This window comes from Mustela putorius, unplaced genomic scaffold (genome assembly GCF_011764305.1).
Source record: "Mustela putorius furo isolate JIRA1106 unplaced genomic scaffold, ASM1176430v1.1 tig00003871_pilon_pilon_pilon, whole genome shotgun sequence".
In the NCBI taxonomy this organism is placed as follows: domain Eukaryota; kingdom Metazoa; phylum Chordata; class Mammalia; order Carnivora; family Mustelidae; genus Mustela; species Mustela putorius.
The window spans coordinates 7,057,326-7,129,414 of NW_025422023.1; the positions used below are offsets into that span (position 1 = coordinate 7,057,326).

Sequence of the window (72,089 nt, forward strand, 5' to 3'; positions counted from 1 at the left end):
TCTACAAATAGACCTGTGTGAATATAATGAATGATCTTTGACAATAGCAAAGAAAAATATGCAATATACAATACAGGAAATACAATATTTTATTTTTTTAAAGATAGAGAGGGAGAGTGCACACAAGCGGGGGAGTGGCAGGCAGAGAGAGAGGCAGGCTCCCCGCTGAGCAGGGAGCCTGATGTGGGACTCCATCCCAGGACCCTGGGATCATGACCTGAGCCAAAGGCAGGTGCCTAACCTGCTGAACCATTCAGGTGTCCCTAATACAGTCTTTCAAAAAATGGTGCAGAACAACTAGATATACACTGCAAAAAAAAGAATCTAGACACAGACCTTCATCCCTCATAGAAATGAGCCCCAAATAGATCATAGACCTGAAAGTAAATGTAAAACTGTAAAACTTCTAGAAGATAGCATAGGAGAAAATCTAGATCACCTTAGGTATAGCAATGGTTTTTAAATATAATACCAAAGGTATGATCTATAAAAGGAATAATTGATAAGTTGGACTTCACTGAAATAAACCTATGCTCTGAAAGACAGTGTCAAGGGAATGGGACAAGCCGCAGACTAGGAGAAAACATTTACAAGGTTGTTTGATAAAGGATGGTCTTCCAAAATATACAAAGAACTCTTAAAACTCAACAATAAGAAAACTAATAATCCAACTTAAAAATGGGCCTCCTCATCAAAGAGGCCGTATGTATGGCAGGCAACTATGAAAAGGTATTTGACATTACATGTCATTAGGGAATTGCAAATTAAGACAATAATGTGCACTACTACACAACTGTTTGGCCAAAATCCAAAACAGAACACCAAATGTGACAGGAACTCTCATTCGTTATTGGTGGGGATGGAAAATGGTATGGCCACTTTGGAAGACATTTTGACAGTTTCTTATAAAACAACATATTCTTACCATACTATCCAACAGTCATATTCCTTGATATTTACCCAAATGATTTTGTTCATAATTTCCAAAACTGGTATATGAATATTTACAGCAGCTTTATTCATAATTGCCAAAACCTAGAAGCAACTGAATATCCTTTAGTAGGTGAATGGATAAATAAACTGCGGTTCATCTAGATAGTGTAATATTGTCAAATGCTGAAAAAGAATGAGCTATGAAGCTCTGAAAAGACTTGGAGGAATCTTCAGTGCATATTACTGAAAGAAAGAAGCCAGTCTGAAAAGTCTACATACTATATAATTCCAGCAATACAACTTTCTGAAACAGACAAAGCTATGGAGACAGTAATGGAGACAGTATGGGGTTGGGGGGAGGGAGGGATGAATAGGTGGAATAGAGAAGATTTTAAGGCATTGAAATTATTCTGTATGATGATACTGTAATGGCGGATACATCATTACACATTTATCAAAACCCATGGAATGTACAACACCAAAAGTGAACTGTAACCTAGAGTCTGGACTTTGGGTGATAATGATGTGTCAGTGTTCATCAGTTGTAGCAAATGCACTAGTATTGTGGGACATGCCGATAGAGGGGCAGGTTGTGTCTGTGTGTGGAGGCGGCAGGTACATGGGCACTCTTCAGTTTTGCTGTGAATCCTAAAATTTCTAGAAATAAAGTATATTAAAAAATAGACAGGATTTACAAGTAAATGTGGAAGTCACATCTACTATGAGAAGGAAAAATTGATTCAAAGTGAAATCAGAGGCCCTCAGTTTCATTAAGGAATTTGCTAGTGTGGACTAGATGAAAAATAACCTGACCAGGTAGGAGATACAGGTGATGTTTTCCAAATACAAATCACAAAACAGGCATAGCAGCAAAAGATAGAAGTAATGGGGAACATCAACCTCCAGGCATCATTTAGTTAAATTCTTTTTTTTTTTTTTTAAAGATTTTATTTATTTATTTGACAGAGAGAAATCACAAGTAGACGGAGAGGCAGGCAGAGAGGGAGAGAGAGAGAGGGAAGCAGGCTCCCCTCTGAGCAGAGAGCCCGATGTGGGACTCGATCCTAGGACCCTGAGATCATGACCTGAGCCGAAGGCAGCGGCTTAACCCACTGAGCCACCCAGGCGCCCCGTTAAATTCTTGATCTATGTATCTTGCCTTCTGTTTCGTCTAGTAGAAGAGAGTAAACAATGATTTACACTGCTAACGTGTACTTAATTCTGACTCTCAATGGCATCTGGGTGGCTCAGTGCGTTAAGCCTCTGCCTTCGGCTCAGGTCATGATCTCAGGGTCCTGGGATCGAGTCCTGCATTGGGCTCTCTACTTGGCAGGGAGCCTGCTTCCTCCTCTCTCTCTGCCTGCCTCTCTGCCTACTTGTTACCTCTCTCTGTCAAATAAATAAATAAATTCTTTAAAAAAAAGTTCAGTTTATTTTGAACTGAAGGACTTGTTAGGTGATGATGACCCATCATTTTTGACTTTATACTAGCAAATAAGTGTACATAATCAAACATTTCAAAAAGTGGAAGTATATGTCATAGAGCTCGCAAGAAAGATAAATACTGAACAAATTGACAGAAGAGTTCACAAAGCCATAACTATCTTCTTCATTTTCAGGGGAACTATTCCCCCCTTTTGCCCCTCTGCCTCCCATTCTAGTTGACATTGCTTGTGTACGTGCTCCATCTGAGAGGCAGAGATAGCCAGTGCTATAGACCCCATGAATCAGAACAGAAAACTGAGTTGAAGGAAGCCTCAGTTGGGTTTACATGAGAGAACCAGAAGTGGCTGGTACTGATTCTGATAAATTGAAGGTTCCAGAGTTACCTAACACATAGACATGTAGCATACAGGGAAGATGGATATTTAGTTTGCAGCTACAGATCTAAATTATGTTGTGCAATTTTTCCTGTTACTTTTCAAGACCAACATATATCATAGAATCAGGAGGTCAGAGAGTTCTCAGGGGGCTCTGTGATCCCACATAAGTAAACTTTCTTTGTATTTTTTTTTTTAGGTAATAATATATTAGAAGTTATTCTTTATGGTAAATAACCTGAGCTTATCTTTTCTGGACAGGAACTTTGGAGACTCTGGAAAACCTGACAGGCTGGAGAAGTATAAGCTATAATTTCATATTGTCTCAGTTTTGGCTAAGAACTTGAAGGCTGAATATAGGTGACAAAATTACCCTCACATTCTAAGGCAAGGTACTAACCTACCTTATGTAGGACATACTAAGACACAGGCAATTTCTTCTGCCAGCATTAGCTCATCTCTTGTTTCTGAGCTCTGTAAGGGATGGCAAAGGCTTCCTGAAGAAGGGAAGAGATAATTAGGAGGGAGGATGTCTTTGGAAAGAGTTGTCAGTGTGCTGTATATGCCCTTCCCACCTTCTGGTGACGGTGATGGAAGCACTTCTCATCTGAAGCCAAGAGAAGAAAGCCACTCAAGAAGCTTGAAATATATTCTCTGGAACTTGAATAACTAAAGGTCAGATATCTGAAATAATAATAATAAAAAAATGTCAGGCTAGAGGCTGGCTAGAGCAGTCTGGTGGCAGAATGAAGTAGAGGAGAATTTAGTGGAGTCAGACACAGAGGTGTGTTTTCCCATGGACCAAATGTGGAGCCTGCAAATGGATACACTTGTAGATAATCTTAAAAGAAACTTCACCAAAGAAATCCACCTGGAGAGGGTAGGTGACCCTGATGCAAGTCAGGGGCTGAAGGCAAAGTCTTAGTTGGCTGGTTATGTGAAGAAACCAACCTGTAAAGTAATTGTAGGTAGGAGGTCCCTAGTGGGGTAGAGGGTTCTTTGTGAAAACCACAGAAATTCCCCACTCAAGAAGAAATCCAGTATCTCTCGGAAAGGTGCCACACCTAGAAAGTACCAATAACAGATTGCAACAGTAGTTACTGTTACAACAGTAACAACAGTAGTTACTGAATACAGTCTTTTCCTCCAAATTTCCCCTCCCTTGGAATCTGAACAATGGAGGAGTTTGAGCAGTAGCTAGCAAGTGGTGGGAGCGATGGAGCTTGAACAGAAGAACAAAACCCCTTGTTCCTTCGCTACTGCAGATTTCATTTCCTGGGGTAGTTATGGCAGCCAAGCCCGTGGTGGTGGTCCTGTGCCCAGGGATGGTATTGTGGTTCAGTCTGTAGCATCTGGAGCCTGATCAGATCAGTTCTGCATAGGGTTGGACATAAATTTCAAGCTGTATGTCTCTGAAAGTGTTTTCTAGTCCTCTTAATAGTGCTGTGGCTTATCCAATATCTTTTTTTTTTTTTTTTAAGATTTTTATTTATTTGACAGAGAGAGGGAGACAGCAAGAGAGGGAATGGGGGAGTGGGCGAGGGAGAAGCAGGCTTTCTGCTGAGCAGGGAGCCTGATGCAGGGCTTGATTGCAGGACCCTGGGATCATGACCTGAGCCGAAGGCAGATGCTTAATGACTGAGCCACCCAGGCACCCTACTACCCAATATCTTTAAAACAAGTTCCTTATCATTTTAAATTAGCCAGAATTGATTTCTGTGACTTGCAAGGAAATCAGTCAAAAACAGTGCTAGGAATTTTGCAAGAAAACACACCATCAGTGGGTTAATCTGGGATTAATTATCTGACCTGGTTGAGGCTGAAAGCAGTGAAAATTCAGTTGATTCTAAAGGAGTAGAGCGTCTCTAGGTATGCAGGGATGAATGAAACAGTTAATTAAAAAATCAACTCTGATTTTCTGGAATGAGTAAGTATTGGAGACAATGCCTTGGGGACTACTCAGTTTTTGCTGTAGAAGAGTATTAAAGTGTGTGAGTCATTCAGAGCTAGAGCTGGTAGATGGTTGCTTCTAAAAGTGCTGGACAGTTTTTAGAATAAGATCCCTTACTTCTTTGGTTAGGTTTATTCCTAGGTATTTTGTAGGTTTTGGTGCAATTGTAAATGGGATCAATTCTTTAATTTCTCTTTCTTCTTTCTCATCATTAGGTATAGAAATGCACCCGATTTCTGTGCATTGATTTTATATCCTGCCACTTTGCTGAATTCCTGAATGAGTTCTAGCAATTTTGGGGTAGTCTTCTGGGTTTTCCGTGTAAAGAATCATGTCATCTGCAAAGAGAGAGAGTTTGACTTCTTCTTTGTCCATTTGAATGTCTTTTGTTTCTATTTGTTGTCTGATTGCTGAAGCTACGACTTCTAGTACTATCATATGGTTTCATTCATATTTGGAATATAAGAAACAGCACAGAGAATCAATCATAGGGGCAGGGAGGGGAAACTGAATGGGAAGAAATCAGAGAGGGAGAAAGACCACGAGAGACTTTTTTTTTTTTTTTTAAAGATTTTATTTATTTATTTGTAAGAGAGAGAGGAGCGAGAGTGAGCACAAGCAGACAGAGTGACAGGCAGAGGCAGAGGGAGAAGCAGGCTCCCTGCCAAACAAGGAGCCCAATGTGGGACTCGATCCCAGGACGCTGGGATCATGACCTGAGCCGGAGGCAGCTGCTCAACCAACTGAGCCACCCAGGTGTCCCGAGAGACTCTTAACTATAGGAACCAAACTGAAGGTTATTGGATGGGAGGAAGGTGAGGGGATGGGGTAATTGGGTGATGGGCATTAAGGAGGGCGTGTGCTGGGTGTTATATGCAACTGATGAATTACTCAATTCTACCTCTGAAACTAATGATGTATTGTATGTCGGCTAATTGCATTCAAATAAAAAAAAAAAAAACAGAAAAAAGTGCTGGACAGTTAATGAAAGAGAATGGTAAATTCTGGTTGCTCTGTGATGTCAGGGCTCTTGTTTATCTGCTCTGCTCTTCTCTTGTTTTTCCTACCATGATTGTAAGATGGCTGCTACAGTTCCAGCCTCTCATGTCCTTACATGGCAGCATCCAAGGGTAGGAAGGAAAAGATTTTCTTTTTCCCCTTCCTTTTTCTAAAATCAGGGGAGAGGGGCGCCTGGGTGGCTCAGTGGGTTAAGCCTCTGCCTTCGGCTCAGGTCATGATCTCAGGATCCTGGGATCAAGCCCTGCATCAGACTCTCTGCTCAGCAGGGAATCGGCTTCCCCTCTCTCTCTGCCTCTCTGCCTACTTGTGGTCTCTGTCTGTCAAATAAATAAATAAAATCTTTTAATAAAAAATAAAAATAAAAAAATCTGGGGAGAAATCACTCCCGAAAGCCCTCTAACAGACTTTCCCTTGTGTCTTAACAGAATAGAGTCATGTGTCTATCCCACATCAGTCACTAGCAAAGGAGAATAGGATTAGACCATTCATAGTTTAACTCTTGGGGCTGAGGGAAACACATACTTTCCCTGAGTTCATTATTGCCTGTTTCCGGAATGAAATTGGGGTTCTTTTCCTAAGGGAGAAGTGAGGAATGGCTAATGAGCCGGCAACCAATATGGGCAACACCATCTTTGGGCAGCTCTTACCTATTTATAGTGTGACCTAAAATCTGCCAGCTTTGGTGGAACGTAGAGCGAGAGAAGTCCAGCTGGTCTAGACTGCTGGGAGAACAACCTTGATGCTTTCCTTTTATAGACTTAATGTTTTTTTTAGTGTCTGTGTTTTTGTATGGAGCCTATACAAACTCCAGTAGTAGATCTATGGTGGAAAACCTCAAGTTTTAGAGCAAAATCATGCTCTCTTCAGTCCTGCTTACGATTGAAAATGTCTGACTACGACATACTAGGTAATCATGCTTTCTGAATTTCTTACCATGAGCTGGGTATTATTGAATTAACAGAATTATAAGCCTGGACCTGCCCCAGGAGGATAGCATTATCAAGTGGAATTGTGTGTACAGGGCTGAATCCAAGCAGATCCTGAAGGCCCAGTAAATTGCTGAGCAATTGATTCACACTCCTACTGCACTTCTACTTCCATAAGATCAGTTGTAGAGGAGGAAGAGAATTTCAGCTTTGCTTACAGTGCTCTGCACAATATTCTGGCAGTTGGTAGGGGTAGATTTGGAAAATCTTACAGGAATACAGAACTTCAAGAATTACGTATATCTCTTTGTTTTAAAAAATTTTTTAAAAAAAGGATTTTATTTATTTGAGAGAGAGAAAACACAAGAGAGCATGAGCAGAGGGAAGGGCAAAGGGGGATGGAGGGCAGCCACCCCACTGAACAGGGGACCCACGTGAGGGACTCTATCCCAGGACCCTGGGATCATGACCTGAGCCAAAGGCAGATGCTTAACTGACTGAGCCCACAGGTACCCTGTGTATATCTCTTTGAGTCTTCTTTGATAGTAGTGAAATGGCCTGAGGTATGGATCTACATTGATTAATAGGCAGTAATTAGTGATTTGGTCAGATGGTCAGGGACTTTGAAGGAATGAGGTTATAAGATTGGTAATAAGGAAATCTGGAGAAGAGATATGTGATTGGAACTTTTGTACTGAGCACGTATGTGAGAAAATTTATGTTCCATGTGAATCTCACCTAAAGTTCTGGTTTTGAAAGAGATTGTCAGGTGAACTAGGTGAGCCAGCCTGGGGATATTGTTCAGGTCCCCCAAGTGCTTGCTTTGTGGTCTGATACATGTGGTGCCCGTAGTCGTGAGCATGGGCTCAACAGCGTGTTCTGGCTCTGCCAGAACTGCCACTGCTGAGTGTTCAGACTCATAGTGGTGTCCAACAATGCTGGATCCCTGATATGGTACAAAACCTAAGGGGGACTAGGCAGCCATTCTGTGACATATTGGTTACATTGGATTCCTTCCACTGTGCAGGGGGCAGGCATTTGTTCTCACTGGGATCAACCCTTATTCCAAATCTAGAATTTTCCCCCTATCTATTATTTTTCTATTGTATCATCATTCATGGATTTATTAATATAAATGAAACATAGATTCAGACTCCCAGATTAAAAAAAAGTAAATATAGCAAAGGCATATGCTTTTAGTTACTCCCATCATTTTGGAATAATTAATAATTCCACATTGTGCATGCAGAAGAAAAGGAAAGTGCTAAGGATTCTCTTTTAATTTGGAAGAAAAATTGGAAGACTGCTTAGAAATATAGAGATATTAATTACATTATTATTGCCAGGTTAAAATCTTGGCTATAAGATGAGCAGAATTGCAGATTCCTCTGGGAGGTTATTTTTACAGGACAAGGCAACACTTTCTAAAGTCTTTGTAGTCATGAGACATTTTGGTTCAAATAACATTAAATTAACTGAGAATCTATTTCTTTTTAACAAAGAGCAGGAGACATTCTAGTAACAGTTGTGGATAGTCACACATCTCCATATTATTGAGGACAACCAGTGGATATATTTGGAAACCTTTTAATTGTTTTTTTTTTTTTAGAGAAAATAGAGCTTAAGAAAGTTTTATTTTTAGTATAGTTAACATAGAGGGTTATATTCATTTCAAGTGTACAACATAGTGATTCAGCAACTGCATTTATTACTCATTTCTCATCAAGGTAAGTGTACTCTTAATTCCCTTCACTTATTTCACCATCCCCCTCCCCCCACCAATCTTCCCTCTGGTTGGTTTCCTATCTGTTTGTTCTCTATAGTTAAGAGTTGGTTTTTTGGTTTGTCTCTTTTGGAAACTTTTTTTTTTTTTAGATTTTTATTTATTTATTTGACAGAGAGAGAGAGAGATCACATGTAGGCAGAGAGTCAGGCAGAGAGAAAAGGGGAAGTGGGCTTCCTCCTGAGCAGAGAGCCCAAGGTAGGGCTCGATCCCAGGACCCTGAGATCAGGACCTGAGCCGAAGGCAGAGGCTTAGCCTACTGAGCCACCCAGGCACCCTTGGAAACCTTTTTACTTTAATACTTTATCAAACCAGGTTTTTAGAAGTAGTTTATGATGTAGAATTTTGTTTTATTTTTTACATAATCTGCAAGAAGGGGAAACTCTTTCTCAAACTCCTTTGATTAATTATAAACATTTTTATTTTTTAGGTCAGGTTCTGAAATTTTATTAGTTACATTGTAAGTAGGCCTACAAAACAAATTTATTGGCAGAAAGGATAAAGAATTTTTTTTTTTTTAACATATAATGTATATATTATCCCCAGGGGTACAGGTCTGTGAATCTCCAGGTTTACACTTCACAGCACTCACCAAAGCACATACCCTCCCCAATGTCCATAACCCAACCACTCTCTCCCTATCTCCCTTCCTCCGGCAACCCTCAGTTTGTTTTATGAGATTAAGAGTCTCGTATGGTTTGTCTCCCTCCCGATCCCATCTTGTTTCATTTAAAGAATGTTATTTGATAGTAATAAAATAAAGAGAATATAATTTTTCTATATTAGTAAATGTCTAATTACTCATAATTTCTTTCTAAAAGGATCTTGAAACTTTGGAGAAGACAAATGGTCTATCTTTGGGTTAAAGTGATAGAATAAGAACATTCTGGTTAGTAGCATTCCAGAGAGGAAATATTGTACCTCAATATTTGTCAGTGATGGAGCTGGCAGACTAAAGAATATATAAACACAGCTTGCATTTGCTGGTCTGTTATTCACACTGCATGTGGAATGTTGACTCTAAGTATACTTGGAGATATTTAATTAGGAATAGAGAGGACATGGTGGTATGGGAGACGGGATTATTCCAGCTGTCTTCAACTATCAGAGGGACTAAACTTTCTACTGCTCCAGAGAGCAGAACTAGGGAGGCAGACCTTAGTTTTAACTATAAGGAAAAAATTGTCCTGGAAGGATGCTTCATCTAGGGCTGACTGACTGCCTGTCAGGCATATTTTAAAATGTGACTTATTTATTTAATGTGGAATTGGGAAATATCGTCTTTCTTGACCCAACTTTTTATTTTGAAAAGTTTTACAATTTCAGAATTTGAAAAACAGGACAATGGATACCTCTATGCTTTTCACCTAGATGTACCAATTAATATTTTTTGGTCACATTTACTTTCTCTCTCTCTCTCTCTCTCTCTCTCTCTCACACACACACACACACACACTTTTTGATGAGCAATTTGAAAGGAAGTTGCAAATCTCATGAAATTTACCCCTAAATTCTTTAGCAGTTATCTCCTAATAGGGACATTCTCCTACATGTTACCATCCATTCTTAAGATCATGTTCAGCTTGAAGTTTCTGTGACCCTTCAAGATTTTTCCCACTTGCTTATGAGAGTCTTCATAAGCAAGTGAGAAAAATAGTGTCTCTTTTCCCTGTAACACAGGCTTTATTTGATGAAGTTAATAAATTAATAAATACCTCACAGAGCACATTGCTGGAGGGCCTGCTATTGGCAAGGCATTCAAAGAATATGAAAAATGGCCTTACCCTCAAGAATTTATGGTCTAGGGGGTGCCTGGGTGGCTCAGTCAGTTGAGCGTCTGCCTTCAACTCCAGTCATAGTTCCAGAAGCCTGCTTCTCCCTCTCCTCCCCACTTATGTTTTCTCTCTATCTCTCTCTTTCAAATAAATCAATAAATAAAATCTTAAAAAAAAGAATTTATTGTTCAGTCAGAATTCTGGAGAATCATATGGAATAATGCACATGAAAGTACTTTTTAAAATGTTAACTGTGATATAAATGAAACTTGTTATTCTCTCCCTGAATCCTTTTTCTTCAAGAAAATAGAATCTGGTAGATGGGAAAAAGTGTTTGTTTTTTTTTTTTTAATTTATTTTCGGCATAGCAGTATTCATTATTTTTTCACCACACCCAGTGTTCCATGCAATCCATGCCCTCTATAATACCCACCACCTGGTACCCCTCCCACCCACCCGTCAATTCAAACCCCTCAGATTGTTTTTCAGAGTCCATAGTCTCTCATGGTTCACCTCCCCCTCCAACTTCCCCCAACTCCCTTCTCCTTTCTAACTCCCCATGTCCTCCATGATATTTGTTATACTCCACAAGTAAGTGAAACCATATGATAATTGGCTCTCTCTGCTTGACTTATTTCACTCAGCATAATCTCTTCCAGTCCCGTCCATGTTGCTACAAAAGTTGGGGATTCGTCCTTTCTGATGGAGGTATAATACTCCATAGTGTATATGGACCACATCTTCCTTATCCATTCATCCGTTGAAGGGCATCTTGGTTCTTCCCACAGTTTGGCGACCGTGGCCATTGCTGCTATAAACATTGGGGTGCAGATGGCCCTTCTTTTCACGACATCTGTATCTTTGGGGTAAATACCCAGGAGTGCAATGGCAGGGTCATAGGGAAGCTCTATTTTTAATTTCTTGAGGAATCTCCACACTGTTCTCCAAAGAGGCTGCACCAACTTGCATTCCCACCAACAGTGTAAGAGGGTTCCATTTTCTCCACATACCCTCCAACACATGTTGTTTCCTGTCTTGTTAATTTTGGCCATTCTAACTGGTGTAAGGTGATATCTCAGTGTGGTTTTAATTTGAATCTCCCTGAGGGCTAGTGATGATGAACATTTTTTCATGTATCTGATTGCCATTTGTATGTCTTGATTGGAGAAGTCTCTGTTCACATCTTCTGCCCATTTTTTGATATGCTTGTCTGTTTTGTGTGTGTTGAGTTTGAGGAGTTCATTATAGATCCTGGATATCAACCTTTTGTCTGTACTGTCATTTGCAAATATCTTCTCCCATTCCGTGGGTTGCCTCTTTGTTTTCTTGACTGTTTCCTTTGCTGTGCAGAAGCTTTTGATTTTGATGAAGTCCCAAAAGTTTATTTTCGCTTTTGTTCCTTTGCCTTTGGAGACATATCTTGAAAGAAGTTGCTGTGGCTGATATTGAAGCCCAGATATGGACCCTCAACTCTATGGGCAAATAATATTCGACAAAGCAGGAAAAAATATACAGTGGAAAAAGGACAGTCCCTTCAATAAATGGTGCTGGGAAAACTGGGCAGTTATATGTAGAAGAATGAAACTCGACCATTTTCTTACACCATACACAAAGATAAACTCAAAATGGATAAAAGACGTCAACGTGAGACAGGAATCCATCAGAATCCTAGAGGAGAACATAGGCAGTAATCTCTTCGGGAAAAAGTGTTTTAATGAACACCAGAGGGTGCTATAGTAGCATTTAGAAAAACAATTATTGGCTAAGATGTTTGAAGAGACTGGGACTGTATCTTAAAACCGCATTTTTTTTTTCCTGTCGGAAGAGTATACCATGATTGTATTGCCCTTTATTTTTTTAAAAGATTATCTATTTATTTATTTGACAGATCAGAAGTAGGCAGAGAGGCAGGCGGAGAGAGAGTGGGGGAAGCAAGCTCCCTTCTGAGCAGAGAGCCCAATGTGGGGCTTGATCCCAAGACCCTGGAATCATGACCTGAGCCAAAGGCAGAGGCTTTAACCCACTGAGCCACCCAGGTGCCCCTTGTGATGCCTTTTAAATTCAAGTATTGCTCACCCTGTTAACTGACATTCTTAAAGTTTTGTAATAATTTCAGGCCAAAAAAGCACACACACACAAAAATAGGCTTGAATATCTATGTTAGAGAATCGAAAACTTTAAAATAATTTTCTTTTTCCCTTTGGAGGGATCAAGTCCCATCCAGTTTTGTTTGTAACTTGATACCCTAGAAATACTGTGATTTGTGTGTTGCCCTTAGTATTTTAAAAAGTGACATTTAAAATTGAAGAGAGAATGTGAGAGCCCTTAGGAGAAACGGATAATTGTCAGTAGCTTGCAATTTATTTTTATGTCTTTAAAGTGCAGTTTTTAGGGGTTCAGTTAAGCGTCTTGATTTAGGGGCTCTTGATTTCAGCTCAGGGCATGATCCTAAGGGTCCTGGTATAGAGCCCACATCAGTCTCCCCCCTCAGTGAGGCATCTGCTTGTCTTCCTCTCCCTCTGCCCCCTTCCTGCCCTCAGTCTCTCTTTGTCTCTGTCTGTCAAACAAATAAATAAGTCTTTTAAAAAAATGAAGTGCAATTTTTAAATGGAACTTTTCTGCACATTGCCAAATGTGTTACTGGTGTGTGATTTTGGTTTCTGGAGTATCATACAGATTTGGCATTCATTTCTCATTTAAGAAGAGATGTCTGGGGGACTTAGGCATTAGGTCCCCCAATTATATTGTCGATTTCTTATCTACAGGAAACTATATTGTGGAATTATATTGTACTGTAGAATTATATTGTAATTTCATACACTAGGAGTTTCAGCTGGGTGCATGGATGAGAAAAAAGGTCTCTGCTGCCAAAGGAATGAGCAAAGTTCAGCTTTAAACCTCATACACATCACTCTGGGTTTTCACTGATTATGTAAGTAATATTTTAACAGACTAGTGAAGAATAATGAAGTTGTTTTGTTTGTTTTTTTTTTCCAAGTCACAGAACCAAAATTGGGAAATTAGAAGTTGGATAGAGTCAGGGGCCACTGACTGCAGGAGTGATTGCAGAGATAGAGGGAGAGAAGGGAGAGGGAGAGGAAAACAACGTGGCATAAAAATTCTCATAGTGACCATTCTGAGTTATTAGGATGGGGTTTGTGAACCTCTGTTTAGTAAAAAAAGCAGCAGGTAGAAAATGTTTTGGAAAAATATCACTTAGAAGAAATATCATTCTAACATAAACCAGATACTTGTGAGGATAAACTTTGTCAAGCACCATGTGTTTATTGAGTGCGTCTAACAGAGGCACGTATTCAAAGACTGTCCTGCCTTGAAGAAGTTTACGAACATGCACTTGAAAGGGCCTGTATTAGGATTTGGATAAAGACATTAAGAACCTAAGGAGGTCAGGGAAGGAAAACATCTCTGTGGCTGCCAAAAGCTTGAAAAGCTGGTAGGCCTCAAGGGAGGCTGGAGAAGGCTTGAGGAGAGGAGGTGAGGGGCTGAGGGGACAGACATACCTGACACAGGGAATAGCCTGGGAAAGGACAGCCAGCCTCCTGTTGGGCACATCCTGCTCCCCAGGATGCCAACAAAGCAAGCATTTACACACAGATGAACTGGCTTCCATTTCTAAGGAAAGAGACTCTGCAGTAAGCAGGAGTACTAGTTTCTGCTTTGAGATATTATCACCCTCCTCTGCCAGAGCTTCTGAGAAGTTTATTTTCCCTCAGAATTCAACATGTAGTAAACATTTAAAAATAAAACTAGTTGGTTTCAGGACTTATTCAAAGCTGATAGCTAGTGTTTGTTACTGTGATCCAAATATCATGATATTATTATCTCTTATCCTTAAACTGTCCATTGTAGCGTCTATGAGGATTGTTTAAAAATACTCATTTTAGGGCACCTGGGTGGCTCACTGGGTTAAAGCCTCTGCCTTTGGCTCAGGTCATGATCCCAGGGTCCTGGGATCAAGCCCCGCATCGGGCTCTCTGCTCAGCAGGGAGCCTGCTTTCTTCTCTCTCTCTCTGCCTGCCTCTCTGCCTACTTAGGATCTCTCTCTGTCAAATAAATAAATAAAATCTTAAAAAAAATACTCATTTTACTTTTCATATAAATCTTTTTTATTTTTAATTTTTCCCCTCCTTTCCCACTAAAGCCTATATGAATCTTATTGTCTGTTATATCTTGTAACTTTTTACTTACTGTTATATCTTGTAACTTTTTACTTACTGTGTTACTTTATTATAGGTACTTTTCTCTTTGTTACTTTTAATTGGCTGGAAAAATACTTAATGCAAATTACAGATTGTTAAACTCCAAAGTTCTAAACATTATATGTTGTCATGATTATCAAAGGTGAAAGGGGCAATTAATAAAGATAGAAATTAGAGAGTATAGATGTGTTTTTTCTTTTCAAAAATCTTCATTTTTTATACACCTATACTCATTTATATACCTTCTGATATCCCACTACTTGTAATTATAGTTCATAGCAGTAAAGTAGGGCTGAGAGAATAGAAAATACCAGATGTTAAAAAGGAAATTACTTAACAACTTATTAAAGATGAGCTTGCAGTTTATTGAAACCCAGAAATTATGTAATAGCATTTTATATACATGACATATTTTAAGATATATGTATCTTATGTACACATCTATAATAGTAATTTTTTCTAGTAAGAATTATTTTATTATGGAAAATTTTAACATAAACAAAGTAGAGAGAACAGTGTAAGGAAACCCCATATATTTATCACCCATCCTAAAAAATTATAAACATATAGCCAATCTAGCTTTAGTTATCACTCTTCATTCTTCACTCCCACCTCTGCAGAACTAGTTTTATTTATTTATTTTTTAAAGACTTTATTTATTTATTTGACAGAGAGAGACACAGCAAGAGAGGGAGCACAAGTAGCGGGAGAAACAGGCTTCCCGCCAAGCAGGAAACTGAATGTGGGGCTCAGTCCCAGAACCCCGGGATCATGACCTGAGCCGAAGGCAGACTCTTAATGACTGAGCCACCCAGGCGCCCCTGCAGAACTAGTTTTAAACAATTCTCATAATTCTGTTCATAAGCACAACAGTTATCATACTTACTAAATAGGAAATATTAACATGCTTTATGGATACAGATACTATGATGTTTATAACTATTTGATGTTAAATAGTTATATAGCTACAAATAGTTGTTTAGATTCGTGGCAATCTTTGTTTCCTTATTATAGGCTACAAATCAACTGGAGCCATTCAGAATCAGTCAGGTAGATTTCCAGATTGTTCCTGCGCATCTTCAGAAGGTCAGGACTATTCGAATGCTGTGAAAAATAAGACAATTGTTGGCATAATTTTTTATGGTAAATTTAACCAAAACCCACAAATAATTTTTGTATTTTTAAAGAGATTTTATTTATTTGACAGAGATTTAGAGAGAGAGCACAAGCAAGGAGAATGACAGGCAGAGGGAGAGGGAAAAACAGGGAGCCCGATGCAGCCTTGATCCTAGGACCCTGGGATCATGACCTGAGCAGAAGGTAGCTGCCCAACTGACTGAGCCACCCAAGTGCCCCAATTTTTGTATTTTTCTTTCAACATTTGGTTCAGTCTTTCTTTATAGACAATCTATAAAGAAAAGAAATTAATACATTATCTCTAATTTCTTTTATCTTGCCATTCATGGAATTAATAATACTTTGTACATGGTGCTATTAAGCTGGGAAAAGTTGGAGACCCTCACGTGACCCTGGGTGAGGTCTGTGCTGCCCATTGTTGCTACAGAGTAGAACATGCTCTGGTTGTACTGGGGTTTTCATCTTGGAACAGTCACTGCTTGGTGTGCTGGGATGATGCTTTCTGAGAATCTAAATATTCTTACTCCTGGATAATTCCTTCAACAAGAAGCAAAAGAAGGGGATAAAGCCTCAAGGACAGAGACTTCGTTATGTTCCACCTTACTGCTGGAGCTGTCAAATCCCTGGCTTTAGCAGGTTGCCATGCATGATGTTTTCTTCACCCAGAGACTGGAACTACATCTGTCTACCTGTGGAGGGAGAACCCCTGTATCCTTGTCTCACCATGAGTCAGGGTCACTGCACCTTAAAAGACCAGCTGGGTGTTGCATTCCCTCTACTTCCTTGCTTCTGTACCCATATGCTAACTTCTATCCTCTGCCTTCTCCACTGTCACTTTTCTTTCAGTGTGGGCAGTAATGTGGTCTTCCCAGTGAACCAGAGGGGAAGTAGGAGGCCTCATTCAGGTATCTAGCCCTCAGCCTAGCATTCTTCCACCGATTATCAGGCCTGCTTTAAGAGTATGGGAGACTTTCCCAGCTATTAATAAAGTAATTCACCATTTTCCATTTGGCTCCCACTCAGCATTCCTTGTGTGTTATATTCCGTAACATAACTCTAGGGGGAAAAGGGATGGTGGTGGAGGAGATGAGAGTTTTATAGTCTGAGGCCCCAAACTCCACCCTAACTCCCAACATAAGGGCTGTTCCTTATGGGGTTATTGAGAATGTGCGAGATATTGCAGGATTTATACACTAAGTTATCTTATATAGCTTAAACAATGGTTCTTTTTTCTTTATTTTATTGAACTTTTTAAAATAAAGATTTTACTCATTCGAGAGAGAAAGAGCATAGAGGGAGAGTGAGGGGGAAGAGCACATTCCCCGCTGAGCAGGGAACCCAATGTGGGACTTGATCCCAGGACTCTGGGACCATGACCTAAGCCAAAGGCAGGGTCTCAGCTGTCTGAGGCAACCTGGTGCCCCTATTGAGCTTCTATTGGATATGTTGTAGGTAATGTTTGCAAATTAGATAATTCATGTCAGTAGAAATAGTTTCTCAGGTTTCTTTCCCAGGAAAGAAACTGGATCCTCATGTCATGGACCTATTTTCTACTTTTGCAACATTTATTTTCTGCTTCACACTCATGTCATTTAACTTTAGGTTCCCCTGACTCCCATTTTGTGATATCTTCTTTTTTCGTTGCTTTTTTGGTCCTGCATCTCCTCTGTGAAACTGTTCCTGGTGTTTCCCCCTTTGTTTCTAGTTACCAAACTGTGCTTGATCATTTTAACCAAAATTAATCATCCTAAGATCTCCTGCTCCCCAGTTGCTACAAGTCCCCCAGTTGGGACATTTCTATAAATCAGTTCTTAGGGTCTGTGCCAGAGGAGCACAATATAGCTAAAACTGTGGATCAGAATGTATCTTATAGGAGACCAGGGACAAAGCAAGAGGGAGTAGAGTTGGGGCACCCTTTAAGTTTCTTTAAATGAGCCACCCACTGCTCACATGTCCATGGTTTTTACCTGGTTCTGATTATGAAGGGCCTGGAGTGGGCATTTTTAAATTGCAGAACATAATTAGGCGAAACCCAGGGCAATATTGTACCAGAGTAACCTGACCTTATACTGTGAAAACCTTTCTTTCTAGAGAGCAGCCCCAACTGAGTTAATAGTTGTTTGTGAGAAGGAAAATATGTATCAGTTTATATCACCATTCTATGTTGGAATAGTGTATGACAGTGTATATTATGGAAATAGAGTAGGAAGCTTATCTTTTTTCCAGAGGCCACTATTTAATCTTTTAAGCACATCTAGTATGTGTGATGATGTGGAAGATGTCAGAAAAGACAAACTGGTTAGTTCTTAACATAAAATAGTCATTGTAAAGTTTTTTCAAACCACTTATTCCTCTGTTTGTTAATTTACCTTTTGCCTTGGTTCATTAGTTCAAATGCCTCATTGATTTTGTCAAAAGGCAGGGTGTGAGTCACCAATATATCCAGATCAATTTTCTTCTTCTTGTAGTCAGTAACCAGCTTTGGGATAGAATCAATGCTTTTCCAACCTGTAATTTGGCCAAAATGCCAGTTAAAGACATGGTATTTGACAGGAGTTAGTTTAATCAGTTTGTTGAATGAATGAAATTACTAGGTTGCTTCTTTAATTTTCTACACTTGTATTTTTTTTAAAGTTTTTCTTAATAAGAAATGTTAAAATTAGTTCCTATTTCTAGATAAGGAATTTTCTCAGTTTTTCCTCTGTGTTGGTTCACTTTAATGCAAATTGAATTTCAGTCTGCAAATTGTAGTTATCCATATATACAAAATATTTGCTTTCAAATAATTCCTAGAATAACTTTTATGCAGTCTCTAGATTTATTATTAGGCATTCAGTATTTAAACAATTTTCCTTTCCATTCAATAATCTTCATTATAAGAATTTGCGTACCGCTATGGAGAAAATTAAGAGAGGAAAGAAACTGACCACCAAAGCATGTTCCATTTACGGTACGGCCCATTATTAGCTCCACTGGAGATATCATCAGTCCTCTCATTTCAGAGTCTACTCCAATGAAAGTACATGACCCCCAACCTGCTGTTGTACTGTCCAGGGCTGCTCTCTGGAAGTTAAACAAAAAGGATTAGCTGAGTAAGTAGAAAAAAATAGAACACAAACTCTAGAGTAGGTATGTACAATACTTGAGGGAAAATTTATACAACTCTGCATATAAGACAAGATTATTCAAGCTAAGGAGGTTACGGTATTGTTGATTGATACCTGAAGCTGCACTGTTCAGTTTCAGATAGAACATTCATTAAAAATTTGAACTTCATCAAAAAAGATATTAAAAAGAAACAGAGCTTAATAATTTCTTCTATTTAATACCATAGTTGGGCTGAACCTGGACTGTAGATCATTGCATATCAAGAAAAAAACATATGTGAAGTTAAGAAAGAACTCTAGAAGATGTATATTATAAATTCTAATCAAGTTTTCTGCGATCTGCTGTGGGTACGTACTAAAACGTGCAATTTCAGAGACATAAAAACACAATCCTTGCAGTCCTGAGGAGAGGATGAATAAGTATTTACTAGAACCTAGGAAGTGAGGTACACACTGTAAACTTAGTATATCTCAATAGAATAGATTAAAAAAAATGCTATTTAAAGCAGAGAGCAAAACAGTTAAACAGAATCTGACATTGGCTGCTGCTCATAAAACATTTCATCTGCTTCCCTACATTTTTTAACTCTCATAGTTCGGTGGAGTTATATCACTAACTCTGGGCCATGGGCTGTGAGCAGAAGTGATGTGTTACCCCATAGACAAAACAGGAAAGCTGGTGTGCGACCTGCCAGCTGTCCATTCTCCTGCTGTAACAACCAAGATGACCTCAGGTTGAGACTGTGAAGGCGAAAATGTGAACTTGATTAAGCCTTCATTGCTGAGTCACTGCAAGGAAGGCAGTGGTCCAGGGGAGTGGCACTGATCTTCCCATGACAGAGAAAACCATATTATGGTAACTTATTGGAAGGTTGGGGTTAATATAAAAATGCCAAGGATTGAAAATATAAAGAAATTTAAGAAATATATAAACTTGTTGATGGCCATTCCACAAGAAGCTATATGGTAAATAGATGAACATTTAAATCTTTTGAGACTAATCTTAAAGAGGAAAAGTGTGAACTTTGTTTTATGTCCTTTGCCATACTCCGTGCTCAACTTAATTCTGACTTGTTGGGGCAATTTTTACTTTTACAAAAGTCTCAATAGGAAGTATAGCTTTTTCCATCACCGATCACTGTATAAAAGAAGCAATTAAAAAAAAGATTTTAGGGGCGCCTGGGTGGCTCAGTGGGTTAAGCCGCTGCCTTCAGCTCAGGTCATGATCTCAGGGTCCTGGGATCGAGCCCCACATCGGGCTCTCTGCTCAGCAGGGAGCCTGCTTCCCTTCCTCTCTCTCTGCCTGCCTCTCTGCCTACTTGTGATCTCTCGCTGTCAAATAAATATATAAAATCTTTTTTTTTAAAAGATTTTATTTATTTATTTGAGTGAGAGTGAGAGAGCACAAGTGGGGGAAGTGGCAGAGGAGAGGGAGATGCAGACTCCCCGCTGAGCAGGGAGCCCAATGGGGGCCTTGATGGGGGGCTCAGTCCTAGGAGCCTCGGATCATGACTGGAGCCAAAACAGATGCTTAATTGACTGAGCCACCCAGGTACCCCTAAAAGAAGCAATTTGAAGTACAGTAAATTCTCCCCCATTTCTTTGTCTGTCTGTGTTACTAGCAATGATAGATGCAGTGACCTAGAACTTTTAGAATGTGTTTTGAAATTTTTATTTGAGTAAATGTTTATTGTTTTGAGAATTCATGACATTTCTAAATAGCAGCTCTTCTACATGTGCACTTTTTATATGGCAGAAGTATTTTTCTTTATGCTGTATAGAGAGATCCGTGGAGAGGGGAAAATTCATAGACTTGTTACCTGAACCTAGCTATTTACATTGGCTCCTATTTTCTGTTTTAGTTTTAAAGTGTTTTTCCTGTTTGCCTTTTTTTTTTTTAAAGATTTATCCATGTGAGCGAGAGAGCATGCAGGGGAGAGGGTCAGAGGGAGAGAGAATCCTGAGTGGACTGCTTGCTGAGTACAGAGCTCAATGTGGGCTCAATCTCATGACCTCAAGATCATGACCCAAGCTCAAATGAAGAGTCTGATGCCTAACTAACGAAGCCACTCAGGTGCTCCCCCCGCTTGCCTTTTCTACATTCTGGAGCTTTGCTCAAGTGAGGAATTCATCTCCTTAATGATAACTTAGTTAAAAATGGATATTATATGCAAGTACAAGGTTTTATTTTGAAGCTTCTGATAACTTTTGATGAGAATTACTTTTACTTCTCAAAACTATAACATTGTTAGTTATTGTAACTTTCTGATTGTTCTGTTGGATTCTTTAGCCTGCTTTAGAGAATTAGTATTCGTTGAACTCAAGTTCACACCCATTACTGGAATCTCCTCTCACCTGAGAAATTTAACTATCCTTAGTTATGGCAACTTGATGGATGGGTAGGTAGCTGATCTTTTTGTGATTAAATAAATCCATCTCTTCTTATTTGGATTCTCTGGTATAATTCTGTTCCATAATTTAAATAATAATAGAACCTGCGAAGTTTTAGATCAAGTGGTTCTTGACTTGAGTAACTTGTAAAAAAATATTGGTACCTGGGCCCTAGGCTCATGAGGATATCCTGGGGTATGGTCTATGCATTGGTACTAAAAAATGTACCAAATATAACAACTCCCCCGTCATTTCTAAAGTGTAGCCAGTATTGACAATTTCTGTACTGGAAAAATAAGGTCAATAGGCTGAATTTCAGTGTTTGAAAAAATTTTGAGCTGTGGAAAATGGAGGAGTGGATGTAATATGTTGTCAGTTGCAGATGCCAAGGATAATTTAAAAAGCAGGGTCTGAAGCATTGAACACAGTACATTAAGGAACCCTTAATGCATGCATTTTCAGTAACAGCTAATATTTATTGAGTGCTTATTACCTGCCAGGTAATAATGTAACTTTAAGCAGTTACATTAAGCAGTGAAACCATCCTGAGAGGAGAGAGGCAGGAAGGGAGCCTGATGCTTCCCGAAGCTCCTCCTCAACTCCATTCTCTTCTGGAGAATGTGTGAGTTGGATAAGAACCGAGGGGAAGAACTGCAGGGAAGCCTGCTACTGGGAGGTTAAAGTACAGAATTCTATTTTCTATAACCTCCCAAGAGGAGGGTTTTGGGAGCCTTCACTGAGTGAAGTCGTAAATAAAATGGTATCATGCCATAGTTAATCACAGAGCTCACTCATGAAAACTGGTCATTTCATAAAACAAAGCAAAACCCTACTTAGCGTCTTTGAGCAAATAAATAGGCATCAAGTGAACCTTCATTGGAGAGTGAGGCTGGGCAGTCTGGCAAGCTAACTTTTCCATGTGTTATCTCTGTGGTTGGCTCTTTACCCCACTTTCTAGAGTAGAATAAACAGGGCTGGCTTTGTGGGTCTCCAGCTGTGCAGTCACTTAGGGTCCTATGCCTAGATAGGCCTGCAAATTATGTAGGTTGTCCAGAGAGAAGAAATCTGAATGATACGGAATTGTAGTGTTTAGGAAAAAAAAATCCACTTTTCAATTTTGCAGTGTGTGTGTATTTAATATATTGAATATACTTGAAAATTTCAGATTTATGATGTGGACCTAATTTTGTAGATTGCTAACCTTTGACCTCTCTGCTTTTAGGTGGGAGTGGAATACCTCCAGCTGTTAGGGGTAATATTGTGTCAGCCTATCTTCTTCCCTTCTCTAAATCTGCCTTTTTTGTTTTTTTCTTTCTCATTTCTCATAGGCACAATTCTCTTAAGATTTTCATTTCTAAATTTTCTCTTTTTACTGAATTTCATGTGGAAGGATATACAGAAATATTAATATCTTACTAAGTAAATATTAATATTTATTAGTTAAATATTAGTAATAATACACACAATCTAATATTATTAATAAATATTGTCTATATAAATATATAATATAACATAAATATAAAATAACCATTCAGTATAAACATATTGCCAATGTTTATTAATGTCAACAAATACAAATTATTATATACTATTATAAAAAATATACATACCATGGTTTCAGGTCCACCTGCACAGTCAAGGGCAAAATCGACACCTCCACCGGTCATTTCAATGATGACCTCCTGGATGGGTTTATCTAGGTTTCTAGGATTGAGGCAGTCAGTGGCTCCAAGGGCTTTGGCCTTCGTAAACTTCTCACTGTTGATGTCAATAGCTATGATTCTGGAAGCTCCTGCTACTTTACAACCCATTATAGCAGAAAGACCAACTCCTCCTAGGCCAAAGACAGCACAAGTAGAACCAGGGGTGACCTGCAAGCAGGAAAATAATAAAATAATTTAAAAAAAAAAAAGATTTTACTTACTTGACAGAGAGAGACACAGTGAAAGAGGGAACACAAGCAGGAGGAGTGGGAGAGGGAGAAGCAGGCTTCCCTCGCAGCAGGGAGCCCAATGAGGGCTAAGTTCTTTGAAGGCTTATTATTTTCCACATTGCTATTAAGGGTATTCTGTATGTTGTGTCTTTAATAAATCTCTGTTGCCTTGAATTACATAAAAACAGAATATACAAGATGATAAGGAAAGTTGCTGTGACTGAGATGTGTTATTCTGTAGAATGGTATAACTGTAAAAAAAAATACTACACAGAGATAATATTTTCTAATGATGATGGGAAACTGTTAGAATTAAATCATAAACAAAAGGGAAAGAGGAATCTGCCCACGGGGAATAGTGATACATTCTAAATTGAAAACAAAATTGTTAATGAATGGAGAGAATGAGTATCTCTTACTTTAATTTATGCATGATATTAGGCATGCATACACTGACTTTTACTACTCAGGGTGAAATAAAACATTTTTTTTACAAGTACTCAGAATATTTTCTATGTACACAATGTACTATTTAATATTGTGGTATGTGTTCACGATAGTCCTAAATATATTTCTCTAGAGACCTTGTTCAAAAGTTTGCCTCTGTCATTGAGAGTAGAAAGGCAATGTTGTACACAGTGGTTGTACACAGCTCACAACCATATAATTAGAATATACTGTATTAATTGTGTTAAACAACTGAATGGCTGTGTGTAAAAGTGCCTTTGATTGCAGTAGGGGAAAGGGTTACATAAAGTATCCCTCTCCCCATTTGAGGATAGGACTATACATAGTGGATGATTATCTATTCGTAGACAACACTGTTACAGGACACTTTCATGCTTCCAAAGATCTCTGTGATATGTGGTTAATTTGGCAGTAAAAGATGTGAGCAAATTAAAAAGAATTAGGAGTCCTGGTCATCCTGGATGCAGGTTATACAATAATTATACAAAGTTGTTTCATGACTTTTTTCCCCGGAAGTATATTAAACTTTATTAAAGCTCTTGCCTTTTGGCTAGAATCAGTGATATTTCTTCTCTTAATTTGTTACTATCAGATTCATTTCTCTTCTATTCCCTAAGCTTCCTATGAAGTGGTTTAAGTGTTCCTCAACAGTGAGAAGAGCAGGACGTGAAATTTACATCAACTTTGATTGGTTTTTAAAGAAAACTGTAGCTGAATCATTAGTGTTAATATCCCTGAAGAAAGACTAGAGTAGTAGAAGGTGATAGTCTGCATGGACTCCAGGAAAGGGGGAAGGGTGGCCCAGAGAGCAATAATGCTTCCAGTGCTTTCTAGAGGAGAATATTCCTTGACTGCCATGGTTAACATGTGCTTTTAAGTCCACTCAATTAACGATACCCTTCCTCTAGGAGCCTTCAGATTGTAGTCTGACTTCTCATACAATTTTTAAATTTTTAATACTAATAGCCAAAAGTAGCATTCCTGTCTGCTTGAGTAATTCTCAGTGAGAAGTCTTATCTAGATATTCTGGCTGTTAGATCAGCTTTTTATATTGGTTAGGCTGAGTTTAATTCCTTGACACTTACACAACTCCAGGTAGCCTGATAAAAAGGAATATTTGGATTTTAAAGCTGAGGATCAAGCCTTATCAAGGTGTTTAAAGGGTCGCATAAGAGCCTGGCTTCATTCATTCATTGAAAAATTATCCAGTTCCTACTGTGGGCCAGGGGCGGGGCTAGGCTCTGGAGATATCACAATGAATGAGAGAGTTCTTGCCTTCAAGGACGAAATAGTCTGATAAGAAGTAGAAATAAATTGAAAATTTCTCCAGAGTGTATTAAGAAGGAAGATGGGGATAAACACAGATACTTTGGGGGAACTTGGCAGGGACACTCAATGCATGCCTAAGAGGCTGGAGGGTTTCTGGTAGGAAGTTTAAAAAAAAAAATGGAATCAACCAGAAGAGGTGGGGGAGCTTTCCATAGAGTGTTGGTGGGAACTAGGTATGGAAATCCCAGGGGCCACAGTGACTGGAGCCCAGAGACTGAGGGTCAGCCTTGGGGAATAGTGAACCTGCGAAGGAAGAATTAGGGAGAATCACTAGCTCGCTGACAGAAAAGTGGAGTAATGAAAGGGGAATGAAATCTTCACATTTGTTGTTTAGAAAGACCACTCTGGTTGCATTTTGCAGTTTGAACTCAAGGGATGAAGGCTGATGTGAAAGAGGCTTCAATAAGGGGGTTGTTTGAGGCATCCAAGTGATACATCTGTCCAGTTCTCATTGAACGGTTTTGTGAAAGCTTCTAGATTCTAACATGGGCTTCCAGGGATGCATCTTGCCACCCTCAGGGCTGCCTCCTGAGAAACTCCGTTGGAGCTATAAAGGGACAGGATGAGAAGCAGAGATGAACTACAAATTGGAGGGAGAGAAATCTGCAAGATCAGGGGGAAAGCAGGGGTGACTGTATGGGTGGGGTTTCTGTAGTTTCTCTTGCTTCTTGACTGGGTCTGCTGTCCCAAGATGAGCATTTATATTCAGGGGACATATTTAAGCATGCAGTGTTTAAGGTAGGGATGGTCTGTAATCTAACGTATCAGTATAGGAAAAGAGATTAACATGAACCAGGTGCCAACTCTATGCCTGCTGCTGGGCCAGATGTCTTATATATGTAATATGATTTAATTATCTCCAAAACCATTTGTAGTAGATGTTATTGCAGAGAGTAGGAGTAGAGAAGTTAAATAACTTGCCTAACACCACAGAGGTGATAAATGACAGAGCTAGGGCTTGAAGAATAACTAGCTGCTTTATCACCCTGTCTCCTGGTAAAATCCTGTTTCATGCAACCTGGTGATGAAACACTTTTACCTTGGCTGTGTTGATTGCAGCTCCATAGCCAGTTGAAAACCCACATCCAAACAGACAAACTCTCTCTAAATTTGCATCATCATCGATTTTGGCAAGATTTATATCTGATACTACAGTGTACTGAGCGAAGGTACTGGTCCCCATGAAATGGTAAATCGGTTTTCCTTTGCAGGTGAACCTGCTGGTTTTGTCTTGCATTAGTTCTTGATCAATAAGGGGGTTTTTGTCAAGACTAGAAAATTAAAAAAAAAAAAGATATAAAAAGAGAAAGTAAATGGACCATTGATTACACTCCTGAAAAAAATGTTAGGTGTCATATTTTTGTTTTGACAATTTTATGAGATAGAAAAATTGAGAAAATGACTTGAGACTTTTCCTGTAAATATATAGTCAGAAGCAGTCCAAAGACAATAATGATAATAAACTTTTTACTGAATACTTTTTATGTGCCAGAAACTCTCTTAGGGATTTGTATGCATTAATTCTTAAACAAATTTTGTTATGGAAAACTCAACTATATATAAAAGTAGAAAGACTGGTGTGTTGAATGTCTGTGCAACCGTATCCCAGTTTCAGAATTTACCATCTCAGGGCTGATGGTCTGGTGTCTATTTACCATGCCCCGCCACCGGCTCCAGCACTGACCCTTCCCCAGCACCTACCCTCCCCCATGGGATGTTTTGTTTTTTTTTGTTTGGTTTTTTAAAGATTTTATTTATTTTATTTGACAGACAGAGATTACAAGTAGGCAGAGAGGCAGGCAGAGAGAGAGGAGGAAGCAGTTTCCCTGCTGAACAGAAAGCCCAATATGGGCTCCATCCCAGGACCCTGGGATCATGACCTGAGCCTAAGGCAGAGGCTTTAAGCCACTGAGCCACCCAGGCGCCCCCATGGGATGGTTTTGAAGTAAACCTCACACATTAACAACTTCATTTGTAAACATTTTAGTATGTATCTCAAAAGGATTCTTTTAGGTTGACATATTGCATTTCTTTGATATGATTAAATCTCTTTTAATCGATAGGTTCTCACCTCCCTCCTTTTTCTTCTTTTTTTCCTTTACCATTTGTTTACTGAGGAAATAGTCATTTGTCCTGTACAGTTTTCCTCATTCTGAAGTGTTCTGATTACATTCCTATTAATTCCTCTTAATTACATTCCTATTAATTAAAACCTGAATTAATTAAATTATTAAGTAAGTGAATTTATTAATTAAATAAAATAAATAAAATTAAATAAAAAATTAACTAAAACCCAATTGGGTTTTATACATTTTCCATCCCTGTATTTCCTCTAAACTAGTATTTTCAGTCTAATTGGCTGATTTAATTAAGGTTTTATATTTTGTAGGACTATTTCAGAGGTGGTGTTGTGTATCTTCATCTGGAGACAAATATTACCTTATAGGTAATTCTAGGAAAAATTGATGGTCATTGCCAAAATCTGTTATTTCTTTAAATTTTGCAAAAGGGTATATTAATTCTTTAAATATCTAAACAACCCTGCAAAGTAAACATTATTATTATTCCCATTTTATAGATGAGGAAATTGAGGCACGGTATTAGATGTAAGAGTAGTACAGTTTAGCTTCTGAAATAACTAGCTTTATTTGGCATTAAGGACAAATAGAGTTTTCTGCATGTAGTCTCATTAAAGAATAAGGTGATGAAGGTTTTGAACTCTGGAGTCAGACCATGTTCGAAATCTAGCTCAGAACTTATATCTGTAGGCCTTGGAATAAATTATTTTAGTGCACCTCATTTTATTATTTTCTCATTTCCTATAGAAGTAGCTACTATTTTGAGTTTATTTATTTATTTGAGAGAGAGAGAACAGTGCGAATGGGGAGAGGGAGAAGGAGAGAAGCAGGTAGAGTCTGATGTGGGGCTTGATCTCACCACCCTGAGATCTAGAGCTGAGCTGAAATCAGGAGTCAGAGGCTTAAGGGACTGAGCCCCTGTGTATTGTACTGTTTTGTATATAATATCTTACTAAATATATTTGTCAGCAACTTGCTTTGTTCCGTTAACATTATGTATGTGAAATTATTCTATGTTGTTGTATGTGGCTCAAGTTTAACCCTTTCCATTGTTGTATAGTTTTCCATTGTGTTACTACAGAGCAATTTGTTAATCCATTCTCCTATTGGTGGACATTGGGCTATTTTTTTTTTTTTTAAGATTTTATTTATTTGACAGAGAGAGAGAAATCACAAGTAGGCAGAGAGGCAGGCAGAAAGAGAGAGAGGGGAGCCCCATGGAGCAGAGAGCCCGATGTGGGGCTCGATTCCAGGACCCTGGGATCATGACCCGAGCCAAAGGCAGAGGCTTTAACCCACTGAGCCACCCAGGCACCTGGACATTGGGCTATTTTTAAGTGCTGTTATAAACAGTGTTGCAGCGAACATTTTAGCATATGTTTCTTTGGGTAATTTTGCAACAATTTCTTATATACACCCAGGCCTAGAATTGGTGGGTAGAAACTTCAGGTATTGCCAATATACTTCCCCATATATTTATATCAATTTATAGTTTTACTAACCAGAGTATAGAGCTTACCTGAGTTTTGTACAGAAATTTGTGAGTGGACTCAGACAGAACTTGCATTTTCTACATTGAGGCATGTAGAGTGGAATTACTTTGTCACCTGGAAAGAAAGACCATATGCTGGATGTTGCCTAAGATACAGCTTCTAAAAAGTTTCTACCAGAAGAGTTAGTAGAAAACACCATTCTTTATGATACACATTTTATGTTCAGCAGGAAGTGTAAATGGGGATGGTGTTTTGTTGCTTTATAAGATTGCTGATTCTTCCAAGCATTGCATAACTGTCTTTTTAACTTTTTTTTTTCCCTTTTTTTTTTTTTTTTTTTTGGTTACTGGGCATGTAAGCAAGAAATCTGCATTGATACCACTAGCTACGGTGTCCTGTCTGAGACTCTGCTGTCATTGCAACTCTCTGCATCATGACTCTTACTATTATTTTTATTTTTTACATTTCTGAGCATCCAGTAGGGAACAGAGTATCCTCATATAATAGGAGAGGTTGACAACAACATGCTGGATATGGAGATTAAACTTGATGTCATTGCCGCGTGTCACCGTTTAGTTCACTCTCACATTCTGTATCTTTCTGCCTTTTACTCTATTTCAATTTGATAATGGCTTCTATCCCCTGATGACCATTTAGTATGGACTAGGCACCTTCTAACTGCTTCGCATACTATCTCATTTAATTCTCAGACAATATTTGAGATGGGTACCTTTTCTCTCCACTTCACAAAACAGAAATCTGCTGTGTCATAGAAAAGTGACTTCACTGGTGGAGGTCACACATCCACTAAATGGCTCAGTAAACGGCAGAGCTGGAACTACATTCGCCAGACTAATTGACAGATACAAAACTTACAGGAGCGGTTTATTTCTCTGATCTTATTTGGCATGGAATCTAAAACACTTCTAGGTTTGGAGCATTCTCATTAAAGGAGGAAAGAATGATATGGGTCCTCCTACATGACAAGTGAGTACTATATAGCCCATATTCCAGTATTTTGTGAATATGTTATAAAATGTGAAGTAAATGATTTCAGCCATTGCTATACTTCATTTACATACTATTTTTATGTTACAAAGTTTCAAAAAGACACATAAGCTGACATGGGCATATATAATATTTCTCACTTAAGCTAACTGTAAATACTCATTCTTTAAATTCTTTATGATATTAAACTATTTTTGTTTTATTTAGAAGAGGCTGTCATGAATTTTCATTTGTGCCCCACTTTGTGGCTTTGCTTCATAGCACAGTTTCTTGATGCTATATGTAAATAAAGTGACCATATTTTCCAGACTTTATTAGTTCTGATATCACATATTCTGTCTCCTTGTTAGACTGTGGTAGATTGCATGTCTTACTTAGTTTGTTTTTGGAAGATATGGTTCCCCTATAAAAATAGAGATCAATTATAACATGCAAAACCAGGACTCTTTCAGTTCTCAAGCTATCTGGACATTTCCATTGAATCGGAGACAGGAAAGAACATACCTGGTTTGAAGTTGGTCACTCCTGGCCCCACACTTTCCACAATTCCGGCACCCTCATGGCCAAGGATCACTGGAAGAAGGCCATCTTTAAATTTAGGATTGATAGGATGGGCATCAGTATGGCACAGGGCAGTGGCGATTATCTACAAGGCAACCATAGACTTGAGTCCTGTTTCTGTCATATCACTGGAGTTGTTAGGAGGGTAGTTTTAGGTCCAATGTCACCCTGAAACTTTACAACATTCCTGGAGCTCAGTAAAAGAATTACATTTTGGAAAAAAAAAAAAAGAACAATTAAAAATATCAGCATATAGTCTTTTCTTCTAAATCTTTGTTTTCTAACTTTCATGGCCCCTGGAAAATTAGGCGAAGAGATGGAATTGGCAGTTAGTGTCTCCAGGAGAGGAGAAATCAAAGGTAAAAGAGAAAAGCTGAACAGAATCTTTTAGAAGAGGGAGTGTAGGGAAACACAGGTTCCTAGGGCTTGTGCAAATTTTGTTGAAATTTTATGAAGTGAAATAGAAATAATACAATTTTTATAATTCAAAGTTATAGCAGATAAAGGATTGTCTCAGTCACCAACATACCCCTTACTCTTCAAGATTCTCTTGGTGAGGCTATCCTATTCATTCTCATGTATAAACCTGTCTTGTAGTGGTCCGGAGGTAAAAATGGAAGCCAGGCCAGCTGTGGCGAAAATGGAGAAGTTCTGCCACCTTTTGATCTGTGATCTCTGCCTCCTTGGGATGGTCTCTTTTCCCTGCTTACCCATACTTCCCCCTTTGCGCCCCCAGGACTCTTACTGCCCTGGGCAGCACTTCAGGTCTTTCCTCTATTTTGTTTTGGAGCCAGTCCCCGCCCCCCCCCCCATTTTTCTTTTAATAACACTTTCCAATACCTGGCAACTGGAAACCAAAAGAAAATCTACCTGATTCTCATTTGAAGTGAATTCCTTGGTCTAATTCTTAGGGCTAATGATTAATATAAAGATAGTTCAAATAAATGTTAAACCTGTTATCAGTAACAACTGGTAATTAGTAATTTGCACCTCCTGAGATAATGTGTATTTTTATCTGGACCTAAAGACTGTAGTTCTGCTGAAGGTGAAACTCCAGGTACTCTCAGTCATGCCACGCAGGCTTGACCTAAAGAAGGCAAGTCTGCACTTAGTGCCTCGTCTGTACGGGCTATGAAAAATCCCCACTTACTTGCACACGAACTTCATGAGCCTTGGGGGGAGCTACCTCAACCTCTTCTATGCAAAGAGGCTTGCCTGTTTCCCAGGCAACGGCTGCTTTGCATTTAATAACCTGAGAAAGAGGGAGGAAGGGGAAATTAATCACATAAATAACAGATAAGCCTTAAACTAGCATTAATCAAGATTGTATTTAAAAATTTAAGTATGACATTGAAGGAAAGTGGAAAGAAACAAACCTATAATCCTCTATTGTAATGCTACTATTTTTGATTTTGGTATGCTTTTCCCAGTCTTTGACACATGAATCCATAATTTTTGGTAGTTATGCAATTTTAGAATTATATTTTTAAATATCATTAGTCTTATTGCAGATGCAATATATATTAATTATGGGAAGTTTCAAAATACAAATAAAAATAAAAGAAACAAAATCCATCTGGGATTTTATGACTTATTTTATGATTTTGATGTAAATTTTTTCAATATCCCTATATGGGATCTTTTGTAATACTTTTGTATTATAAAATACTTTTGTAATACTTTTATATTAATATAAAATATGAGAAACTAATACAAAATACTTTCATAATACTTTTGTAATAATATGAAAACGTAATACTTTATAATCTACATTTTCTACTTATTAATACACTATTTTCCATATTCTTTCATTTCTAACAGATGCAAATTCTATTGTGTTATTGTAGCATAGGTACTCAAATTCCTCTTTTTTTGACCTTTATAAGTAATATTTAATTGAACACTCTTGTATTAAGCATTTTGGCAAATCCACAGTAATTTCCTTAAATTCCTAGCACGAGTTCACTCATATCCTTTTGATCAGCTTTAAATAGCTGCTTTCTGAGAGTAATCCTAAAGGAAATTTGTTTTAGTAAACTTATAAAGAGACAACAATAACAAAAAAACCCAACCACACAAACCAAGAATCAAATAAAGAAACAGTATATTTGCTTACTTTGCCCTTGGTGCCCATTTTCCTTTGGCAAACTAGGCTTGGAAGTTTCTTTCTGATTTAAGAAGCTCTTCCACGTCTGTTCAGTGTGTTCTGTGTCCTGTAATGACCTGTCTTTGAATAAATACCATTACTGCCTTTTATTATCCAATCACTTTCTCGTTTATGGCTTTGACACATAGCTCTGCCCATTTCTCATGTGATTTGTGCTATCATATTTCAGCTGCCAATTGCCACTGCTCCCAGCCCTTATTTGAAGAGTTTATGTTTCCCTCCCTCCCCGTCTTTCTTTCTTTCTTTCTTTCTCTTTCTTCCTTTCTCTCTCTTTTCTTTTTCTTTTCTTTCCTTTCCTTTTCCTCCCTCCCTCCCTCTCTCTCTTTCTTTCTTTCTTTCTTTCTTTCTTTCTTTCTCTTTCTCTCTTTCTTTCAAGATTTTATTTATTTATTTGACAGAGAAGGACGGTGAGAGAGGGAACACAAGCAGGGGAATGGCAGAGGGAGAAGCAGACTTTCTGCTGAGCAAGGAGCCCTATACTCTCTTGGAATCATGACCTGAGCTGAAGGTAGATGCTTAACGGCTGAGGCACCCAGGAGGCCCAGATGTTTATTTTTTTTTCCCTTTAATTGAAAAATAAAAGATAATAGAGAAAAGATTTTTAACCTTACACAGATGAGTTAACATATAAAGTAAAGGATGTTTCTACTGCCCTAGACCTTCTCCTTCACAAGCCTAATCATTTCCTTATAGTTTATGGTTCTCTACGTGGTAAGTTTTACCCATTAAAACCTTAATATGAAGGAATCATAGTGTATGTGTTCTTTTGTCTTTTTTTTTCTCTCAACTCCAATTTGTGAGATACATCCACATTAATCTGTTTTATCACCTATTTTCCTTTTTTTTTTCCTTATGATCAATCAGTGGTTACATAAAAATCCTTTTAAAAAATTACTTATTTATTTATTTACATAAAAATCCTTTTAAAGTATTCTGTTGTACATGTGCATAAGTTTCCTTGGGGGAAAATATATGATTAATGTGCAACCAGTACACAATATTATGGGATTATTAAGGCGATGCCAACTGTTAAAACATTGAAATTTTTGTTCATTTGCTAAAAAAAACCACTACCCCAAATTCTCAGATTTCCTTTTAACTCTGTGGTGGCCCTGGGAGCCCTGTTCAGTCACTGCTAAGGAGCTACTCTCTTGCTCCTCCAGATGTGTGAGCTCATCATGCAGCCCCCAGAGGTTCTGCGTCTCTGATGGTATGTAGCAGGGTAGTCTCTGGACCCCGGTAGGGAAATCCCTAGTGCCCTTCAGACATCCTGGGGCTATGACCTATGGTGCTGTGGGCCATAGATCCCTTGAATCATACTTCGGAAACTGAACATTGGTTGTTAAGTACTTTGACTAGGAGTGGAATTGCTGAGTCTTCAACTTTGATAGATAAGATCAAAGAGTTTTACAAAGTGGCTGCACTTATCAGCGTTGTTGCTGATAAGAGTTTCCATTGCTCCATATCCTTGCCTATGCTTGGAATGGTGGACTTTAAAACTTTTGATAATCTGTGGTTGTGAATGGTATATGTGTTTGAAATTTGTTTTTAAATTTGTATTTCTCATTCATTTTTCTTTTTTTTAATTCAAGATTTTATTTAAATTCAAGTTAGTTCACATATAGTGTATTATTATTTTCAAGGGTAGAATTTACTGATTCACCAGTTGCCTATAACACCCAGTGCTCATTACATCAAGTGCCCTCCTTAATACCCATTACCCAGTTACTCCCCCACCTCCCCTCCAGCAACCCAGTTTTTTCCCTATATTTAAGAGTCTCTTATGGTTGGCCTTCTCTCTGTCTTTATCTTACTTTATTTTTCCTTCTGTTCCCCATGTTCATCTTTTTTGTTTCTTAAATTCCATATATGAGGGAAATCATATGGTATTTGTCTTTCTGACTTATTTTGCTTAGCATAATACACTGTGTACTTCCATTCACATCATTGCAAATAGCAATTTCATTCTTTTTGATGGCTGAGTAATATTCCATTGTGTGTGTGTGTAGATGCACATTGTATGTATATGTGTGTGTATACATATACACATATAATGTGTACACACACACGCATATGCACACATATATCACATCTTTATCCATTCATTGGTTGGTGGACATCTGGGCTCTTTCCATATTTTGGCTACTATTGATAATGCTGCTATAAACGTTGGGCTGCATGTGCCCCTTCAAATCACTATTTTTGTGTTCTTTGGATAAATACCTACTAGTGCAATTGTTGGGTCATGGGGTAGTTCTATTTTTACCTTTTTGAGGAGCCTCCATACTGTTTTCCAGAGTGGCTGCACCAGCTTGCATTTCCACCAAAAGTGTAAGAGGGACCCCCTTTCTCTGCTTCCTCACCAGCATTTGTTGTTTCTGTAAGTTGTTAATTTAAGCCAATCTGGCTGGTGTGAGGTGGTATCTCATTGTAGTTTTGATTTGTATTTCCTTGATGCTGAGTGACATTGAGCATTTTGTTCATGTGTCTGTTGGCCATTTGTATGTCTTCTTTGGAGAACTGTCTGTTCCAGCCCATTTCTTGACTGGATTATTTGGTTTTTGGGTGTTGAGTTTGGTAAGTTCTCTATAGATTTTGGATATTAGCCCTTTATCTGGTACATCATTTGCAAATATCTTCTCCCATTCCATAGATTGCCTTTTAGTTTTGTTGATTGTTTCCTTTGCTGTTCAGAAGTTTTGTCTTGATGATGTCTCAGTAGTTTGTTTTTGCTTTCATTTCTTTTGCCTCTGGAGACATGTCTAGTAAGAAGTTGCTGTGGCCAAGGTCAGAGTGGTTGCTGCCTGTGTTTTCCTGTAGGATTTTGATGGGTTCCTACCTCACATTTAGGTCTTTCATCAATTTTGAATTGATGGGTCTGATTTGTGACCCAGTATGTTGCTCTAATCTGGAGAATGTTCCAAGTACACTCAAGAAGAATGTGAATTCTGCTGCTTTGGATGAAATGCTCTGAATATGTCTGTTATGTCCATCTGGTCAAGTAAGTCATTTAAAGCCCTTGTTTTGGGGGTACCTAGGTGGCTCAGTTGGTTAAGCGTATGTCTTCAGCACAGATCATGATCCTAGGTTCCTGGGACGGAGCCCCCACGTTGAGCTCCTTCCTCAGCAGAGAGCCTGCTTCTCCCTCTCCCTCTTGCTAGTGCTTTCTTTCTCTCTCTCGATCTCTCTCTCTCTAACATAAATAAATAAAATATTAAAAATAATAAAGCCCCTGTTTCCTTGTTGATCCCCTTAGATGATTTGTCCATTTCTGTAAGTGGGATGTTAATTTCCCTACTATCATGCATTATTATCAGTGAGTTTCTTTGATTTTATTGTTGAGTGGTTTATAGATTTGACTGTGCCCAAGTTAAGGATATATATATATATATATATATATATATATATATAATTATTAGGTCTTCTAGTTGTATAGATGCCTTCATTATGATATAGTGTGCTTCTTTATCTCTGTTACAGTCTTTGGCTTAAAATCTAGTTTGTCTGATAGAAGTATGGTTACTCTAGCTTTCTTAGTTTTTTTTTTTTTTAACATTTTATTTATTTGAGAGAGAGAGAGAGAGTGAGAGCTTGAGCAGGGGGAGGGGCAGAGGGAGAAGCAGACTCCCTGCTAAGCAGGGAGCCCAGTGTGGGGCTTGATCCCAGGACATCGAGATCATGTCCTGAGCCAATCGCAGATGCTTAACTGACTGAGCCTCCCAGGCCCCCTTCCTCCAACTTTCTTTTGATGTCCATTGGCATGATAAATGGTTCCCTACCCCCTCACTTTCAATCTGGAGGTGTCTTTGGGTCTAAAATGAGTCTCTTGTAAGCAGCATGTCAGTGGGTCTTGTTTTTTTTTTTTTTTTTTTTTTAATCCAACCTGATACCATGTGTCTTTTGGTTGGGGTATTTATCCATTTACATTCAGAATAATTATTAAAAGATATGAATTTGGTGCTACTGTATTGCCTATAAAGTCACTGTTCTTATAGATTGCCTCTTGTCCTTTCCAGTTTTTGTTACCTTTAGTGTCTCTTTCGTGCTCAAAGATTCCCCTTTAGTATTTCTGGAAGAGCTGATTTAGTGTTCATGAATTCCTTTAGCTTTTGTTTGTCTTGGGAACTGTCTCTCCTTTTATTCTCAATAACAGCCTTGTTGGATAAAGTATTCTTGGCTGCACATTTTTCCCATTTAATACCTTGAATATATCATACCAGACCTTTCTGGCCTGCCAGCTCCCTGTGGACAGCTCTGTTGCTAACCTTATGGGTCTGCCCTTGTAGTTTAAGGATCTTTTGTCTATAGCTGCTTTCATCTGCTTTCAGAATTCTCTCTTTATCTTTGTATTTTGGAAGTTTCACTATGACATGTTGTGTGTTGACCTGGATTTTGTTGATTTTGTGGGAGTTCTCTGTGCCTCTTGGACTTAAATGACTATTTCCTTCCCTAGATTAGGGAAATTCTCAGCTATAATTTGTTCAAATAAACCTTCTGACCCTTTATCCAACTCTTTTCTGGGACTTCTATGATATGGATATTATTTCTCTTTATGGAATCACTAGTTCCCTATGTCTACCTTTGTGATCTAATAGTTTCCTTTCCCTCTTCAACTTCATTATTTTCCATAATATTTTAAATATTTTATTTATTTGACACCCACACACACACAGAGAGAGAGAGAGAGAGAGAGAGAGAGAACACAAGCAGGGTGAGTGGGATAGGGAGAAGCAGGCTTCCCACTGAGCAGGGAGCCCGATGCAGGACTTGATTCCAGGACCCTGGGATATGACCTGGGCCAAAGGCAGATGCTTGATGACTGAGCCACCCAGGTGCCCTTCCATAATTTTATCTTTAATATCACCTCTTCTGTCCTCTGCTTCTTCAGTCCTTGTGCTTATATCCATTTGGTTTTGTGTCTTAGTTATAGAATTTTTTAAAATTTCAGCCTGACTAGTTTTTAGGTCTTTTATTTTTGCAGCCAGAGTTTCTCTGGTGTCTTCTACACTTTTTTCAAGTCCATTTAGTAGTCTTAAGACTGTTGAACATGGAGTCTACTTGGGACTCTCCCTTTACTCCTCCCCTCTCCCCCTTCTCAAATAAATAAATAAATCTTAAAAAAAACAAAAAAAATAAACAAACCCTACTGCTGCATCTCTGCCTACTAAATTCTAATTTATTCTTTTTTTTAAGGAATTAAAGAAAATTTTTAAGCTTTACATCCAATGCGGGTCTCAAACTTGTAACTCTGAGATAAAGAGTTTCATGTTTTACCAACTGAACCAGCCAGCTGCCCTTAAACTCTAATATATTAAGTCCATCTTCATGTACATATCTATCTTACCTTTTCCAGTTCTCCTTTTTGGGTGCAATCTCTTCCCTCTTTGAAGCTCCACAGCACTCATGTTTACATAGGTTGTACTGTTCACACATAGATAGCTATATGAAGCAAAAGTTATTCTGTCTTGTGTTCTGTTATTTTTATCCTTTCTGACACCTCATATCCACCTCTAGCTTCCTTAATTGTAAAAATTTTATTTTACTTGCATTTCAAATCCTTCAGGGTATAGTTCAGAGACTGAAAAGTTCTCCATGCTTAATGAATGCTGATCAAATTTAATATTTACCTCAGTTGCACAGTAGCCATTAATGGACTTATTAGCCTTCTTTCTGCTTTTGTTTATGTGTTGCACTTTGATGAGTTTCTTTGAAGATAAGAGATTTTATTTTTTATAAATATCAAAAGAACCTGCTAAAAAGTGTTTTGAGAGGAAGCTGGAAAACAGATTTCAGAATGGTAAATCCCTGGGCTTTTGGATGTGAGGGCTGCTTCTAATTAAAAAAAAAAAAGAAGGTCATGAATTTTTCTTGAGAGACTGGATTTACCTTTCTTGATCATTGATTTTTAGGGTTGTAGTTTTCAAGATTCTCAGTGTTGTATACATCTAAAAGTGTAATATCCCTCCCATTACATTTCTATATATAAATAATTTTAAGATGATAATTCATTAATACCAACATGAATATCCAAATAGCTTATTTGGGACCTGTGATGGTCCAAACTGAATTCACTGTGTTTCTGCACAAAATAGATTTTTCTCTATTTCTAAACTACATAATTTCTTTATTTCCTGCATCTAATTCTACATTTCCTTCATTCTAAAGCACTTTTTTATAAGATAAAATTTCTTTTTTTTTTTTTTTACAGATTTTATTTATTTATTTGACAGAGAGAGATCACAAGTAGGCAGAAAGGCATGCAGAGGGGAAGGGGGATGCAGGTCCCCCACTGAGCAGAGAGCCGGATGTGGGGCATAATCCCAGGACCCTGGGATCATGACCTGAGCTGAAGGCAGAGGTTCAACCCACTGAGCCACCCAGGCGCCCCCTAAGGTAAAATTTGTTGTACCAGTTGCTTCTTACCATCAATGGCATATCATTGCTTAATTGGTAGTATTTTTCTTTCCTTTTGGTATATAAAATTATGATGCATCTTAACATTGATTGCACTTTAGCTCTCATAAAATATAATAGTTGCAAAAACATGTGGATTATAACTCCTTAACTTTTCACCCATTTTGTTTCTACTCACATGACCTTTACTGTAATTCATTCTTCAGTTTCTTTTTCTTATCGAGTTAAAATTCATTTAACATAAGATTCACCATTTTAACTTCGTAGGTGTACAATTTAATCACTGAATATATTCACAATATTATGGAACCGTCACTAATACTAATTCCAGAATATTTCTGCCACCCCCAAAAGAAACCCCATTCTTTCTAATCCCTCCCTCTGCCTATTTTCTGCAACCACTAATCTACCTTCTGTCTGTATGGATTTGCCTATCTGAGACATTTCATTTAAATGGAATCATACATATATACAAATATACATACATATACAACCTCATGTGCTTGGCTTCTTTGATTTTCTGTAACACTTCCAAGGTTCTCCTGTGCTGTAGCATGTATCAGTGCTTCATTCCTTTTTATTGCCAAACAATATTCTTTTGTATGGGTATACCACAGTTTGTTTACCATTTTTCAAGTGATGGATATTTAGGTTGTTTCCACTTTTTGGCATTATGAATAATGCTACTATAAGTATTCCCATATAGGCTTTTGTGCAGAACATACATTTTTAACTCTTATGTATATACCTAGAGGTGGAATTGCTAAGTTATGGTAACTCTGTGTTTAATTTTTGAGAAACTGCAAAACTATTTGACACAGTGGCTGCACCATTTTACATTTTACATGCAGTATATAAGGCCTCAAACTTCTTCACTTTTCATCAACACTTGCTATTTGCTATTTTTCTTTTTTTCCTTTCACTATAGCCCTTCTAGATAGTGTGAAATAGTGTTCCTTATTGTTTCTTAAATGGTGTAGCCCTCATAACTTCTTCATTGACCTTCTGGTTTCTTCTCATTTTAGTTCATCCAAACCCCACTGGCCTAGTAGGTTTCCAAAGGGAAGTTATATAATTTCCTTTAAAACTATTTTTCAATGGTTCCACAACAAATCTGTCAAATTAGGTAGGACTTTGTTATTCTGGATGCAAAGACTTTAAATATATCTCTCTATAAATTTTGCTGCTCTTATTTCACTCCTTCACTGGTAATACTTTGTTTCAACAAATCTGGAAGATTCACTGTCACATGAACATCTCCTATACTGTCTTTTGTTAATTTTGTTTCCTATACCTTCACTCCTATAGGTGGAATTTCTACTTTTCATTAAAGGTTCATCTCAGAAATCCTCTTCCAAGTGAAACCTCTCATCCATACATGATTTTTCCCTCTTCGGAGCATCCAGAGAAATTGGTATATTTCATATATTATCCCTCTCGCTCTGCCTTTTAATATGAAAGATCATGTTCTTTTCTTGACCTTCCTCATTAGGTACAAAGACTTACTCATCTTGTGTCTGTAGTTTTTTATAAATGTAAAATATTGATGAGTGCTGTGAAGTGTGTAAACCTGGTGATTCACAGACCTGTACCCCTGGGGATAAAAATATATGTTTATAAAAGATAAAAAATTAAAAAAATATATTTAATAATTAACTAATTTCACTATGAAATGCTTCAGTGGTTTCACAGAATTAGGTGAATCTTTTTGAAGTATACTGTGCTGTGTGTTAGGGAGGTTATGTGTTAGGGAAAAGAGAAAAACTTGCTTTTAGTCTGTTGGAGAAACAGGAATGAAAATATGAAATCTACAGAAATATGAATCTGTGAATCTAATAACTTTAAACTTGCCTTGAAGGCAAAGAATCATGCTGGTGGATTGGTAATGTGGTGGACAGAATAAGAGCAGATTCCTGGGAATTGAGCTGGAACTTTAATTTAAAGGACAGTATTATTTGGGAAAGCTGGAGCACAATATAGGAAAGGCTGTTTCTTCAGTAAATCTAGTAACTGAAATTAAGTTACATGTTTGGTAAACTGTCTTATTGATTGGTTTAATTATTTTCAGCTGTGTGTTTTCAACATCTTTGAAGTGGCCTCGATATTCAATGACCCATGTTGTTAAATGACCTTTGTTTTCCTGAGGACTTTACAGAGCAAACAGGTCTGAGTGATGATTTAAAAAGATACTTCAGTTTATGCTAGTGAGGAGTTACGAAATTCAGGTACTTAAATAGTAATAAGTAGGCCAGGGAGCATTTGATGGTGGTGAAAGCAGTTTTGTCATGAATAGGCTGCCTTGTCTAAGGGCTGTGAATATGGCTGAGATGTGCCTGTTTGACTGGAATTTCCCTTTAATTATCTTCCTAGGAGGAGATTGGAGGAATGTGCAGGTGCTGTCCCAGCCCCAGACCACAGTTGCTCTGTACTTTTGCAGTTATTCTTATACTGCTACAGTATTAAGGTTATTAATGAAAGGAAAGATACTTCTAGCCCCAGATAGTTTGGGTTAAGACTTTTGAAGAGTCACCCTCTGAGGGTAATGTGTTTTTTAAAAGTATAGTATAGTAACTACTGCATTTTGTTTCTTGATTTGTGGGGGGAGGGGAGGCAGTAGAGTGGAATAATTAGGTGTTAGGATCTATTACTGCAAAAATTGGCTCAATTTTGTGTATTATGTATTTGTGTATGGCTGGAGATGATTACTCTTACACTTAAAATAAGTTCATATAATTTACCTCTTTATGATTCATCTTTTTAAAGCATATCTCAGAATACAGACTAATATATTCATTAGCATATCATAAAAATGTGGCCCATTATTTTATTGCTAATTTTAGAGTTCCAGAAAACAGGAACTTTTAAAAATTACAAGATAAGGTAGTACTGAGAAAGGAAGCACAATAAATTAAACTCCTAGGTGTCTGCACACTGTAATGCCAATTTGTTAATTTATAATGGGAAATATATAGGGCCTGTCAGATTTCTGTGACTGATTGCTGCAAAGGCCACATCTTTACTGACCCATGGGTCCATTTTGAAACTTAAATTAGAGTTCAAAGTTCAGACAATTCACTTGTTATTGGGAAACCAAAAGAAAGTTGGGAATAATTTATTTAAACTACAGGGGAGGGAACTAAATTATTCAAGACATTTTTAGCGGGAAATGATAGGAATATCTGACCCCGAATTAGCTTAAATAAGATCATTATGGCTTTAATTAGATTTCTAGATTTCCAGGGTTGACTTTCCAGGTTGACTTTTGAGGTGGCTGATTTACTGGGTCAACGATGTCAGTAAGAACTTAGATTGTATCTTTTTCTCTGCTCTGCTGTCCCTGTTGAATTCATTGGGGGCCGTTTTTTCTTGTGATTAGAATCTCTAATTGGTACTACATGCTTCCTCATTCATTTGAAATTGGGAGAGAAGAGGAGAGGGGTATTTTGAATTTGATTACTAGCTTTGAAATTCCAGAAAAAGAAGTGCCATCCCACTGAATTCCAGAAAATAGGAATGTCATCTCACTTGGTGACGTAGTCGTGATAAAGCGACAAAACAGCCAACCCAGATAGAACTCAGTTAAACTCATGGGAGATTATAAGCTGATTGGGCCAACTCAAGTCACGTGCCCATACACCAAGAACAGTTGTGGGGAGAATGTTAAAAGCTACTGTTAGATTTAGTTTAATCATCCGTGGGGAAGAATAATATTGGGGAATCAACCAATATTACAATAAACCTTAATGAATGCTCCTTCTTCTTTACTCTGGAGCTATATTTGCTTAAAGAAACAAAATTAATGACTTAAAGTCAAAACAACCTCTTCCACACATAGACATGGATGAATAAATATTGGCACCTTCTGCTTTTGTTCGTGTTCTATGTGTGTTCCTTGGGATTTCAAATTCTGGGACTGGAACTACAAAGATTTTTACTTTGTGATCTTTTCTTTTTTTCCATCATTGGAAACTGGAAAGAACATTTGCATATTTATGTTAACTTATCCAGCTTTTTTTTTTTTCATTTTAATTTTTCTACTCTTGGAGTATTTTTAAATATTAGGCATTTATTTCATTCCTTTTATTATTTCATTTCAAAATCCTGAAATGTATACCACTAGTATCTCTAAGTAGAAATCTTTTTAGTCTCCTTGTTTTTTTCTATTATGGACTTAGTTTCATTTTTTTTGCCTTAGGTGTAGCTTATAAATTGATTTTTTAGGGTCCCTGAGTCCTATGCAAAGCTTGGGGTTCAGAAGATATTCCTAAGAAATCCCAATAGGGGAATGGCACCCAATGGATACAAGGTCTAGATTAATTAGTAAGGCCTGTTATAAAACAGAAATTTGATACCTTTGAAATCACCTAATCTACTTTTCATAGATTATTACAGAGTTCTCAGTGGTTCTATAAAACACTGTGATTACATGTAATAACTACTTTAGCTCTACTCTCTCAGTCTTTTTTTTTTTTTTAAAGATTTTATTTATTTATTTGACAGAGAGAAATCACAAGTAGACAGAGAGGCAGGCAGAGAGAGAGGAAGGGAAGCAGGCTCCCTGCTGAGCAGAGAGCCCGATGTGGGACTCAATCCCAGGACCCTGAGATCATGGCCTGAGCCGAAGGCAGTGGCTTAACCCACTGAGCCACCCAGGCGCCCCGTCTACTCTCTCAGTCTTGAGGATGGAGTTCTTTCTGAGATTTTGCTTTGAGATAGCAATTGCATTGACTCCTTTTTAAAATTTTTTTTTTTATTTTGAAAAACATTTTTAAGTTATAGAGAAATTGCCAAAGTATTAAGGCCGTGAAAGTCAAGGGAAGTATGGGGAGCTATTCCAGTTCTGGAAAGGTTAAAAAGATATGTTAACTAAATGCAACTTGTGATACTTACTTGGATCCTTAGGTTTTAAGGACATTATTAGGATAATTAATGAAACTCGGGTGAGGAATAGATGGTAGTAAAGTATTAATATGAATGTCCTGATTTTGATGTTTGTACTGTTAGAATATCTTTGCACAAAATATAGATTAAAGAGGTCGGGGATAACAGGACATTACATTGTCAACTTATTCTCAAATAGTTCAGGTGAATAAAGTCTTTGTTCTGTACATGCTACTTTTCTATAAATTTGGGTTGTTTCAAAATATGTATTTTTTAAGCATGAAGAAAAAACCCCTATATCCATATTCTAGTTTTGATCATTTTCCAATAAGTTACTTTTTTTTTTTTTTTAAGATTTTATTTATTTTAGAGAGAGCAAGATTGCAGGGGGTAGGGTGGAGGAGCAAAGGGAGAGGGACTAGCAGACACTGAGCTGAGTGGAGTCTGATGTGGGGCTTGAGCCCATGATCCTGAGATCTTGACATAGGCTGAAATCAAGTGCTGGATGCTCAACCAACTGAGCCACCCAGGCGCCCCTCCAATAATTTACATTATAGCATGTTTCCCCCTATGAGTTCCAGATCCAGTCCAGGATCATGGATTACATTTAGTTGTCATATCTCATTTGTCTCCTTCAATTGCGAATGGTTTCTTAGGTTTTATCTTTCATGATATTGAAATTTTTGAAGAACTATATGCCACCATTTCTTGTCTAAATTCTCTTTAAATTTTGAATATAAGTCCAGCGGACTTATGATCTTTCATGTTTTTTAACAAATAGAATATTTTGATGATCCGGTGAATGCACACAGGTCATTTTCCTGGGATGCCTTCACTTTCCTTTGTTGCAGTTGGCTCTTGTTAAAGAGAAAAAATCATTCATGACAATTGTTAGAGACATAAAGAAGACTTTATTCAAGAAAGAGAGACTTGGGCAGAGCAGGTTTTGCAATAGGGGAGAGAGATTGGGCTCAACTCCAAATATGACAAAGACAAGTGGAGATTTATGGCCAAGGAGCAGGGTTCAGTGGCAGTTAGTGGAGGGAAAATTACTAAGAGCAAAGGTCAAGACTAGGAAGGTTCTTGCTAGCTTGGTTCCACGGGATCCTTGCTGAAGACAAGCAAGGGTGATAAGATACCAAGGGTGGAAGAAGAGAAATTAGACCAGATATTGAATGTAATTTTTGTTTTTGTTTTTTGTTTGTTTGTTTGTTTTGTTTTGCTAAAATAATTCAGTATTCTTTCTAAAACTGGACTAAGCAGGCCAAGGACAGTGCCTAAGGCCAGGACCTAGTTGGGAAGAGGGCTCAGAGGAACCTGAATCAGATTTGGTGAAGGAGAGCGTCTTTATCACTCCTTGGTAGGGAATGAAAACCTTTTGTTTCAGATGGAGTTTCCTTAGATGCATTGATATATATCCAGTTAGGTAAGTGGGTAAGTTAGGTATATCCAGTTAGGTATATATTATATATATCCAGTTAGGTAAGTTAGGTAAGTTACATCAGTATTGATGTAATAGGAAGAAGCAGTATTATTTTAGAATCTGCCTATATGGTTTGTGATAATTGGCCAGGGAAAAGTGAAAAATTCAATCTGGTATAGGAAAAATGCCTTTGTGGTCATGGGTGGTTATGTCGGGCCAGGCGTCTGGCCAGGGATTAGATGGAAGAGGTATAGACGAATAATTATGTTAGTGTAAGTAAATTATAGCTGGATTTTTAAAATCTTTTTTGTGTGGGTGCAACAGAATAACGTTGTTGTCTGTTCATGTTTCACTGCATTATCATCTATCTTTCCTAAGCCCTCAGCAAAGTCAACTGTCCACCAGGGCCTTGTGTTAGTGGTGCCTTAGAAAATACAGAAAGAGGGAAAGTACAGCATATGGTGAGGTGACACAGATGACAGTAGCTTTAGGAGGACAGCTGACCCATGGGATGCTTCAAAAAAAAAAAAAATTCAGTAGGACTAGGAATTCAGACCACATGAACGTAAGCCCAGAAATTCTCAGAAAACATGGAAGGGAGTCTATACGCCAGCCATTTTTTGGGGAGGGGGAATAGTGAATGCAAGAGGGGATGCACATGCGTGACAAGTATCTGGATTACACTGTGAAAAATCAAAGTCTTTTTTCCTACCAGGGAAGTCATTTGTTTTTATTTTTAATTAAATATTGTCATGACTTTAAACAATCTATGTATCTATATCTAAGTTGAAATAGTTGTCTCATTGTAGGGGGTGCTCCTGCAGGTGAGCCATCAGAGTTAGGCCTGTGTTATGCAAATTGTTAGGTAATTCACAAGAGGTGTTTCTATGGAAACAAAAGAAAAACACAGATTAATGTTTGGAGCAAAGTGCAAATATAGTGTTTGAATCCAGTGAGACGATTTCTGGATATCAGACGAAAAGCATCCTCAGATGGAGTAGGGGCAGGCAGTGGCAACCTGGTGGATTTTGGGGGCTTGTAGTTCACAGGTCATTGGTTGATCCTTCTGAGTGACCACAGAGCATTAGGCAGGAATATTGTGTAAACATGGACCATTGTGGCAGTTTCTCTGCCTGTGAACATAAGTCTAGCTAGCTTCAGTTTTCAGGGCTTTGGGGAAAAGGGCAGTTCTATTTCTCAGTGATTTCAAGTCAAAAGAATCAGAGAATATTAGAAACTTTACTTTGAAGTCATAGCCAGATATTTAAGGAAATCAGAAGAATTCAGGATCTGGCCTAGGTTTATAGGCAAATAGGAAACACTCAAAGACACTTTATCAGAATTAGAATTTAACATCCATAATGTGTGTTATTGAAATCTTTTTCTCCAAAATCACCCTCATTTCCACAGAAGGATAGCCAAATTAAGACTAATTTATTGTTCGTAAAAACAAATCCAGTTTTTTTAAAAAAAAGATTTTATTTATTTATTTATTTTAGAAGGAGGGGGAGAGTAAGAGTGCACAAGCAGAGGGAGGGAGAAGGAGGGGTCAGAATCTTAAGCAGACTCTGTGCTGAGTGTGGAACCTGATGTGGGGCTTGGTCTTACAGCCCACCCTGAGCTGAAACCAAGAGTGAGCTGCTTAACTGGCTCAACCACCCAGGAGCAACCAAGCAAATCCAGTTTTAATGAACTTGACCTAATTGTTTACATAAGTATTGCAAGAATAGTGATTGACCACATGGGTTTTTGAAATCTGTTTTGCTGGACAAAAAATTGGCTTTGATGGAACTTTTTATAAGGAATTTCAGATTGAATATTTAATAGCCTCTCAGGGCCAGAAGCCAAGTCAAATAGTTACCATCAAACTCACTTGCAGTATGTGTAGATTTGAGTGAATTCCTCTCTTCCTGATATTTCCTTCCCAAATATCCTGAGGTTCCTATACCTGTCAGGAAGTTACATTTTTTTATTCACCTGGTAAGGCTGCTGGAAACTTTGTAAGCAAGATATCAGGTCCAAATTTCCAAGGGGCTCCATTGGCTCCATAAAGCTAACCTTAGTTCCTTGAAACTGTCTGGTTAAATATGTGTCTATGCATCTCTTTCAAATATAACATCCCACTCAAAGTCGTAGTAAAATAACCAATGTTAAAAGGAGAACAAATTCTTTTTCTTTTTTTAAGTTTTTATGTAAGTAATCTCTACACCCAAATTGAGGCTTGAACTCATGACCTCGAGATCAAGAGTTGTATGCTATTCTGACTAGGTACCCCAGGAGAACAGATTCTTATTGAACTTACACAAATAATGATAATTGCCATGAAAGAAAGAATACTCACTGAGAGTTTTTTGAATTCTAGAGGTTTCAGGTAAGGGAAAAAGATAAATGTCTTAATTTGTTTATAAAGCATTTTAAATCAATTTTTATAAGTTGTAGATACCATAAGAGAAAAAAATTTACTTATATCTTGAAGAGCAAAAATTAGAAAACCAGCAGTGTTTCAAATAAGAGTCATAAAAACTATAACCATCCTTCTCAGTTCATTTAGTCCAGTGTTATACTTGTTTTGTTTGAATGCAGTTTTCCTATTCTAGAAAGTTTTAGTTTAGTTTTGTGATATTAAAAATATCAAAAGCCTGTATTTGTCAAAAGTCCTTATTTATTTATTTATTTTTAATTAATTTTAAAAATTTTTAATAAACATATAATGTATTTTTAGCCCCAGGGGTACAGGTCTGTGAATCCCCAGGTTTACACATTTCACAGCACTCAACATAGCACATACCATCCCCAATGTCTCTAACCCCACCACCCTCTCCTGACCCCCCCTCCCCCAGCAGCCCTCAGCCTGTTTTGTGAGATTGAGTCTTTTATGGTTTGTCTCCCTCCTGATCCCATCTTCTTTCATTTTTTCTTTTCCTACCCCCAAAACCTTCATGTTGCATCTCCACTTCCTCATATCAGGGAGATCATATGATAGTTGTCTTTCTCCAGTTGACTTATTTTGCTAAGCATAATACCCTCTAGCTCCATCCATGTTGGCACAAATGACAAGATTTTGATGGCTGCATAGTATTCCATTGTGAATATATATCACATCTTCTTTATCCATTCATCTGTTGATGGACATCTAGGTTCTTTCCACAGTTTGGCTATTGTGGACATTGCTGCTATAAACATTCGGGTGCATATGCCCCTTTGGAGCACCGCGTTTGTATCTTTACGGTAAATACCTAGTAGTGCAATTGCTGGGTCATCGGGTAGTTCTATTTTCAACTTTTTGAGAGACCTCCATGCTGTTTTCCAGAGTCGTTGCACCAGCTTGCATTCCCACCAACAGTGTAGGAGGTTTCCCCTTTCTCTGCCTCCTTGCCAGCATCTGTCATTTCCTGATAAGTCCTTATTTTTTTAGGGATTTTTATTTATTTATTTGTAGAGAAAGAGAGAGAGAGAGAGAGCAAGCAGGAGGAGTGGCTAGCAGAGGGAGAAGCAGGCTCTGCTCTGAGCAAGGAGCTCAATGTGGGACTCTATCCCAGAACCCTGGGATCTTGGCCTGAGCTAAAGGCCGATGCTTAACCAACTGAGCCACCCAAGTGTTCCTCAAAAGTCCTTTTAATGAACCTCCTTGAAACTGAAATGCATCTTTGAGAGCATCAGGGTCTAACAATAATCATAAATGGCAAAAGACTCAAAATGGCCATGGTTAAAAATCTAATGAGAGTTCATTTTAATGCAGTCCACAAAAAAATTTGGTTATTTTTGGACACATAACATTTTTTTTCTTTTTTTTTTAAATTTTTTATTTTTTATAAACATATATTTTTATCCCCAGGGGTACAGGTCTGTGAATCACCAGGTTTACACACTTCACAGCACTCACCAAAGCACATACCCTCCCCAATGTCCATAATCCCACCCCCTTTTCCCAAGCCCCCTCCCCCCAGCAACCCTCAGTTTGTTTTGTGAGATTAAGAGTCACTTATGGTTTGTATCCCTCCCAATCCCATCTTGTTTCATTGATTCTTCTCCTACCCACTTAAGCCCCCATGTTGCATCACCACTTCCTCATATCAGGGAGATCATATCATAGTTGTCTTTCTCTGCTTGACTTATTTCGCTAAGCATGATACACTCTAGTTCCATCCATGTTGTCGCAAATGGCAAGATTTCATTGCTTTTGATGGCTGCATAGTATTCCATTGTGTATATATACCACATCTTCTTGATCCATTCATCTGTTGATGGACATCTAGGTTCTTTCCACAGTTTGGCTATTGTGGACATTGCTGCTATAAACATTCGGGTGCATGTGCCCCTTTGGATCACTACATTTGTATCTTTAGGGTAAATACCCAATAGTGCAATTGCTGGGTCATAGGGCAGTTCTATTTTCAACATTTTGAGGAACCTCCATGCTGGTGGCATCACAATTCCGGACTTCAAGCTCTATTACAAAGCTGTCATCATCAAGACAGCATGGTACTGGCACAAAAACAGACACATAGATCAATGGAACAGAATAGAGAGCCCAGAAATAGACCCTCAACTCTACAGTCAACTAATCTTCGACAAAGTAGGAAAGAATGTCCAATGGAAAAAAGACAGCCTCTTCAATAAATGGTGCTGGGAAAATTGGACAGCCACATGCAGAAAAATGAAATTGGACCATTTCCTTACACCACACACAAAAATAGACTCCAAATGGATGAAGGACCTCAATGTGAGAAAGGAATCCATCAAAATCCTTGAGGAGAACACAGGCAGCAACCTCTTCGACCTCAGCTGCAGCAACATCTTCCTAGGAACAACGCCAAAGGCAAGGGAAGCAAGGGCAAAAATGAACTATTGGGATTTCATCAAGATCAAAAGCTTTTGCACAGCAAAGGAAACAGTTAACAAAATCAAAAGACAACTGACAGAATGGGAGAAGATATTTGCAAACGACATATCAGATAAAGGACTAGTGTCCAGAATCTATAAAGAACTTAGCAAACTCAACACCCAAAGAACAAATAATCCAATCAAGAAATGGGCAGAGGACATGAACAGACATTTCTGCAAAGAAGACATCCAGATGGCCAACAGACACATGAAAACGTGCTCCATATCACTCGGCATCAGGGAAATACAAATCAAAACCACAATGCGATATCACCTCACACCAGTCAGAATGGCTAAAATCAACAAGTCAGGAAATGACAGATGCTGGCGAGGATGCGGAGAAAGGGGAACCCTCCTACACTGTTGGTGGGAATGCAAGCTGGTGCAGCCACTCTGTAAAACATAACATTTTAATAATTAGAATTTTAAGTGATAGCATTGCACCAGAACATATTAGAACTTTAAGAATTTTAAATGCTTTCTATTACAGTTATAGAATTCACTCGTACAATATAACCTGAGAAGATTTATCATCCCTTAACTGACAATGCTTTCCATGTAGTTTTAACATAGCAAGTAGACAAGCTAATTAGTCAAAAAGACTTCATTTTATGATTTGAATATTTGAGACGTTGTAACAATCAAAAGATTGTTTTTTAAAGATTTTATTTATTTATTTGACAGAGAGAGAGCGAGAGATCATAAGTAGGCAGAGAGGCAGACAGAGAGAGGGGAAATCAGGCTTCCTGCTGAGCAGAGAGCCCGATGCAGGTCTACATCCCAGGACCCTGACATCATGCCCTGAGCTGAAGGCAGAGGCTTTAACCCACTGAGCCACCCAGGTGCCCAACAATCAAAAGATTTTAAAGCATATGCCTAAATAGGATCACAGATCATTTCAAAACTTAGAATTTAATTATCTGTTTAACCAAGGTAGCCATAAGACATTCTGGACAAATACAGAAGGTTACACAATTGTTAGAAAAACTTAGCTCCTTTAACATTGAGAAGATTTAAACTTCTTAAGCAATTGAAGACCCGATAAAGACGAAATATAGAAACTTTCTTTGGGCAGATAAAGAAACACCTTTGTTCATGATTTTTTATCAAGAGCAGACCAACAATCCAAGAAAACTTTGTCTTTCTAACAGAAAGAAAAACTGAATTCTAATCTTATACTAGTATACTTTTAAGACTTATTCATTTCTCTAAGTCTTGGCCACACTTAAAATTCTTTTCTTAATATTCCCCTTTACAACTTTCTTTTTTCATTTAGATTTTGTCCTAAAAATTTCCTCTCTAAATAACCTGTCTCATTTCATGACAAAATTACTTGTCATTTCTTATACCATTTCTTTTTACATTTCTCTTACTTTCCTATGTATAAAGTTGCTATCTTTATCATTTCTAGCAGTCTCAATTACATTTATCAGAAATTTAACTTTTAGAAACTTCAGCTTCCAGTGAAAACTAAGTAGTAACACATTGTGAACTGTTACATTAGAAATCTTTAGATGACAAATTTATGAATATTTTTCATAACTTCTAGAAACATGTGTTTTTTCATAGTGTAACTATCAATAAAGCATAAAACATATTTACTCATAGACCCAAGTATCTACAATTTCTCTGCAATAGGACAAAAGCTGTCAAACCTGTGTTTTGTAATTGTTTTAGTATTTTATCTTACTTGGAAAAGACTTACATATTCAATGAATTTAACCCAATGTATCATTTAACCTAGCAAAACTTCAAAGTTCTAGGTTAACAAAGATTTTGAAGCTATTAAAAGTTTACCTAGAAATCTTTTTATTTATTTAGCCTGTTTGCTCTTAAACAATTACCCATGAAAACTTTGAGACAGGAAAAAAGTAATCATTTTAAGTAATTTTTGCTGACAGATTGCAACAGAGATAACATGAACTTATTTGACCTATAGGAAATCTGGTAGAATAAACATTTTATATTTAAATGATGATAACTCTAAGTACATCTATTTTAATTAAACCAGCAATCAAATTTTAATTTACCAAAGATTATCCCGGATCACAGGAACTTGAAAAACTTTTGGGTTAGTTCTTATCTTTTTGAGTTTCAGAGTGCCCAATTTTTACAAACACTAGCTTTTAAACCAATTAAATAAAGCTCCTTTACAAATTAATTTCAGCAAAACCGTCTAGGGGTAGAGAAAATATCTCATACTTATAACATATGTGGACACATACACACAAGACACAAACAAAATCTAGCCTTTATTTCACTAATGTTTGTGGAGAGGACATTAATGGCCCAAATTCTAAATATCTCTCTTTTACAGAACAAATCTAATTGCAAGATAGCATTATAATGGATAATCCATTAATTAGTCATTTTCCCACTTTCCAATTAGTAGCAATTAGAACACAGCTGGTTTTGTCCAAAGATGCCAAAAGCTGTAGCAGCAAGCAAAACACATGAAGCCCCAGAGTACCTCTGTGAGCCTTGGTTCCTCCCAAATCGTTCGGAGCTTCATCGATGGATTCAAATAGCTTCCTAGTTTCTGGTTACTTAATCTTATAGCCAGCTCTGTCTGATTGTGGGGAAGAAAACTAAAACGGATGTGTCAGAAAAAGTCACAGGGGTTTGTTCCTGTTAAAATTCTTGTTTAGTATATAAATTATTAACTAAATTAAAACTGTGGTTGGTTTTATTTAGTTGGAAGAAAGGAACACTTATTGACTGCCTGGTGATTATTAGGCACTTTGTTACTAGTTTCATCCTCTCTTGCAGTCCTGGGAAGTAGATAGTATGTTTCCTATTAGCTTCTAAACACTTGTTAGTTAAGAAAGTGAGGATTTGATTTGAAGTCTGTTTGAATCCAAAGTTCATGTTTGTTTTTTTTTTCTAGTTAAGCTGTGGAAAGTTTTACCTTACTCAGCACAATTTGGGCTCTGTGGTTTCCCTTCTCTTGCCATGACTTCTAAATACAATTGTGACTTCTAGGATGGTGTTCATTTTACTTTCATTGTTGTTAAATTAGTAAACATGTATAGCACTAATAGGTCCTAGTTAGAAAAAAAGAATTATTTTTCCATCTTTAGATGAATGTCTGTAAGATAATTCATAATAACATATAATATATTTAGCATTGGGAGATCAGGAAAATAACTCTTGTTTTTCAGATTTTAGCACAAGCGTCCCTTGTTCTAGTTAGTCCTCCCCAAATCCCTCAGATTGGGTCAGGGCCCCTTGTGCTTTACTCTCACAATACCCTTTCCTTTTCCGTCATGGCACTTTTAACTTACACTTTTAAATTTGGTACTGTTGAGTAGTGTCTCTTTTTCACCTAGTGATTAGGATGAATATATAGCGTGCAGGATTTAAATGGACTTACAGTAATTCTTCACCATCAACTTACCACACAAGCTCTAGGCGATCATATGTTATGTCAGGAGAATATTTGCAGAATAAACTGAACTGCTCTGAAACAGAATCAGCATGATGTATTTTTCCTCCAGGGAAAACAAAGGTCAGAAGAAGCCTGAAGGGATCACGGAAGGAGATACTGAGTTGTTAAATGTTACAAATGTTTTATTGAATATTAATGAAATAAAAAGTGAGAATGGTATCTCAAGCACTTTCATGTCCTGCTAATGTTAGAAGCAAAGTGTGGCTGCCAAACCAAATAATAAAAACCTAAAAATCAGAGAACATACCAAAAAAGACAATAAATGCTGTATTTTCTAGAAGGCTCAGGATAAACACAAACCTATTATGTACACACATTGCTGTGTTAGTATTCACAGCTCACCTTAGATTCCAATTTCAAAATAGATTCATCCTATTATTTTCATTCTGGTTCACAGCAGCCAGTTATCCTCAAAATATTTATCACAGTTTGTAATTATGTATTTATTTGTGTGTTTACACATTTAGTGTCTAAGACTATAAGCTCTATAAAGGTAAAGGCCCATGTCTGATTTGTTCAGATCACGCACATGGCTTGCCAACATGCCTAACAGACAGTTCATATACAGACAGTTTTTTTCTAGAATGTTCAATGGCTGGGTTTAGTGCTGTCTGTACTCTGAGCCATCTTTAAATAGGGAAGGGTCAATTTGGCATTAGTACCATGAGTGTTAATATCATTAAAAATCATTTCTTATTAAAAATTCTTTCCTGTTAAAAATTCCTTTTTTTTTTTTAAAGATTTTATTTATTTATTTGAGAGAGAGAGGGAGAAAGCAAGCATGAGCTGGGGTGGGGGAGGGCAGAGAGAGAGGGAGAGGGGGGATGCCCCACTGAGCAGGGAGCCTGTTGCAAGACTTGATCCCAGAACCCCAGAATCATGACCTGAGACGAAGGCTTAACCACCTGAGCCACCCAGGCTCCCCTCCTGTTAAAATCTTTTAACCTTAGATCTTTATATAGTCACTGTGTATTTTGTAGATCCATGGCCAATTATGGGGTAAAATATAATTTGTCAGACTGCCAGAAACTCCCAGAGGTCGTTCTGTGCATTAAGACAGGTAGCTGGAAAGAATGTCTGTTGGATTGATGAAGATAATTGCTACTGAAAATATTATATTCAAGGAGGGATGCCGTGGTCCAGAGGATTTGAACCTCATCTGGAAAACACTTATGAGATACCTTAAGACTTGTAGATATTAGGCAAGAGCATGTTGTTGTTGAGTCTTAAAGGCTTACATTTTTAATTATTTTGTTCTTAAAAATTACATAAATAATACATGTTTGTTGTAAAAGGCAAAAGATTTGTAAGATATGAAGAGAAACCAGAGTATTTACATATTTGTTGTAAATATGAGATGGGGTTGTTTCAATCCCTTGTTTACCAGGTGAGTCACTATATATAGTTTACCTTTTGATTATGGCCTTTATAGCCTTCAGGTCTTTTCTTCCCGATATGTGGGTTATCTCTGTTTGTATCTGGCACTGTAGCATCAGAACATCATGAGAAAAACCTGGGGTGCTGGAAAGGACACGTTTATGGAGTTGGGGGAAATTGGAAGGGGAGGTGAACCATGAGAGACTATGGACTCTGAAAAACAATCTGAGGGTTTTGAAGGGGCCGGGGGTGGGAGGTTGGGGTACCAGGTGGTGGATATTATAGAGGGCATGGATTGTATGGTGTTGTGTTGAAATACTGTTATGCTGAAAATAAATAAAAAATAAATTTAAAAATAAGTAAATAAATAAATAAATAAATGTCCCTAGTTTTTGAGGTCTTCAGGGTGTTCATGGCAAACAATGGCTGAACACTTGAAAATGTAAGAGTAGCTGCTTGGAAGATTTCCTGGTGAAGGTTCTGCCAGTAGACTTTCCCTGCTCAGTTTCAGCATCTTCTCCTTTTGGTAGACTGCCTGGACAGAGGTGCCACTGCTTCCTGGCACTAGAGCCCGTCCTCTGGCCTCAACTTGTCTAGTTACTGTCTCTCCCAGGATGTCCCCTGGGCCATGATGCACATGGAGCACTAGCTGATGATACCTGGCGGCCAAGCTGTGCCAGTTACTGTGTCTTGCATTCAATTTGCAGCAAGTCTCTGGTTTAGGATAGTGTCTTTCAAGTTATCGGTAGTGAAGGATGACTTCTGTTTATATTCTCTGTCCATTGTGGGCTGGTGCTTTTTTGGTAGAAAATATAAAAATCAATTGCTAGAAAAATGAGATTAGAAATATAAACCCCAAGACAAAAATAAGACTTGATTTTCATTATTATATTGAAAAGACATAAAAGTACTCTGCTAATGTGCTATGGAGGTTTCTAAATGTTTACTCTCAACTTTGGTATTTACTTTGTTATGGGCTGACAGCAAACAGTTCCTTGACCTGTACTGGTCCATTGTCCATGCTTTGAGTGGCTGGTTAAGGCTTTTGCTCTGAGACCGTTGCCACATATTTTTGGAATGTGTTTGTATTTGGAGACATTACGTGTCTTCCTACTTTATGTATTTCTGTGCGTGTGTGCATGTGTGTGTGTGTGTGTGTGTGCGCGCACGCATATGTGGGGTGGTGGTGACAGTTGTTTTCTTTCCCCACTATCTTCTCTTTGATCTGACCACTTCAGTTTCAGTGGAACCTCCAAGAGTGTTTTCCAACAGCATGGCTCTACTCCTGCACATTCTTTGGGAGTGCCAGGGGCTTATCACATGCTGCACCTCTAGTTGCTCATGCCTGGACATAGCCTTTTCTTTTCCTTTAAAATTTTATTAAGTTTTTAATTTTAATTCTAGTATTATCATACAGTGTTATATTAATTTCAGACGTATAATATAGTGATTCAGCAATTCTGTACATTATCAGTGCTCATGATGGTAAGTGTACTTTTAAATTTTCTTCATCTATTTCACTCACCCCTCCCCCCCAAACCATCAGTTTGTTCTCTATAGTTAAGAGTCTGTTTCTTGGTTTGCCTCTCTCTCTTTTTTCCATATATGAATGAGATCATATGGTATTTGTCCTTCTGTGATTTATTTTACTTAGTATTATACTGTGTAGTTCCATCCATGTTGTTACAAATAGCAAGATTCATTTTTTTTAAATGGCTGTGTAGGATTTCATTGTATATATATATATATATATATATATATATATATATATATATAATACAGACACACACACCACATATTCTTTATCCATTCATCTATCAATGGGGACTTGGGCTATTTCCATAATTCAGCTATTATAAATAATGCTGCAATAAACATAGGGGTGTGTATGTCCTTTTGAATTGGTGTTTTTTTACGGTTCCTAGAGGGGTGGGGGTTGTGGGCCTGGGGTAACTGGGTGATGACCATTAAGGAGGGCATGTGATATAATGAGCACTGGGTGTTATATACAACTAATGAATCACTGAACTCTATATCTGAAACCGATAATACACCAAATGTTTGGTTAATTGAATTTAAATAGAAAATAATTTTAAAAAGAAAAGAATTAGTGTTTTTTGTATTCTTTGGGTAAATACCCAATAATGTGATTACTGGTAGTTCTATTTTTAACTTTTTGAAGAACCTCCATACTGTTTCCCAGAGTGGCTGCTCTAGTTTGCTTTCTCACCCTCAGTGCATGAGAGGGTTCCTTTTCCTCCACATCCTCACCAATACCTGTTGTTTCTTGCATTTTGATTTTAGCCATTCTGACAGGTATGAGGTGATATCTCACTGTAGTTTTTGATTTGTTTTTCTCTGATGACAATGATGTTGGGTACTTTTTCATGTGTCTGTTGGTCATCTGAATGTCTTTTTTGGAGAAAGTCTGTTCATGTCCTATGCCACTTTTATTTGGATTATTTGTTTTTTGGCTATTGATTTGTATAAGTTCTTTATATATTTTGGCTACTTGGACATAACCTTGTCTGATAGAACATAGCCTCCTACTTATAAACCCAAAGGGATATGACAAGAGTATCTCTGGATACACACAAAAATGCAAAGATTACAAGAGCATAACACATGGTGGACAGCACTGTTGGTGTCTGTCTTGTTTGCTGTTTGTTCGCCCAGTGTACAGCTGTTAAACTATTTTCTCTCAACTCCAAATACCCTTGTACACTTGGTTCCATGATGCTGGCACTCCTATAAACCACTGTTCTGCTTTGCTGGCTGAATCCATTTTATTCTCTGCCAACAGAGAGCACTGGGGTTATGGAGGAGGGGGACCAGGAGGGTGGAGAAGGAAGAAGGACTTGCTCTTTCTTGTTTATGCACAGAGAGCTTCCCGTTTTATTCTTTGATGCTTACATTTCCTGTGAATATCACCCCAACATCATTTCTTCACCCCAGTAGCAGCGAGGCCCTCTTATAGCAGCAGCTTATTCCAGTTAAAAGTTTTCCCAGCCCTTGCAAAAGTCTCTCATGATGCATCCGCAGAGACCCCCGCTAGCCAGAGCCCCCTCCTCAGAGGTCTGAGTCTCAGGTTGGCTGGGCCCCTCTCTTAACCTTCTGTTTTAATAATTCCAACATTGTCCTTTTATTCTCTCAACCCTAAAGATTGTAGCAGTTTATTGGAATTGCTACCTTTATTACATGGTAGTCTTCTCTTCTTGGCTTTTTAATCACCTAGTAAACCAACTCTCTTGCCACCTAACAATTTCTTAACTGGTATGGTTTCTGTCTCTTGGCTGAATCCTGACTGAAGCATAGCAAAATTCAATGGCAAGGACCTTTGACTGTTTAAATTTGTATGCTTTGAGTATGCTCAATAATGCTTATTTGAACTTGAGGTTGAGCTAAGTTTTGTATCCTAGAAGGCAATAAAATAGAGTAAAACTGGTTTGGCAGTCCTGAACCTGGGAAAGTCAGTACATTTGTTGTTGATGGCTATTTTCATAGATTGTACTCTTTCCCTGATTCCTACCCCACTTTAACCTTCTCACTTATTTTTGCCATTTTGCATAATCTATCTCAGTTAAACTCAACAGTCCTTATTGTATCCAACTAGGACACTTTTTACAGATACTAAAGTAAATCCAAGGCCACCCTTAAATGCACTAGTAGGGGGGTAGGACCGTGTTATAAACCAGGCTTCAGATCGCCCATAGTGCTCCTTGCCACCCAGTATTCATGCAGTCAACTCCCACTCTGAGTAGGGCCAACCTGTGTTATTGATGGAATATTGTAGAGATGATGGGATGTGACTTCTAAGTCTAGGTCATAAAAGACACTGTGACATCTTTCTCACTCTTTCTGGATCACCGGCTCTGGGAGAAGTCAGCTTCCATACCGCGAGGACGCCCACACAGCCATATGGATAGATCCGGGTGGTAGAAAGAGAGAGTAGCCAGTGCTCATTTGCCAACCATATGAATGAGGCCCTGGAAAGCAGTTTATCCAGCCCTAAGCAAGCTTCAGATGGCAGTAGTCCCAGTTCCCATCTTCACTGCAACCCTAGGATAGACTGTGAGGTGACTCCATCTAGCTCAGCTTTCCTCAAAAAGCTCACCCCCAGAAATGGTGAGATAATAAATGTGGTTGTTTGGGACATAAGTTTTGAAGTAATTTGTTATGGACCAAATAGATGCCAAATCAGAGCATTACATTAGTTGGTATATAACTTTGGTCTTGGTGACGAGTGTTATGATTGAGGTAGAATACAAGTTGTGGTAAAGACACCGATGAAATAATAGCTCTGCTGAAGACAGCCTGCTACAGTTTTCATGTATTCTGTAAGCATGCTATAAATGAGGACTTATTAATTGCAAAATAATCAGAGAAAGGGAAGTATTTATTTCTTTGCACATGGAAACAACCAAGCACATTTTCTGTATGAAGTTCTATAGATTAAGGGCACTTTAGTTTCTGTAGCTGATACTACAACTTTAACCAAGGGGCTAGATTCCGGAATTCATGTTTTTGTTCTTCAAGTTTGGAAAAGCAACCAACAATAAGTAGGGTCAGATAAAAGGCTTCCAAACAAGATGTCTTGAAGAACTTCAAATTACTGATTCCCTTCTTCCCCCAGTAAGTTCTTCCATAAACTGGAATGCTTCATCTTCCACAAAACTTTAATAGGGGAACACGCTAGCATTTTGGTTATCCCAGTATTAGTGTCAGCTCAGACTCTGTATCTGACAGTTCTTGAAAGATCTGGGTATTCCCTCTCTCCCTGTGTCTAATTATTTTAGTTTGTCTGCATGGGAGAGGATTAGGGGAATTGGCAGTGTATATATTTACTGTGTGGTGGATTCTTTCTGAACCACTGGGTGCATTTCTTTCTGCTATAGTGAAAGGGGTGCTCCCTCTGGATTCTACTGAGGACCATGGTCATCTGGTAGATTTTCAGATTTTTATGCCAGACCTACTGTAACATGCCAACCTCTCTGAGTGTCTCGACTTCTGGTACATTGCCAAAGTACTTCTGGCATTTCCACTTTGCTTGTTGTAGGCCATAATTCTCCCTGACCTCCCCCTCCACCCCCGCCTCCCTGCCCCAAGCTTCAAGGAACTGTTCCAGCAGCACAGAACTGATTCTAGGTGTCCTCCTCAGTAGTTCAGTCCTGAGTTATAGATTGTATCCATATCAATAACCTCTCCCTTATATAGGCTCTTCCCTTGGTCCAGTCTGCTTATAATTGATTTTCAACATGTTTTTCCAGTTCTTTCTGGTACATGTGAGCCACAGCTTGTGGTTATTTTGGTCAACTATTTTCCTAGTCAGGCTGAGACTTGAACTTATTTATTGGTGGAGAAGTCATGAGGGAAGGAAGGTAGGTATCATCTTATGAGGCATTTGCCTTAGTAAAGCTCCTGTGGTGTCCAGGCAGGGAGAACCTGGTCTCACGTGGCAGTGGGCAGTGGGCCACTTCTTTAGGCCTTTAGGGTTATCAGAATCTGTGGCTCAAGTTTCTGAAGATATTCCCCAAAGAGTTTTAAGACCTTAATCCTTCCCTATCAGGGCCCTGATTTTAATGTTGGAGATTAAAGGAAGAACTTTAGATGAAAACTTCTCTGCAATTTGACTGATAATCAAATCCTAGGCCTGATTTTTTAGCCGAATCCGTCCTCTGGTTATAGCCAGCAGTTACAACTAGAGTAATCAGAGGAGATAAAGGGACAGTTTAAGTGCTGTTAGAGAAGTTTTGTGGTTTTCAGTTGGGCTTTTAGTTGGTGGTTGGTTGACTCAACTTGTCATTTTGTTTTTCCTTCAGCATATTGATAGCACTTAACAAAAACCAACTAAACCATTTTCTCTCTCAGGTGCCAATGATGTTGCACAAGCCGTGCATATCCTGCAATCAGTATCTCCTCCCAATTAACCACAGAAGATTCTTAGTAATTGTATTACAAGAGCATGCGAAGGGGGATTATTACCCACTTAACACCAGTGTTATGTAATGATTCCACTCGTATAAGTGGAATCATTCATTTAGTGTACTTTTATGACTGGCTTATTTCACTCGGTGTATTTGTCTTCAGGGCTCAACCATGTTGTAACATGTCAGGATTTCCTTCCTTTTAAAGGCTGAATAATATTCCCCCACATATATATACAATATTTTGTGTATTCATTCATCTGTCAATGGACACTTGAGTGGCTTCTTTCATTTGCCTGTTGCCAATAATGCCACCATTAACATGGGTGTAAGAGTGCATGTTTAAAGCCAATTACCAGAATGGGCATCGGGAGTTTAATCCCCTAGGGGTACTCTGTGGATTGTATATTTTATAGCAACTTCTGTCAGTCATTAGTTAAGGGCTGCTTGGGGGAGGTATAAATTCTCTGGGATTTCTGGTTTACCTAACCTGAAAGTGGGCAGAGAAACCTTCTGCTATTTTGGCAAAAGCCCTCAGGCATGGGAATCCTGATTCTGGCAGCTGGAAGCCAACAGGGCAAAGGAAAGTGGTAAGGGCCCAAGGATCTGGATGAAGCCCTGAAGGCAGCAGCCCCCGGAGCCGTCCATGTCAATCGTAACTACATCTGTTGGTTTTAGTTCCAAAGTTTTTCTCTAGTCCGTTTTAATCCACAATTTTTCTAATTGTTCTTCCTACTTCCGGTCTCTCTCCTATCCACAGGATCCTCCACAGTGCTGCCAAAGTAATGCTTTTCTGAAACACGGGTTTTAAACATGCTAGTTGTTGGGACGCTGGGTGGTTCCGTCAGTTAAGCACTTCCCTGCCTTTGGCTCTGGTCATGATGCTGAGGTTCTGGGATTAAGCCCTGTGTCGCACTCCCTGTTCAGCGGGACGGCGCTTCTCCCTCTGCATTTGCCCCTGCTCGGGCTCTCTTGCTTGCTCACTATTAAATAAATAAATAAAATCTTAAAAAACCAAAAACACAACATGCCATTTGTTTCCTTGGACTCCTTTTGTGTCAATGCTTGCTTTCTGGGATGAAATTCTTCCTTCTTATCACTGCCTGTCCAGTCACACCTCTCTCCCACCGTCTCGTATATACCATCTCTCAAAGGAGGGAATCTCAAGCCTCCTCCCATGATAGACCGTACTCTTTCACCACCTTCAACTTTTGTTCATGCTTTTATCTAGGCTCTCAGTACTTGTTTTCTACTTGGAAAAATCAAGTATGCCTGTCAAGGTTCAGCTCAAAGGTGATGTGCTCTGTGGCATTTTCTCCAGTATCTCCCAGGCGAGACTGATTTTTTCCCTCCTATTTCTTGATTGCATATTCCTCTGCCATAATGGTTATTAAATTGTATGTTTTTTAAAAGATTTTTTTATCTTTAATATCATTTTATTGCATTGACCAAGTTATTTTCTATAAAACGTTCTTACCCAAAGATTAGTTAGCAACAACAGCAGCAACAACAAATGTAGAAAAGAAGCATGGTATATATACATATATATGTATGTGTGTATATATATATAATGCACCAATGTGTATATATATGTGTGTGTGTGTGTGTGTATGTGTATACACATATACAAAATCTATAAAGAACTTATATATATATATATTCTGCCCATTTCTTGATATATACACATATATATGTGTGTGTGTATGTATATATATATATACACACATTGGTGCATTATATATATATACACATACATATATGTATATATACCATGCTTCATATATATATATATATATATATATATATATATATATATAATGCACCAAAACCTGTAATCTTTCTTCTTTCCCTTCTTACTTAACCTTCTTATCTCTTTTTCTAAGGACTGATAGGAAGAGGAAGTAAAAAAGTGTGTGTGTGTATATATATGTGTATATATATATATATATATATATAATTAACATATAATGTATTATTTGTTTCAGGGGTAGGTCTGTGATTCATCAGTCTTACACAATTCACAACACTCAACATAGCACATACCCTCCCCAATGTCCATCATCCAGCCAACCCATCCCTCCCAAACCCCTCCACTCCAGCAACTTTCAGTTGGTTTCCTGAGATTAAGAGTGTCTTATGGTTTGTCTCCCTCTCTGGTTTTGACTTATTTTATTTCCCCCTCCCTGTGATCCTCTGCCTTGTTTCTCAAATTCCTCGTATCAGTAAGATCATATGATAATTGTCTTTCTCTGATTAACTTATTTTGTTTAGCATAATACCCTCTAGTTCTATCCATGTAATTGCAAATGGCAAGCTTTCTTTTTTTGATGGTTTCATAATATTCCATTGTATATATATACCACATCTTCTTTTTTTTTTTTTCCAAAGATTTTATTTATTTATCAGAGAGAGAGAAAGAGAGCACAGGCAGACAGAATGGCAGGCAGAGGCAGAGGGAGAAGCAGGCTCCCTGCCGAGCAAGGAGCCCGATGTGGGACTCGATCCCAGGACGCTGGAATCATGACCTGAGCTGAAGGCAGCCGCTTAACCAACTGAGCCACCCAGGTGTCCCTATACCACATCTTCTTTATCCATTCACCTGTTGATGGACATCTAGGTTCTTTCCATAGTTTGGCTATTGTGGACATTGCTACTATAAACATTGGGGTGCATGTGCCCCTTCAGATGACTGCGTTTGTATCTTTAGGGTAAATACCCAGTAGTGCGATTGCTGGGTCATAAGGTAGCTCTATTTTCAAGTTTTTGAGGAACCTCCATACTGCTTTCCAGAGTGGCTGTAACAGCTTGCATTCCCACCAACAGTATGGGAGGATTTCCCCTTTTCCACATCCTTGCCAACATTTGATGTTTCCTGACTTGCTAATTTTAGCCATTCTGACTGGTTTGAGGTGTATTGTATTTCCTTGATGCTGAGTGATGTGGAACACTTTTTCATGTGTCTGTTGGCCATTCATATGTCTTCTTTGGAGAAATGTCTGTTCATGTCTTCTTCCCATTTCTTGATTGGATTATTTGTTCTTTGTGTGTTGAGTTTGATAAGTTCTTTATAGATTTTGGACACTAGCCCTTTATCTGATATGTCATTTGCAAATATCTTCTTCCATTCTGTTGGTTGTCTTTCAGTTTTGTCAACTATTTCCTTTGCTGTGCAAAAGCTTTTTATCTTGATAAAGTCCCAATAGTTCATTTTTGCCCTTGCTTCCTTTGCCTTTAGTGATGTTTCTAGGAAGAAGTTGCTGTGTTGAGGTCGAAGAGGTTGCTGCCTGGGTTCTCCTCAAGGATTTTGATGGATTCCTACCTCACATTTGGGTTTTTCATCCATTTTGAGTCTATTTTTGTGTGTAGTGTAAGAAAATGGTCCAGTTTCATTTTGCATGTGGTTGTCCAATTTTTCAGCACCACTTGTTGAAGAGACCATCTCTTTTTTATTGGACATTCTTTCCTGCTTTGTTGAAGATGAGTTGACCATAAAGTTGAGGGTCTATTTCTGGGGTCTCTGTTCTGTTCCATTGATCTATGTGTCTGTTTTTGTGCCAGTACCATGCTGTCTCAATGATGACAGCTTTGTAATAGAGCCTGAAGTCTGAAATTGTGATGCCACCAGCTTTGGTTTTCTTTTTCAACATTCTTCTGTTGATTCGGGGTCTTTTCTGGTTCCATATAAATTTAAGGATTATTTGTTCTATTTCTTTGAAAAAAGTTGATAGTATTTTAATAGGGACTGCATTAAATGTGTAGATTGGTCTAGGTAGTATAGACATTCTCACAATATTTGTTCTTCTAATTTATGAGCATGGAATGTTTTTCCATTATAAAAATATTTTAGTTATTTATTTGGGAGAGAGAGAAAGTATGAGCAGTGGGAGGAGCAGAGGGAGAGGGATAAGCAGACTCCGTATTGAGTGTGGAGCTCAACATGGGGCTCTGTCCCACGACCCCGAGATCATGACCCAGCCAAAATCAAGAGTTGGAGTCTTAACCAACTGAGCCACCCAAGTGCCTCTAAATTGTGTTTTAATTGTTAGCATATCTCTCTTATAGACATCAAGCTGTACCAGGCATTTTTATGTCTCCAACACCAAGTACATTTACTGAAGAAATGTTTGTTGTATGAATAAATGATTAGTTAAGTGACTATCAGTGTGCCTCAAAAAGGCAAAGAAAAGCTAGTGAATTTCTTCAGTATCTTGTTAGTTGTGGTTGGTTATCTAGTGTAAGAATGTCAGAAATAAGGGGGAGTGATATAATTCTTCTAAAATTATAATATATGTTAGTATCAAATACTCTGCTGGAGAGAATTCTAGTGTTACCTTACAACATTTATTAAGAAATTGAAGTTCATGTATAGGATATGAAAACATTTCAGCAGTTTGTGCCAACACCAGTATAAAGCCTTCCTTGTGACTATGCAGGAGCATATGGTTATCACTTGCAACTTGTCATGGAACATTAATTATCAGTAGTGTTGTTGTAATTGGGCATCTGGATGCATATCATGTGTTAATAGAAGGCTTCGGTTGTATGGACACACATTGTTTGAGTGATAGCTTAGAATGTGATTATTTTTGTTTTGAGGTCAAAGTCTAAAAATTCTTCTTCTTTTTAAAAAAATATTTATTTATTTATTTATTTGAAAGAGGAGGTGAGGAGCAGAGGGAGAGGGAAAGAATCTTAAGAAGACTCCCCACTGAGCATGGAGCCTGACGCAGGGTTTGATCCCATGGCCCTGAAACCATGACCTGAGCTGAAATCAAGAGCTGGATGACCAACCAACTGTGCCATCCAGGCACCTCAAAGCTCTGAAAATTCTCAAGGTTTCTCATTATACAGGCAAGAGGTGTGGACTGTAGTTCTCCCTGAAGGCTAGAATCCCACTGTAGGTCTGGGACTAGAAATCCATAAACTGCCCTAAGAGAGTGACTGTCCAGGGAAGTGCTGCACCCAAGAATGGAAAGAAGTATTTTGCTTTGTGATTGGAACAGGACATTTAAATGTGGCCAACGTGGTAGGGTTTAGACCCGAAACCCAGAACTTAGAGTCCATTCACAGAAAGTTTATGGCGCCAATGTTAGGAGTCTGGTGTAGCCTCCAAGTGAGCAACGGCAGTGAAGGAGTAGGTAGTGATGTGGATAGTCACCAGTACTTGTGTAATACTTTTAGACATGCATCAACAGAAAGAAAAAAAATCTGCATTTTTGCAGATTAGAGAGGATTTCACAATAAGGTATATTATAGAGAGACATTTAAAGTAGCTTCAAGAATTGGGCTTTATTAGAGCAAGGAATATGGACTCTGTTTACAGCCAAACATTTTGGACAGACTCAGACTTTGCATGAACTGAAGATTCCTCCAACATCTCACTGTTAGTAAGGTTAATTTGGGAGGCAGAGCAGGAGGACACCATAGCTGCCCTCTGGGAAGAGGAGAGCACAGCAGTGTGTTGGACATGGAAATTCCAGTTCAGACTTGGGAAGATGGTGAAGAGTCATCCCAAGGCCGAGTGAATAGGTTTGTTAGCACCTATCCCCTCCATCTGCAGGGAGCAGGCACCCTGAAGGGAAGGCAGGATGTCCACCTCATGATGCTTACTGTTTGGAAAGCAGGGTCTCACAAGAGTCCCTTGACATCATGTGATAACCATGATATCCTATCAGAGATAGTATCAGATTATCAGAGATACTAAGTATCAGAGTATCAGAGATACTTAGTATCAGAGTATCAGAGGTACTTAGTATCAGAGATACTAAGGATGTAGCCCACCTTCCTGACCAATCTTAGATCATGAAGCTAGTGGGTTTAGGATTTTTAAAAATGGTATTTTATTTCCTGGTCTCTCAAGGTCTCCTGATGTGTTGGCTCCTGTCTAATTCAGTGGTTCCAGATCTAGGGAAGCCCAGGCTGGGGCAGAAGAGACTTGAACTAGGAAGGGAGCTCCTGTTGTATGTATGGTGGGGAGAGAGTTGAGAAGGAGACTCTGTATCTAGGAGATAGGAAAGGAAGTCCTGTCCCAAGAGGACTGATAATCCTGGTTCTAGGAGAATTAAGAAGGGGTTTAGGCAGGGTGTCAGGGAGCCAGGTTAGAGGGATTGGGTGACACCAACCATTACTGGATCTTGTCTTCCCCTCCTCCACTTCCTGGGGGAAAGAATCTGTGAGACACATTAGGAAGGCACTACACAATTATCCCCTTTCTGTGGAGAGTGGAATAAAAACTAGTTTTGTTGTTTAATACCACAACTGTCTCCCAGGAAGTGTGGATCCTGATAAATAACAAGATTCTCCCCAGCCCACTCCTCCCTCCACCCCCCTTTTTTCCCTGTGGAATCCCTAGATGACTTAGTTATAAGGTCAGGTAATCTGTACCGCTGAGGGCTAAACTCTCCTGGCCAATTGAAGAAGAACTTGAGATTGCTTTGACTGGAGAGAAGAGGGACGTGCCAAAGATGTAAGTGATGGCTTAAGGCTAGGTTACATAAGATGAAATACCACTAGAAGTTTCTCTGAGGGGAGTTGTATTAAGAATGAAATACTTAATGTTCAATGGGGATTTATTTAAGTTGATGTAATGAAGACTGCCACCGCCTTCCATCAGCTTGCTTTAGCCTGAATGTTTTATAAACTCATGAATGGTGAGTTTTGTTTCTTTGGTGTGAAATGAACAGAGCTTACCGGAGTGGGAAAGAAAAAATATTCAAGGAAACATGGGCCGTGAGGTAGAGATGAAAGTGGGAGTATCTTGGGGTGACTTGTTTAAAGGGTCTGGAATTGGGTGATTCAGATCGAACTTAATTTAGCTCTAAAGGGGAGGATGTTACTGGGGGACATTGGGTCACCTAAGAACAATGTTGATGGGGGTAGTGAGGGTAGGTAGAAGCCAGCTATGAGCCTACTGCTGAATGTATCAGGGGCAAGAAATTAGAAACAGTGTTGTGTGGATAATTCTTCTAGACCACGAAAATGATGCAGAGCACAATCTAGTTGGTGAAAGAAACTGCAGATCTTAGTTATATGGCACTGTCCTTAAAGTAGCAGGATACAGCGGATACTGGAAAAAAAAAGTTGAAATGTTTCTAAAACATCTCTTTTGGATTTCAGTTTTTTAACTTTGTAGACAAGTAAGTTAGATTCTCTTAGGTGAGCCTAAAATGGGCAGATTAAATCAGTTGTGAGATCTTTCAAAATGGCATGAACTCCAAGGGTAAAAGAACAGGGATGCAGGCTTAGTCTCTTGTGGGGAATACCAGTGCCCCAATTTATAACTGTTGTCTGGTTTGTGGGCCAAAGATAGACATCAGAATTTAGAATTCTGAAGATAATTTCCCCTTTAATATAAACAAAAACAATAGTGGCCTCTTTATAAACTATGAACTTGAACTTGGGCTAGAATTTTGTGAGCTAACTTCACTAGGTAATCTGTCATGTAAAAAAAAAAAAAAAGAAACCCACTAGATTGTAAACTAAATGTTATTGGTAAGGGCAGTTGAACACTTAAGTATTTTCAGGATTACATATTTTATAAACTGGGAATAAAATAAAATATAAAGCAGAAGGAAATGTTTTACAAATTCCTGAAACCTTAAATTGCAGCCCTTAACTTCCTGTTTACTGCCTCCCCCAGTCCCCACACTTCTATTTCTTGGTCCCAAACACTCAGACATAAAAACTATGTGAGCAACTTGCCATTTTCCAGTTCTCATTAATTCAACTGCTTCATTGATTTTATCCAGATTCAGAGTGTGAGTAATTAGTGGATCTAGATTAAATTTCTTTGCCATGTAATCAGAAACCAGTTTAGGGATGCTCTCTCTGCTTTTCCAGCCTGGAAATACACAGATAAACCATAAATTTTATGTATGAGACTCATCATACAGGAAAGGCAATATAAGGTAACTGCTGGAGGTCCTGGCTTTGAGGGGATCTAAGGATTTCCCATTGATTATCTCAGTCATCCTGGGAATGACTGTCCCAACCATACACCTATGGAGAAGGCTTTTCTTTTGAAGACCTCTGATATTAAGAGGAGGATTTACTCAAAGCAGATAGAACATGGGTCTCATCTTAGATGTTTTTGGTGTCAGGTTGTACTATTTGGGGAGCTGTAAATCCATATCTAATGTGTAACAAAGACCAAAGTCTTGGGAACTGTGAAAGGAAGTAGTGCAAAGGTTGTGCGTGTTTGTGTTTTGATCTGCAGCTTCCTGAAAAAGCCAAATATCTTAAGAACTTTCATCATGGCAGTGATTTCAGTCAAGCTTTGAGGAAAGAATGAGATGTGCTTTACGGAACTAAGAGTTGCACAGGAAAAGAGGGGGTCAGTTAAGGCAATGTAAGCTTGCTGTTCTCTTTTCTTTCTCATGATTTTCAAGTATCATGAGATTCAAGAATCATGATTTTCATGAGACTCAAAAATCATGGTTTTCAAGAAAATACTACCTTTATATTTAGCATTTATACATCCTTATATTTAGTATATTTAGTATACATCCTTATATTTAGTATTGTGCTAAGTAACATGCCTGCTGGGGCACAACCCAGAATTTGGTGGCCTGCTCATTCCTGGAAAGGGTGAGTGTTGTGTAATGGTGCAGGGAAGTAGCAGTGTCAGAACAAGCTTATACTGTGACAGGATCTTGGCAGTTACTTACTTTTCTTGCACTACTTCCTTTCACAGTTCCCATATTCTATATTCTGCATGTAATGCATTATATCACCAGGACTTACTCATTTTTTAACTGGAAAGTTGTACTTCATAACCCCCTTTACCCATTTTGCACACAATCTTCATCCCCTCCGATAACCACAAATCTGTCTTCCGTATCTATGAGTCTGGGTTTTGCTTTGTTTCATTTGTCATGTGGTATTTGTTTCTTTTCTCTCTGATTTACTTCACTTAGCAAAATAGCCGCAAGGTTCATACTTGATATTGCAAATGTCAAGATTTCATTCTTTTTTTTTGGCTGAACAGCATTCTATTATACACACACACACACACACACACACACACACATCTTTATGCATCCATTCACAGACAGGCACTTAGGTATTTCCATATCTCAGCTATTGTAAATAATGCTGCAATGAATATAAGTGTGTCTGTATCTTTTTTGTTAGTGTTTTCATTGCTGGAATTGCTGTATCATATGGTAGTTCTATTTTAATTTTTTGAGGACCCTCCCTACTGTTTTCCACAGTGGCTGCACTAATTTACATTCTCACCAGCAGTGCCACGAGGGTTCCCTTTCTTCCCCATCCTTGTGAATACTTGTTATTTTTGTCTTTTGACACTAGCCATTCTGACTCATGTGAGCTGGTATCTCATTGTGGTTTTGATTTTCATTTCTCTGATGATGAGTGATATTGAGCATCTTTTCATGTTCCTGTTGGCCAGCTGTTTGTCTCCAGTGGAAAAAATGTGTATTTAGTTCCTCTCCCATTTTTTTTTTTTTTTAATGGGATTGCTTGATTTTTTGTTACTGAGTTGTATAAGTTCTTTATATATTTTGGATATTATTATCAGGCATATGATTTGCAAATATTTCCTCCTATTCAGTATGTGTGTATGCAGCCTTTAGGCTGAAAGCAGGAAAATGCTGGACTGCTTGTGCTTGCCAGTTTTAGTCAGGGGCAAGGGAGCACTGCAACCGCCCAAGCTCACAGACTTTAACTAGGTACCAGGAGAACTCCATTCATGATTTCCTTGCCCCAGAGAGAGAACAGGGGAGCACTACAACCACTTGTGCCCTCTGGCCTCATTGAGTGCCATGGGAGTGTGCTGTATACAAGCTTGCTTACCTATGCTAGCAGTTTTGTGGAGAGTACAACAATGGCATTGGCTAGTACCTCCATCACTGAGGAGCTTCTCATCTGGCCCCTGTCCTTCCAGCTGATGACCCCAGATTAGCAAATGTATCTCCCTCACATATAGTTTAGACAGTTTTCAAACTGCTGATTTTTCACTGGGTCTTGGGGTGAGCAAGACCATACATGAGCCTTCTAAGAGAGGAATCTCAGTTTCCTATAGCACTTGGGACCCCCACCTAATGTCAGCCCTGGTGGGTTTTCCAAGCCAGACATTCTGGGGTCTCATCTCATCCTTGTGCAAATCTCAGGGGCCAGGGTGCCTGTTGTAGGGAACCAATCTTTTGCTCTTCTGGAACAAGCGCCTATCTGCTGAGGTTCATCCTTACTGTATATCACTGAAGCAGGGGTGGGGTTTTTGTAAGACCATGTCTCTGCATCTTCTCCCCATGGCAATAGGATCCTTTTATCCTTTGTTGTGTAGAGCATTTCATCTAGTTTTCAGTTTTTAGATCTTTTCCAGAGGGAAGTGATCCGTGTGGGGCTGTAGGCTTGATGTGTCTGTGGGAGGGGATGAGTTTAGGATCTCCCTATACTGCCCTCTTGTATCCTCCCTTTCTTAAATATTGTCATTATTTGAAAACTATTGACCCAGAGGATTATACTGTCTATGGAAGGTATGATTCATTTAATAATAACTATATGAATGCCTAAGTGGCCAGTGATATAGTTTATGGGAATTATTTAAAATACTGGTGATCTTATTTTATAAGAGTTAGCTGAGTATGTGTATTTGGAATCAATAGTTTTCATCTATAAAAGGGGGACAATGCAGTGGTTGTATCCAATTATTACAAATGGAAGAACTGAAATTTTTAATTTAAACTGGATTATTTATGTACTTGTTTGTTTGCTTTTGCTAGCCCTGCCATTTATCTACTCTTCATAAATGAATTGGGTAAGACTCTTAGTGTCTATAACAATACATTGCCATAGCTAATTTGGAGACCACAAATAGCTCACTGGTCCAAATAATTCAGATAGCTCCTAATCCTTATCTCTTCTGCTCCCAAATTCAGATTGTCCCAAATTTCTGGATAAAACATTTCTTCTTAAATAATAGATTACTTGCTTATGAGTCCAGAATCCTAAGCAGATTTATTTAGTTTTCTACTTTCTTAATTTTCTCAATAAACTACTCTTTTAAAGTATATTAGAATGCAGGTTCTAGGACAGGCTTAAAAAATGGAAAATCAAAGGATTCTATGAAAAAAATTTTTTTCTGGGAATAATTCTCATTTGCTTTATATTGGTAGTATTTCTTTTTAGTCACTAATCCATTATGTTTAATATCTTTTGAGTTGATATAAGGCTTACATTAGTCAAACAGTAGTAGTTCAGTATATTCTTCAAAGAATCTCACTTGGCAGATATATAATTCAATTGAAGTATAGTTTTTGATCACAATATTGCCTTTTCTTTTCAACTTATAATTTGTAATAAACTTTGGACACCAGTTTCTTTATTAATCAACAAAAAGCTTACCAAGAAGTAACTGTAAGTTTCAATAAAATTAAAAAAGTAACTGTATACATCAAATATCCATCTCCCTATCTTGGATATTTATGTGTTGAAACAAAAACTGTAATCTAAAGTTCTTGTTTTATTTCCTTCTTAAGCATTTATGACACATTTCTCTACTTATCATCTCTAAAACCTCATGCATTTTCCCTCTCCCCTGTTTCATCCATACCTCCAAAAATGGTTCCCTTCAAAGAACGTCCTGAAAGAAACAATAAGCCACTGATGTTGAGACGGA

At 38.2% G+C, this 72,089-nt stretch overlaps 2 protein-coding genes across 2 annotated transcripts in view; both read right to left on the bottom strand.

Annotated features, from left to right (window-relative positions):
- Nucleotides 1-14,772: 14,772 nt before the first annotated feature.
- ADH4 (alcohol dehydrogenase 4 (class II), pi polypeptide) lies at nt 14,773-32,187 on the bottom strand. Its single transcript, XM_004748191.3, has 9 exons — nt 32,050-32,187; nt 31,084-31,185; nt 29,877-30,018; nt 28,391-28,478; nt 25,833-26,064; nt 22,674-22,934; nt 18,493-18,628; nt 17,935-18,073; nt 14,773-15,532 (listed from the first exon to the last, which is right to left on the bottom strand). Exons 1-9 carry the CDS (start codon nt 32,065-32,067, stop codon nt 15,508-15,510), a joined length of 1,143 nt encoding a protein of 380 aa, XP_004748248.1. The 5' UTR covers nt 32,068-32,187; the 3' UTR covers nt 14,773-15,507.
- A 35,305-nt stretch (nt 32,188-67,492) lies between these two features.
- The window catches only part of LOC101689189 (alcohol dehydrogenase 6), a 15,578-nt gene continuing 10,981 nt past the window's right edge, over nt 67,493-72,089 (bottom strand). The window contains 3 exon segments of the mRNA XM_004748190.1: nt 67,493-67,517; nt 68,153-68,291; nt 72,024-72,089. The exon segment at nt 72,024-72,089 is cut by the window's right edge and continues 67 nt beyond it. Coding sequence (XP_004748247.1) covers nt 67,493-67,517; nt 68,153-68,291; nt 72,024-72,089 — 230 coding nt within the window.

What these genes read in the sequence shown, in the direction of transcription:
- ADH4 (XM_004748191.3), bottom strand. An exon ending in CTCATGAAGTTCGTGTGCAA is followed by an intron (nt 30,019 to 31,083) that starts GTAAGTGGGGAT and finishes GTTGCCTTGTAG; the next exon opens with ATAATCGCCACTGCCCTGTG. An exon ending in AGTGACCAACTTCAAACCAG is followed by an intron (nt 28,479 to 29,876) that starts GTATGTTCTTTC and finishes CTTTCTTTCCAG; the next exon opens with GTGACAAAGTAATTCCACTC.